Raw genomic sequence first — 72,089 nt, forward strand, 5'->3', positions numbered from 1 at the left:
AGCAGGAGGTTGCTGGCTGGCGCGGGCTCACCGGAGCATCCGGTGCTCGCGGTGGCAAGGCGAAGCAGGGCTGAGTAGCTCAGGCGTGGAGGCAGGGTTCGCGGGAGGTTGGTGGTTGCGGCAGAGCTCCTGCACAGCGCGGCGGAGGGAACGACCATGGAGGATGCTGGTCGTCGGCAGGGGCTACAGCGGCTGCAGGAAGCGGGCGGCGCAACACGGCGTTGGCGCTCCTGCGGGCGTCCATGGCGACGGCGGCCTCCGGCTGGTCTGGTGGCTGGACTCCGGCGACGAGGAGTGGCAAAGGGGAACGAGACGAAGCAGCTCTCTCTCTCCCTGCAAGTGGCGGCGCTAGGAGGAGAACGAAGGGAGGCGGCACGCGGTGGATCGGGGAAAGGGAGCGAGGGGTGAGGGAGTGATGGGATCGGGAGGTTGCTGTGCGAGGGAGATGGATCTCGGCTCCTGGCGGCGCTGGTGGGAGCGAGAGGGAGAGGTCAAAAGAGAGGGTCGGGGCCTAGGTTAGGATTAGGTGGGTGGGCCGGGGGAGTGGGCCTTGGAGCTGGCCTAGTGGGAAGGGCGCCAGCTGGGCCTTGGCCAACTGGTGCGGTTGCTGGGCTCCCTCTCCTTTCCAAATTCTTTCCTTTCTTAATTTATTGTTTATATAAATAAACAACCAACAAAGGGGAAAATCCAGGGGATTTTTGGTTAGGAATATGAGATATATAAATATACATCTGGAACCCTGTATTTATGTAGGGTTTGAATAAATTACTCTGGCATTTTTAGAAGGTAGAAAAATAATTAGAGTTTAAATTATTCTCAAATTTCAATCATTTTTGAACCTGACCTAAACAACTTCAAATGGGATGAAATCTGACAGAGAGGGTGTAGGAAAAAGGCAAGATTTATAGGGAAAAGATGAACATTAATGGAGGAGGAATAAGGTCGCTTGCAAAGACATGAAAGAAGAAGGAAGTTAGAGGTGATGATGCGTGGGTATGGCTTGAGAGAGAGATGACAAGGAAAATATATGAAGTTAAGTCGTATACAAGAAGAGTTGAAGAGTAATGCAATTGTGTGATGGGTGATTCCAAGTTAATGGAATATTTACAATAGCTCCCTAATAATAGTTGGAGACTTTTATATGTTATAAAGAGAATTTCACCATGTGAACTCCCTCGATTTAAATGGATCAAAGATCCATGCCACTTATTTAGTTGAGTTTTAGAACGGGTTGCATGATGACATGATGCAATGCACATGATGCAAAGATGGATGCAAAGAACCAAACAAATCACACGACGAAACCCGGAAACCCTGGAAGGCATCTGAAGCTCCGGTCTTGGGGCGTCACAACACTCCACCACTACGAGAGGGTCTCGTCCCGAGATCTAGGATGGCACCGGAGGGAAAACGGAAGAGGAAGAGAAGAGGTAGAACTAAGTTGCTTCTTTGACAAATGAGTGAAACCACGAACCTTGAGAGGTTGAACAAATTGAACGAAAGAATACAACGAATATGCACAAAGTTGAAAACACTCAGTTAGAAAAGAGGAACAAGGAACATTACTAGAACCTTGTAGGTTGAAAGACATAAGAAAAAGGGTTGCAACGGACAAAAGTACATACAAGCACTCCGGTTGAAACAAGATGTACAAGGAACGATAAAGAACAATTACGGCAACACTCCGGTTGAAAACAATATAGAGAAGGAATAAGAATGATATAATTTGGACAGCACTCCGACTGTAAATGGAAGGAATTGAACATGATCTTGAAAAGATGAGAGGATACTTGAAAAGGGGACACGACACTCCGGTTAAAAGGATAAGCACGAAAAGAACATGGTCCTCACAATCCGAGATGATGAGTGAAGAGAGCAACACCTCAATGCCTCTGGAAGAGATAAAAGAATGGAATCAAAAGAACTGAGGAGAAAACAACATTTTCTACCTGAAATGAGCTTGAAAAAACATATTTAGGAGAAGGGTCGAACGGAGTTGTTGGAAAACTAACAACGAAAATAACAAGCTTGTAGTGGGCTTATGGAGAACATCTCAAAACTATGAGGTGAAATTCTGCCACTAACGGAAAACAATAGATTGGATTGATATCAACAAGGAGACGAGAGGCTTATTTCACCGGGTGGATAAATGAAGAACTTGGATCAATCATGAGCACCATAATTAGCAACAATCCTTAGGGAAAGCTTTAGGTGGAAAAATAACCCAAGATAACTCCAATGAAGAGATTGGTGGATTTAAAATATCTCATTTTTGACAACTTTTGAATCATGAAACATGAAGGGAAATTGTCAAGAAAGACATAACACCATCTCAAAGATAAGTTAGAAAGAATTGCACTTCGGAATGCAAGATGAAGAATACTTGAGATCCCTTAGCCATCAGGTCAGATTTGGAAGTTTGAACTACACGGCCGACATCCGCGGAGACTTGATCTTCGACGGATTCGAGCCACAGCCGGGCACGCCGCACTGTCACGATGGGTATGACCTAGCTCTGCCGCCGAACAGTACCCCAGAGGCCGCGCCCGCATCAGCTCCGACCCTTAGCTCGGAGACAACTGCGCCAATCGAGGACGGGTGGTTAGACACCGCCTCAGGGGCTGCAGTCTCAACGGCGATCGAGCCGAACACCAGCCTAACCCTCTGTGCATCCCGTGACTCCAAGGTGCCGGACTCTTTTCCGGACTCCGAACCATCCGTGCCCCTGCCAATCGAATCCGATTGGGCGCTGATCATGAAATTCACTGCCGCGGATATCTTTCAGCACTCGCCCTTCGACGACATTCTGAATTCACTAAGGCCTCTCTCTTTGTCAGGAGAGCCCTGGCCGGATTATGGCCAACAGGATTGGGATGCGGACGATGAAGAAATTCGACGCCCACCCACCACCCACTTCGTAGGCACTGTCGATGATTTAACCGACATGCTCGACTTCAACTCCGAAGACATCGACGGTATGGACGACGATGTAGGAGACGAACATGAACCAGCGCCTATAGGGCACTGGAAAGCCATCTCGTCATATGACATATACATGGTGGATACACCCAAAGAAGGCAATGGCGACGAGATAGCGGAGGATGACCCCTCCAAGAAACAACCCAAGCGCCGACGTCAGCGGCGCCGCTCTAAGTCCCGCCAAAGCAAAAGTGGTGATACCGGCACAGGAGATAATAACACTCCGGATAGTGCCGAAGACAACAACAATCCCCTCCAGCATGATTTAGAGCAGGAGGATGGAGGAGCCAGCTCTCCTGAGAGAGCGGCAGACAGAGAGGAGGAGGATGACAATTACATGCCCCCTCCGAAGACGAGGCAAGCCTCGGCGACGATGAATTCGCCGTACCAGAGGATCCCGTCGAACAAGAGCGCTTCAAGCGCCGGCTTATGGCCACGGCAAATAGCCTGAAGAAAAAGCAGCAGCTTCAAGCTGATCAAGATCTGCTAGCTGACAGATGGACTGAAGTCCTCGCGGCCGAGGAATATAAACTCGAGCGCCCCTCCAAGAATTACCCAAAGTGCAGGTTACTACCCCGACTGGAGGAAGAAGCGTATGATATGGCTGATCGGCCACCTTGTGGCCGCGATAGAGCCATTCCAGCCAAAAGCTCAGCCTCCACCCCTACGCCATTCAAATAAAAAAACATGGGGAGATACGCCAGACCTGCGAGACATATTGGAGGACAAAGAAAAGCATGCAAGATCGATCTACGGATCACGAGGGCGCACCACTCTGCGAGACGGTAAACGTCACGCCGGATACAGTAAAAGCAAATCCGGCCGGGCCGAACACAGCGGGCGAGACCCATTCGAGCTGCGTCGCGATATAGCCCAATACAGAGGCGCCGCACACCCCTTATGCTTCACAGACGAAGTAATGGAACATCAATTCCCAGAAGGTTTCAAACCTGTAAATATTGAATCATACGACGGCACAACAAATCCCGCAGTATGGATCAAGGATTTCCTCCTCCACATCCACATGGCCCGCGGTGATGACTTACACGCCATCAAATACCTCCCAATAAAGCTCAAAGGACCAGCGCGGCATTGGCTTAACAGCTTGCCAGTGGACCCCATTAGCTGTTGGAAGATCTGGAAGCCGCATTCCTTGACAACTTTCAGGGCACTTATGTGCGACCACCAGACGCCGATGACTTGAGCCACATAATTCAGCAGCAAGAAGAGTCGGCCAGGCAATTCTGGACTTGGTTCCTTACAAAGAAAAATTAGATCGTCGACTGTCCGGATGCAGAGGCCTTAGCGGCTTTCAAACACAACATCCGAGACGAGTGGCTAGCCCGGCACCTTGGTCAGGAAAAGCCAAAATCTATGGCAGCTCTCACGACGCTCATGACCCGCTTTTGCACGGGAGAAGACAGCTGGCTGGCTCGCAGTAATAACATATCAAAGAACCATGGTACCCCGGATACCAAGGACGGCAATAGCAGGTCACGTCGCAACAAACATAAGTGCCGTATTAACAGCGAAAACACCGAGGATACGACAGTCAATGCCGGATTCAAAGGCTCTAAACCCGGTCAGCGGAAAAAGCCATTCAAACAAAGTACGCCGGGTCCGTCCAGCTTGGACCGTATACACGATCGCTCGTGTCAAATACACGGAACCCCAGACAAGCTAGCCAATCACACCAACAGGGATTGTTGGGTGTTTAAGCAGGCCAGCAAGTTAATTGCCGAAAACAAGGACAAGGGGCCGCATAGCGATGACGAGGAGGAGCCCCGGTAGCCGCACACCGGAGGGCAGAAGAGGTTTCCCCCGCAAGTGCGGACGGTGAACATGATATACGCGACCCACATCCCGAAGAGGGAGCGGAAGCGTGCGCTCAGGGACGTATATGCGTTGGAGCCAGTCGCCCCAAAGTTCAACCCTTGCTCCTCTTGTCCGATCACCTTCGATCGCAGGGACCACCTCACTAGTATCCGTCATGGCGGATTTGCCGCACTGGTCCTAGACCCAATCACTGACGGATTCCACCTCACTCGAGTCATTATGGATGGCGGCAGCAGCCTAAACCTGCTTTATCAGGACACAGTGTGCAAAATGGGTATAGACCCCTCAAAGATCAAACCCACAAAAACGACCTTTAAAGGCGTCATTCTAGGTGTGGAGGCCCATTGCACAGGCTCAATGACACTGGAAGTGGTCTTCGGATCCCCGGATAACTTCCGAAGCGAAGAGTTAATCTTCGATATAGTCCCGTTCCGAAGTGGTTATCACGCGCTGCTCGGGCGAACCGCATTTGCTAGATTCAATGCAGTACCGCATTATGCATACCTCAAGCTCAAGATGCCAGGACCTCGCGGAGTTATTACAGTAAATGGAAACACAGAGCGCTCCCTCCGAACGGAGAAGCATACCGCCCCCCTCGTAGCAGAAGCGCAAAGCAGCCTCTCAAGGCAATCAACCAGTGCGGCGCTTCAAAGCCCGTACACCTTCAAGCGCGCTCGGAGCAATCGGCAAATAGACCACCTGGCGCGATCTGAGCTCGCGTAGCAATACGGCGGCCACCCCATTCCCAGCCCAACGGCGAAACTCGTGCCGCGCGTACATAATTACGCATTAAAAATACCATGGGCACAGATGGGGAGGGGGGCACAACTACGGCACGCCCCAGGACGCGACTTAAACCGCACTAGGGGCTTCCCGTTTGGTTATTTTCCTTTTTTTCAGGACCTTAATCTTTGGAAACACTATCCGGTAGCACTATTGCCAAACACATGATGCAGCAACCAAGGAGGCAGACAGCTACGTCATACCATGGAATTCCCAGGTGGATTACAGTAACGAGCGAAATATTTGATTTAATATCATTCCTCAGCTTGCCCTTGGAAGGTACATAGTCCTACTCTTTTCTTATCGCAGTATCTGTATCACTCTGCTTTAACGCAATTTTTTCAAATAAACAATGCATGACATTACGACTATTATTGCATTCTTGTTATATATATATCTATGTGTTCATTAACGACGCCTTGCAACCGTACACTTTGGTACGACCAATACACCAGGGCCTTACGTACCCCACAATGCGGTGTGAAAAGTCCGAACACTTTCACAAGTGCGGCACCCTGAACTTATAGCATTATATGCATCAGCTCCGAATCATGTCTTGGGTCAAATGTTGGGTTTGCCCGGCTCCTATGTTTTGGTACCTTACGTTCCGCTCTATCGTCTAAGGTAGCGCTAGGAGAACTACTGTGATTGTGCCCCGGTTCTGCTGGGTTTAGCACCTCAGTAGAGAAAGCTAAAACTGACTGTCATGATAAGGCGAGAGACTGGTCGCTGTTCGGCGAGGTTTTCAAGTCCCTAAAGACTTATGCCGCTTAGAGCGAGGGGCCGGCCCTGTCCGGCTTAAAGGCGTGTATCGCGCCCCGAATTCGGCCTTCCGAATACCAGGGGCTCGCCGAAATTTAAAATTATAGAATTCTATGGCTAAGTGAGAGTGATAAAGCATTATTAGTCCGGTTGCCTTGTTCACTGTGCTGAGCACCTCCCTTGAAGGACCCAAACATGTGAACAAGAGTGCTCAGGTTTATCCCGAACACCCCAGCACTCGGGGCATGGGGGCAGAAGCCGAGGACTAGCCATCTCTCAGATTGGATAAACAGCCAAACAGAAGGTAATATTTTAAATTCAAACACGGGTTGCATAGCGCATATGAAACAAGTTTTCATAAATACAGGATAAAACGAGCAAGTCTCATTCAAATATTACATCTTTTGAACACTCGTCCGCGATGAGACGGGCACCCGGCAGAACACCCTCGTAGTACATCTCGGGGTGGCGGTGCTCCTTGCCCTTTGGTGGCCCCTCCTTGATCAGCTTCACGGCGTCTAGCTTGACCCACTGCAATTTCACACGAGCGAAAGCCCGGCGTGCACCTTCAATGCAGACAGATCGCTTGACGACCTCCAGCCACGGGCAGGCATCCACAAGCCGCCTCACCAGGCCGAAGAAGCTGTTCGGAAGGGCGTCGCTAGGCCACAGCCGGACTATAAAGCTCTTCATGGCCCGATCGGACGCCTTATGTAGCTCGACCATCTGCTTCAGCTGGTCGCTCATTGGCATCGGGTGTTCGGCCTCAGCATACTGAGACCAGAACAGCTTCTCCCTTGAGCTTCCATCCTCGGCCTGGTAAAATTGTGTGGCATCGGACACGCTGCGGGGAAAATCTGCGAATGCTCCTGGAGAGCTCCGGATTCGGGTAAGTAATCAGCAATTTACTTTTACATGCTTGCTTTGCATATAGAAAGCCTTACCCGCCGCTATCTTCTTCATCGCGTCGATCTCTTGGAGAGCATTTTGGGCTTCGGCCTTGGCATTTTTTGCGCTCTCGAGGGCCGCGGCAAGCTCAGACTCCCACGTCTTTGAGTCAAGCTCCAATGCCTCGTGCTTCGCCACGAGAGCCTGGAGCTCTTGCTGCACCTCGCCCACCCGAGCCTCGTGCTTCTCTCGCTAGGCGCGCTCCTTGGCCGCTTTATCTTCGGCCTTGGTTAGCGCTTGCTTCAGGGTCACCACCTCGGTCGTGGCCCCTGGAAAATATACGATGATCCTATCATTTTGCAATCGCATCTTATTTTATATATACATATCTATAGACAGGGTTTTACTTACCCTTGTTCTCCTCGAGCTGCCTCTTGGCAAGGCCGAGCTCTTTCCTGGACCCCTCGTGGTCCTACTTTAGTACGGCGACCTCCGCAGTCAATGCGGCGGACGCCAGCAGTGAAGCCTGCATATGCATATTGACACACTTATATTAGACTCCTGCGATATTATTTGATCCTCTGTTCGGCCTTTCTTTGTGAACACCGAACAAAGCATCAGGGGCTACTGTCTATGCGGTAATATTTCTACTACATTTTAAAACACTTACCTCAAAGCCTGTTAGAATGCTGGCACATGCTTCAGTCAACCCGCTCTTGGCGGACTGAACCTTCTGGACCACCGCACTCATAACAGTACGATGCTCCTCGTCGATGGAAGCGCTGCGAAGCGCTTCCAGCAGATTGTCCGGTGCCTCTGGATGGACAGAGGTCACCGGCACAGGCGTCTTGCCCCTCTTAGAAGGAGACCGCCTGCCCGAGCCTGGAACCGCTGGAGGTTCCGGCGCGGTGTTCGGCTGAGGGCCAAACTCGGAGCTCTTAGGGGCCACGTCCCCTCGGCTCCTGGAGTCCGGAAGGTCGCCTTGAGGCGCCTCCAGGATTGTCTCCCCTTGACCCGGTGCCTCTTGAGACAGCACCCCGGCGTCGTCAGCAGGATGAGGGGAGGTGGCAGTCGGGACTGGATCGCTATCCATGTCCAACGAGCCCAGGGAGCCGTCCGATGAAACATCGATACTGGCTCGTGGCGGCCTGCATAATTATATTCAGCGTTAGGGAAGACAGTGCGACAAAGGAATTCTATAAGTCACTCTGGTATCCGAATACTTACGATCTCCCCGGGGGCTTGGCCCTGGGCAACCACTCGTCTTTGCCTTCGTCGATGGCGGTGGAACTGTCCGGAAGGAGAGTCCTTCCCTTCTTGGACCCGTCGGCCTCCCCAGTTGGGGCGGCCTTCCTCTCATATCTCCCCCAGCCAGTGGGGGACCGTCTTCTTCTTCTTCCTCGTCTTCAGGGAAGAGTGCGCCACAGAGTCATCGGACGGTGAGTCCGACGACGCCTGGTGTCGGGAACTCTTTCGGGTTCCCTTGGCCTTCTTGGTCTTCTCCGGCACCGTATAAGGGGCCGGAATCAACATCTTCGCCAGAAGAGCGTCTGCGGGGCCTTCTGGCAAAGGAGCCGGACAGTCGATCTGTCCGGCCGTCTTCTGCCAGTCCTGTCAAAGGTACGGGAGTTTAGATCCCGCATGGAGTCAATCTATAAAAAATAAGTATCCCGTGAAAGGTAAAGCGGCTTACCGCACTCGCTTGGCGCTTCGCGCTGAATCCACGATCCTCAGTAATGGGAGGGGGGACCTCGGCGCTTTTGAACAGCACCCTCCAGGCATCTTCGTGAGTTGTGTCAAAAAGCCTGTTCAGAGTTCGGTGCCGCATCAAGTCGAACTCCCGTTGTTGGCACGGGAGAATCCGGCGGTGGAGCATGACCTGGACCACGTTGACAAGTTTGAGCTTCTTGTTCACCATGTTTTGAATACATGTTTGGAGTCCGGTCAGCTCTTCCGAACTACCCCAGGACAGGCCCATCTCTTTCCAAGAGGTGAGCTGCGTGGGGATGCCAGATCGGAACTCGGGGGCCGCTGCCCATACAGGGTCGCGCGGCTCGGTGATGTAGAACCACCCCGATTGCCAGCCCTTTATGGTTTCCACAAAGGAGCCCTCGAGCCATGTTACGTTGGGCATCTTGCCCACCATGGCGCCTCCACACTCCGCCTGGCAGCCGCCCACCACCTTCGGCTTGACATTGAAGGTCTTCAACAATAAGCCGAAGTGGGGCTTGATGTGGAGGAAGGCCTCGCACACGACGATAAAAGACGAGGTGTTGAGGATGAAGTTCGGGGCCAGATCGTGGAAATCCAGGCCGTAATAGAACATGAGCCCCCGGACGAATGGATGGAGAGGGAATCCCAGTCTGCGGAGGAAATGGGTGAGGAATACTACCCTCTCATGGGGCCTGGGGGTGGGGATGAGCTGCCCCTCATCTGGGAGCCGGTGCGCGAAGTCGTCGGGCAGGTATCCGGCTCTCCTCAGTTTCTTGATGTGTCCCTCCGTGACGGAGGAGACCATCCACCTGCCTCCCGCTCTAGACATGGTTGGAGAAGGTTGAGGTGGGAAGTGTGGACTTGGGCGCTAGAGCTCGAGTGTGCGAAAACGGATGAGAAAAGGAGGAAGAAGGCATGGATAGGAAGGTGAATCCTTATCCCTTTATATGGGCGGATGAAACTAAGCGATCCCACTTGCCTGGTAAAACTCGCTTATCCACCAAGCGCCGTAATTGATGGCGCGGTTGGTTACCCATGCCCATATTGATGAGAATCCCGTAATAAGGGGACACGATCTCTGCTTTGACAAGACGTGTCGAAAAACTGCCTCGCGTTATGCACAGAGCTGGTTAAAGGGAACGGTTCGAACAATCACCGGGCCATGACATAACGTCATGCTGCCAAAACAAGCCAGCAAATTAGATCTGCGAAAATATTATTCTCTTTATGGTGGAATGTGGAACTTATTTTGTAGGGTCGGACAATATCCTCGTATTCAAATTCTTCTGTGATGTATTCGGAGAAGGAACCCGCCTTGCAATGCCAAAGACAATACTACACGCCGGACTCATCGTCATTGAAGCCTGGTTCAGGGGCTACTAAGGGAGTCGTGGATTAGGGGGTCTCCGGACAGCCGGACTATATCCTTTGGCCGGACTGTTGGACTATGAAGATACAAGATTGAAGACTTCGTCTCATGTCCGGATGGGACTCTACTTGGCGTGGAAGGCAAGCTAGGCAATACAGATATGGATATCTCCTCCTTTGTAATCGACCTTGTGTAACCCTAACCCTCTCTAGTGTCTATATAAACCGAAGGGTTTTAGTCCGTAGGACAACAACCACAACATACAATCATACCATAGGCTAGCTTCTAGGGTTTAGCCTCTCTGATCTCGTGGTAGATCTACTCTTGTACTACCCATATCATCAATATCAATCAAGCAGGACGTAGGGTTTTACCTCCATCAAGAGGGCCCGAACCTGGGTAAAACATTGTGTCCCCTGCCTCCTGTTACCATCCGGCCTAGACACACAGTTCGGGACCCCCTACCCGAGATCCGCCGTTTTTGACACCGACAGCGACGATAACGGAAACGGTGCCACGACAACATTCCGTTTCCAGAAACACGATTGAGATGCCGGTGGAAAGGAACAAGTGTGAGGGGAGCGTGTCATGCGATGAACGGTGGGGTGATCTCGGATAACGAGTTCCCACGGGTCGACGACGGTGCCAAGCGAGGGAAACATCTAACGATCACGGGAGGATACAACATCCAAACATGCACCTCAAACAACACATGCATTCGTTCACGGGCCATCATCTCGGGGTTATACCTTCGAAGCGTGCAATCAGGACGGTTCTCGTTCGGTGCAAAGTAGAGGAAGTAGACGTTCTCGGGACGTTCGTAGTGGAAGTAGGGGTACATGACGACGGTAGAGGTACTCATGATCTTGGCGGCGGTAGTTGTTCACGTTCTTAGTTGCACAATTTTCCGTAGATGTTCGGGATCACGATGAGGGACTTGACGTCCACGGAGGCTTTGAGGGTCGACGGTAGTTGTTCTCGTATCATCGTGGTAGTAGTCGTACTCGGCGATAGTGGTACTTGGCATTTCGTTCGGTACTCGTTCGAGCATCCAAGGTCTTCGGCGCTACGGTAGTCGAACTTTACGTTTCCAAGGGGCTCCGGATGTCGTGGTACTTGGCGAATCTGCATGGTCTCTGAGAAACTTGAAGTACAGGTTGCTCCGAGTCCTCGGTCCTCATGCTGCTTGCCGAAATCCAAGAACAAGAAGGCCTTGGAGAGATCCAGAACAACACAAAAAGGCCTCGGTTGATAGCGTTCAAAAGGACACGATGAACTGGTCGCCTCCGACGGCTGTAGGTTTCGTAGATGGGGTGCTCACAGGAGTGGTGAAAGCATCGGGCAAGGGCAGCAGGAGGTTGCTGGTTGGCGCGGGCTCACCGGAGCATCCGGTGCTCGCGGTGGCAAGGCGAAGCAGGGCTGAGCAGCCCAGCGCGGAGGCAGGGTTCACGGGAGGTTGGCGGTTGCGGCAGAGCTCCTGCATAGCGCGGCAGAGGGAACGGCCACGGCGGGCGCTGGTCGTCGGCAGGGGCTGCAGCGGCTGCAGGAAGTGGGCGGCGCAACACGGCGTTGGCGCTCCTGCGGGCGTCCATGGCGATGGCGGCCTCCGGCTGGTCTGGTGGCTGGACTGCGGTGACGAGGAGTGGCAAAGGGGAACGAGACGAAGCAGCTCTCTCTCTCCCTGCAAGTGGCGGCGCTAGGAGGAGAACGAAGGGAGGTGGCGCGCAATGGATCGAGGAAAGGGAGCGAGGGGTGAGGGAGCGATGGGATCGGAAGGTTGCTGCGTGAGGGAGATGGATCTCGGCTCCTGGCGGCGCTGGTGGGAGCGAGAGGGAGAGGTTAAAAGAGAGGGTCGGGGCCTAGGTTAGGATTAGGTGGGTGGGTCAGGGGAGTGGGCCTTGGAGCCGGCTCAGTGGGAAGGGCACCAGCTGGGCCTTGGCCAACTGGTGCGGCTGCTGGGCTCCCTCTCCTTTCCAAATTCTTTCTTTTCTTAACTTGTTGTTTATATAAATAAACAACCAACAAAGGGGAAAATCCAGGGTTTTTTTGTTTAGGAATATGAGATAGATAAATATATATCTGGAACCCTGGATTTATGTAGGGTTTGAATAAATTGCTCTCGCATTTTTAGAAGGTAGAAAAATAATTAGAGTTTGAATTATTCTCAAACTTCAATCATTTTTGAACCTGACCAAAACAACTTCGAATGTGATGAAATCTGACAGAGAGGGTGTAGGAAAAAGGCAAGATTTATAGGGAAAAGATGAACATTAATGGAGGAGGAATAAGGCCGCTTGCAAAGAAATGAAAGAAGAAGGAAGTGAGAGGTGATGATGCATGGGTATGGCTTGAGAAAGAGATGACAAGGAAAATATATGAAGTTAAGTCAGATAAAAGAAGAGTTGAAGAGTAATGCAATTGTGTGATGGGTGATTCCAAGTTAATGGAATATTTACAATAGCTCCCTAATAATAGTTGGAGACTTTTATATGTTATAAAGATAATTTCACCATGCAAACTCCCTCAATTTAAATGGATCAAAGATCCATGCCACTTATTTAGTTGAGTTTTAGAACGGGTTGCATGATGACATGATGCAATGCACATGATGCAAAGATGGATGCAAAGAACCAAACAAATCACACGATGAAACCCGGAAACCCTGGAAGGCATCTGAAGCTCTGGTCTTGGGCCGTCACAGTGACAGAAGCTTAAACCCTAGTTTATGCGTTGCTTCGTAAGAGGCTGATTTGGATCCATATGTTTCATGCTATGGTTAGGTTTACCTTAATACTTCTGTTGTAGTTGCGGATGCTTGCAATAGGGGTTAATCATAAGTGGGATGCTTGTCCAAGTAAGGACAGCACCCAAGCACCGGTCCACCCACATATCAAATTATCAAAGTACCGAACGCGAATCATATGATCATGATGAAAACTAGCTTGACGATAATTCCCATGTGTCCTCGGGAGCTCTTTTATTCATAGAAGAGTTTGTCCAAGCTTGTCCTTTGCTACAAAAAGGATTGGGCCATCTTGCTGCACCTTATTTACTTTTATTACTTGCTACTCGTTACCAATTACCTTATCACAAAACTATCTTTTACCGATAATTTCAGTACTTGTAGAGAATACCTTGCTGAAAACTGCTTATCATTTCCTTCTGCTCCTCGTTGGGTTCGACACTCTTATCGAAAGGACTACGATAGATCCACTACACTTGTGGGTCATCAGTTACTACTCTGAGCAACTGAACTAGTATCAAATACTGAGGGGTTTGCTATAAACACTAGTAAAGTACACATCAATAACATGTATATCAAATATACCTTTGTTCACTTTGCCATCCTTCTTATCCGCCAACTATATAGGGCAGTTCCACTTCCAGTGACCATTTCCTTTGCAGTAGAAGCACTCAGTTTCAGGCTTGGGTCTAGCTTTGGACTTCTTCATGGGAGTGGCAACTTGCTTGCCATTCTTCTTGAACTTCTAGCTTTGGACTTCTTCATGGGAGTGGCAACTTGCTTGCCATTCTTCTTGAACTTCCCTTTCTTTCCCTTGCCCTTTTACTTGAAACTAGTGGTCTTGTCAACCATCAACACTTGATTCTTTTTCTTGATTTCTACCTTCGCCGATTTCAGCATCGCGAAGAGCTTTGGGAATCGTTTCCGTTATCCCTTGAATATTATAGTTCATCACGAAGTTCTAGTAACTTGGTGATAGTGACTAGATAACTCTGTCAATCACTATCTTATCGGGAAGATTAACTCCCACTTGATTCGGGTGATTGTAGTACTCAGACATTCTGAGCACATGCTCACTCGTTGAGCTATTCTCCTCCATCTTGTAGGCAAAGTACTGTCAGAGGTCTCATACCTATTGACACGGGCATGAGTATGAGATACCAATTTCAACTCTTGGAACATCTTATATGCTCCGTGGCGTTCAAAACATTTTTGAAGTCCCGGTTCTAAGCCGTAAAGCATGGTGCACTAAACTATCATGTAGTCATCATACCGAGCTTGTAAAATGTTCATAACGTCTGCATCTCCTCCTGCGATAGGTTTGTCACCTAGCAGTGCATCAAGGGCATAATTCTTCTATGTAGCAATGAGGATAATCCTCAGATCACGGACCTAGTCCGCATCATTGCTACTACCATCTTTTAACATAGTTTTTCTCTAGGAACATATCAAAAATAAACGGGGAGCTACATCGCGAGCTATTGATCTACAACATAGTTATGCAAATACTATCAGGACTAAGTTCATGATAAATTAAATTTCAATTAATCATATTACTTAGGAACTCCCACTTAGATAGAGATCCCTCTAGTCATCTAAATGATCACATGATCCAAATCAACTAAACCATGTCCGATTATCAGGTGAGATGGAGTAGTTTTCAATGGTGAACATCACTATGTTGATCATATCTACTATATGATTCATTCTCGACCTTTCGGTCTCCAGTGTTTCGAGGCCATATCTGCATATGCTTGGCTCATCAAGTTTAAGCCAAGTATTCCGCGTGTGCAAAACTGGTTTGCACCCATTGTATGTGAACGTAGCGCTTATCAGACCCGATCATCACATGGTGTCTCGGCATGACGAACTGTCGCAATGGTGCATACTCAGGGAGAACACTTATACCTTGAAATTTAGTGAGAGATCATCTTATAATGCTACCGCCGAACTAAGCAAAATAAGATGCATAAAGGATAAACATCACATGCAATCAAAATATGTGACATGATATGGCCATGATCATCTTGCGCCTTTGATCTCCATCTCCAAAGTACCGTCATGATCTCTATCGTCACCGGTAGGACACCATGATCTCCATCATCTTGATCTCTATCAACGTGTCATCACATGGTCGTCTCGCCAACTATTGCTCTTGCAACTATTGCTATCGCATAGCGATAAAGTAAAGCAATTATTTAGCGCTTGCATCTTATGCAATAAAGAGACAACCATAAGGCTTCTGCCAGTTGCCGATAACTTCAACAAAACATGATCATCTCATACAACAACTTATATCTCATCACGTCTTGACCATATCATATCACAACAAGCCCTGCAAAAACAAGTTAGACGTCCTTTACTTTGTTGTTGCAAGTTTTACATGGCTGCTACGGGCCGAGCAAGAACCGTTCTTACCTACACATCAAAAACACAACGCAGTACAATGATTGCTTTTTGATCTTCAGAAAGAACCCTATTCATTGAAGCCGATTCAACTAAAGTTGGAGAAACAGACACCCACTAGCCACCTGTGTGTGAAGCACGTTGATAGAACCAGTCTCGCGTAAGCGTACGCGTAATGTCGTTATGAGCCGCTTCATCCAACAATACCGATGAATCAAGAATCAACTAGTGACGACAAGCAATATGTATATACCCACGCCCACAACTCCTTTGTTTTCTACTCGTGCATATAACATCTACGCATAGAATTGGCTCGGATGCCACTGTTGAGGAACGTAGTAATTTCAAAAATTTCCTATGCACACGCAAGATCATGGTGATGCATAGCAACGAGAGAGGAAGAGTGTTCTCCATGTACCCTTGTAGACCGTAAGCGGAAGCGTTATGACAACGCGTTTGATGTAGTTGTACGTCTTCACGATCGACCGATCCTAGTACCGAAAGTATGACACCTCCACGATCTGCACACGTTCAACTCGGTGATGTCCCACGAACTCACGATCCAGCAAAGTGTCGAGGGAGAGCTTCGTTAGCACGATGGTGTGATGACGGTGCTGATGATGCTACCAGAATAGGGCTTCGCCTAATCAGTGCTACGATATGACCGAGGTGAATTATGGTGGAGGGGGGCACCGCACACGGCTTGAAAAAATCAACTTGTGTGTTCTAGGGTGCCCCCTGTCAGTGTCAAAACCGGCGGATCTCGGGTAGGGGGTCCCGAACTGTGCGTCTGAGGTTAATGGTAACAGGAGACAGGGAACACAATGTTTAACCAGGTTCGGGCCCTCTCGATGGAGGTAAATCCCTACGTCATGCTAGATTAATATTAATGAGTATGGGGGTTACATGATTTGATCTACCACGAGATCGTAATGACTAAAACCCTAGAATTCTAGCCTATCTGATTATGATTGTCTCCGTCTCTATGGACCAAACCCTCCGGTTTATATAGACACCGGAGGGGACCAGGATTGTTCAAAGTCGGTTACAGAGAAAGGAATCTTCATATTTGGGATGCCAAGCTTGCCTTCCACGCCAAGGAGAGTCCCATCCGAACATGGGTGGGAGTCTTCGGTCTTGCATCTTCACATTCCATCAGTCCGGCCCACGTACCATAGTCCGGACGCCCGAGGACCCCCTAATCCAGGACTCCCTCAGTAGCCCCTGAACCAGGCTTCAATGACGAGGTGTCCGGCGCGTAAATTTTCTTCGGCATTGCAAGGCGGGTTCTTTCTCCAAACACTTCAAAACAGTCCTCGGACGCAACGAGCGTATCCGGCTCTACAAAACAAATACCACACACCACCACAGAGGAAACAATATTTTATGAGTCTGATCTGCTGACAATTTTTCTGTGACGTGATATCACGTCACCACCTGGTTATTATATCGAACCATGTTTTTTTCTCTTCCCTCGCTGTTCCATGTTCCAAGACGCGGTTTCATTGGCACGTCTTGTCGAAGCAGAGATCGTGTCCCCTTATTGCGGGATCCTCATCAACGCGGGCATGGGGATTCCAACCGTCCGGTTGGCATGATTCCTTAAGAATAGGCAGGTTTCAAGGTCGAGGGGGAGGTGTTTGATATTTATTGCCTTTATAAAGGGACTAGGGCCCGTCTGGCTTCTTTATGCCAACCCTTTCCTCATCCTCTCCAACCTTGAGCTCCAGCACCCAAGGTTTCGATTGTTTCAAGCTTCCCAGTCATGGCCGGCCCCAATCCTCAAGGTCGGTTGGTGCCTTCCTCCGTCACACAGGAGGACACCGCGAAGCTCCGGGCAGCCAGATACCTGACCGCGGAAATCCCCCACAGGCTTCCTTCCCAAGAGCAGGTTATTCCTACTCCCCGATCCAGCGAGAGGGTCGTATTCATCTCCCACTTCCTCCGAGGGCTAGGGTTCGCCCTCCACCCCTTTGTTCGAGGGATTATGATCTATTACGGGCTAGATTTTCATGATCTTACTCCGGATTCCTTCCTTCACATCTCGATGTTCATTATCTTGTGCAGAGCTTTCCTCCGTATCCCCCACACTTCGGCTTATGGCTTAAGACCTTTAATGTGAAGCCGAAGGTAGCCGACGGGGGACGAGCAGAGTGCGGTGGTGCTACAGTAGGCAAACTTATCAACGCTCCCTGGCTGAAAGGATCCTTCACAGAATCTTTCGACTTATGGCAACGAGAATTGTTTTACATTACTGAACCCCATGGCACCAAGTGGGCGGCTATACCTGCATTCCGATCTGGCTCTCCAATTCAACTCGCATCGTGGGTTAATAAGGGGTTGGACTGGGGATCAACCGATGAAGTGCAGACTCTACAGAGCTGCATCCGGAGTCTCCTTGAGAAGAACACCGAACTCATCGATGTGATTTAAGTAATGCTAGTCCGTCGGGTCCTCCCGTGCCAAACACGGCCCCTTCGTATGTGGGAATTTAATCCAGAAGGACCATGAACCCTTCAGCACTTCTTTGGTGCGACGCATGGAGGACTGTGGAGGTTATTTTTCGGGAAACGAAAACAGTGGCTGGATACTACAGAGGCATCGACCTCGACTGCAACCATCCAAATACCTCGGTAAGCACTCAATTCTTGAACACAGCTTTGACACGCATCTTTTAATAAGATGATGACAAAACCATCTTCTTCCAGGGCTGGATAAAGAAGGTGGAGCGAATCAGGTGTTCGGCTCTGCTTCCCGAAGACTTAGCTAGTCCCATATTAGCGAGGATGCTGGTCCCAACGCCATGCCAGTTGCCGGTGGAAGAGGAGAATGAGAAGAGCGGGGGAGCCAAAGGCGGCTTCCGTCCTGGAGGCAAACCACACACTGTGTCCGGGGAGACTAGGGCTCCCTCTTCCGAAGACAAAAGGGAAGGAGAAGCTGACATCCCTTCTTCCTATGGTAAGGAAAGAGCCACCTCCGAGAGTTGGGAAGTAAGGTCTCCTAAGCGGGGCAAAACGCCCCTGTCGGGCGGTTCCGGCTTGGAAGGTGTTGTTGTCACACAATCCCTTCGTAAGGACAAGCCTCCAGCCGAATTGTAAGTGAACAAATATATTTAAACATACCCCATTCCTTTTCTCTTTCCAAAGGTAACATCTAGAATATGTGTTTTGTAGTCCGGCACACTGTCTTCCTCAACAATCCTCCTCCTTGGGGATCTTTTACCCAAGATGATGGAAAGCGAAATGCCTCCACAAGCTTCCTCGCCCAACAAGGCGGACGACATTGAGGTGTCATCCCAGAGGGTCTCTCCCAATCGGGGGATAATAGAGCTAGCGCCCCAAGGTGAAACTTCGGTCTCCCATAGTCCGAAGTGTGTTGTCCCTACAAGGGTTAACAATAAAGGCTCTGGACTATCCGTTTTATAGCCGGAGACGACTCTAGGGTTGAGTAAACATACCCTGTCGAAGGGAGTCCATACTCCCACAGCTGCTCCCAGGAATCCGGATGCGCCGGATACACTGACGGACATGTTACGGTGTTCGTCAATCTCAGATGATCATAGTACCTTGATGGGTATGGTGGTTGAGAGGATTATGTCCGCGAAAAGCGGGTTTAATGAAGCCTTCATGAGCCTGCTAAGAGGCTTTGAGGTATGTAATGTTACATTTTTGATTGTGCTTTATACGCAAAAATGCACCCATGTATAGATAGTAGCCCCTGAGACTCTGGTTGGCGCCCAAAGGTTGACAATCATAGGATCGCAAAACATGTCCTCAGGTAATAATCTAATGACTGGAAACACAGGCTATTACCTCCATGATGACTGCCCATGCTACGAAGGTTGCAGGTCTGGAGCATAAGCTTGCTATGGCAGATAACGACCTCATGCTTATTAATAGGCGACTCAACAAGGCGCAAAGTATGTGTTAGAATATGTATAGTAACACAGGCACGAAGCTAGAATTATGTTCTGAGACATGCATATCTACAGATGGTGCTACCATGGCTGAGACCCTTCGGGCTGAACTTGCCCGAGCCAAGGAGAAAGCCCGGATGAGTAATATGGTTGCCAATAAGGCAGCTGATAAGTTAGAAGCCGGACAAGCCGCGCAGCACCAGTGTGAGGAGAGAATGGCCACTATGGCGCGCGAGCTGAAGGAAGCCACTGTCCGGTGCGAATTCCTCGAGAAGGATAACAAAGCCAAAGAAGCCGATGTTGGCAAGGCATTACAAGAGGCAAGAGAAGCACGATCTGAGTCTACAGCGGCTCGGGAAGAGATGTGGCAAGCTCGGGAGATAGCGGCCGGTAAGCCTTCCTTATTATAGACTAAGTTTGGTGATCCGAAGTATGCCCCTCTTAATCAAATGTGGAGCTTCCCAGGTGCCTTTTTGGACTTGCCGAAGAGTGCCTCCGATGGGGCGCAGTTTTACGAAGCGCAAGAAGGGCATGCAATGGAGAAGCTTTTATGGTCACAATTCGGCACGCCAAAGCGCCCACTGTTACTGAACGAGCAGATGGCCCAGTGGGCCGAGCTCCACAAGATATCCAGCTTGCCATGAAGGACATCGTAGTCCGGCTGTGGCCAACTGAGCCAATTCCGAAGAGTTATTTTGGTTTGGTATGGCAACTAAGTGATGCGGTGCCGCGTATCAACGCTGTTAAGCAGTCCACGTGCATTGAAGGTGCATGGATGGCCTTTGCCCCGTGTGAAGACGTATTGGCGAAGCTGAAGGCCACCGATGTTGCAGCGAAAAGTCCACCCAAGGGCAAGGAGCATCAGACGCCGGAGTATTATTTTGAGGATGTCTTAGAGGGTGCTCGCTTGATAGAGGGTCAGTGCTCGAAGGAGATGATATTCGAGTGAAATGTATAGAGATTGTAAAAACAATATTATTATATTTTAAGATTATGCCTAGAAGTTGTGGCTCCTCCTGTGCGGCCGTTTTTGTATAATCTGAAAGTTTTCCAGTCGTCGGCTTCAGCCCCTCGCATAAAATACGAGGGTGTTCGGAAAAGCACTTGATCACTCTTGATCCAACGTCTTGGTCTATGAAGGAGGTGTCAATGAGGCGAATGAGGCAATCGGACTATAGGGATTTAGCACTTTCACTTAGGCATAGGAGTGTGACGGTGGGTCTATGATATAGCCCCTGGTATGTACGTAGTCATCCGGATACGGCGCGTTACATGAGTGACCAGAAGAACGGTCCTTCGTGCAATACGGGAGGAATCACGAAAGATTCTAATAAGTCATCGTGTGGTTGACCAGCTCTCGCCGCATCATGACAGTCAGTTTTCGGCTTTCTCTACTGAGGTGCTCATCCGTATAAACCGGGACACAATCGCAGTACTTCTCCCTTTACTATCCAAGCCGATATAGCAGAACGTAAGGTAGTAAGCACAGGAGCCGGGCAACCCAACTATTGACCAAAGACATGATTCGGAGCTGATGCATATAAGGCCAAACTCGCAACGCCGAAGTGTGCTAGAAATTTATTCGGACTTGTCGGCAATTCATTTGTTCCCATATCGAGCCCCTGGCAACCCGTGCCGAGGTGCGAGTGTGAAACGACCGGATAAATTCAGCTTTTTTAGGAAAAAGCGAATACTGGGTATGGATTATGTTCACTGGGATGTGATTGATATGTCAATTGCCATTTTACAAATAATAATGCCATGACCCAGACTATTTGACATGCCAGTGGTCGAAGGCTGAGGGAGAAGGCATTTTTACAGGCTCAAAAATAGAGAGTGCGGTCTACAAAATTATTTGGACATCCTGTCGCACATCTACGCCGCCTTGCCTCGGTTAAATGATTCCTTTAACAGGAATAACCTTGGGGTAAGTATATGAAGCCAAACTCCGAAAGAGTCTGTGAGATGACCAATATTTTGCATCACCTGTGATAAGATAAAAAGGAATAGTTAGAAATGAAACGGAGGAAATGGGAGTGCTTGTAGGCTTTCCCGTATTGTGCCTCCGCCGATGGCCAGGGTATCTTAAGTGCATAGTTATGCATGCACGGTATAAACTTTGCGTGATTGTGAGGCGAACGACAGAGGCTGGACTGCTAATCCTGCTCCGACACAGATTGGTTCCATTTAATGGGAACTGGCGACTTAATGGCCGATGAATTGTGCGGCTTGACGAGGCAACTTTGTGCTTCGATTGTAATGGCCGTAGTGCAATCCCCTGTACGGCAGGAGTGTCCCGTGTTTCCATTTATTGTTATGACGCCGCACGGACCGGGCATTTTAAGTTTTGCAAGGGCGTAGAGTACGACCACAATGAATTGAGAAAAAAGCGGTATGCCCCATTACCGCGTGGTAGTCACTGTGGAATGGGGCAATATCAAAGGTCAAGCCCTCGCTTCAGAAGTTGTTTGGCGAACGGAAAACGACTTCCAGTGTGACAGAGCCCGTGCAGTGAGCTTCTACACCAGGTACTGCTCCCTTAAGGATTGTTGTGGTGGGTTTGATTCTAGAAGGATCAATGCCCATTTTATGGACATTGTCTTTGTATAGTAGATTAAGGCTACTGCCACCGTCCATAAGGACTTTCGTGAGATGGAACCCATCAAAAACTGGATCAATGATCACAGCCGCCGATCCTTCGGGACAGGCATGTCTAAGTTTTGGGGGAACCCACTCTACGGTGTATGTGTCCCGTGGAGCGTGCGTGTGCTCCCCTGTAGGGGTGTGCGTCGCATATATCATATTTACCGTTTTCACTTTGGGGGGGGGGTTGCTTTTGAACCCCGGTATTCGGCTGGCGAGTCTCTTCGTCTTCGCTGTCATTGGGCGGCCTCTTCCCCTTGTGTTCGGCGTTTAGCTTTCCGGCTTGTTTGAAGACCCAGCATCTTCTGTTAGTATGCGTAGCTGGTTTATCGGGGGTGCCATGAATCTGGCAGGGCTGATCCAATATCTTATCGAGGTTGGATGGTCCGTCTCTATTTGCCTTGGATGGCTTTGTCTGTTGACCGGGCTTGGAGCCGCTGAATCCAGCGTTAACTTCTGTATCTTGCGTTATTTCGTCATTATTATGACGCTTGTGTCTACTGCGTCGTGGCTTTCCGTTGCCGCCTCGGACTTCGGAAGTGCCTGGGTCACTGGCGCCGTTGCTCCTACGAGCAAGCCAGCTGTCTTCTCATGCGCAAAAGCGGGCCAGTAGAGCGGTTAGGGATGTCATGGATTTTGGTTTTTCTTGACCGAGGTGGCGAGCGAGCCATTCATCCCGAATGCTGTGTTTGAAGGCATCGAGGCTTCGGCGTCCGGATAATCGGCAAGTTGGTTCTTTTTAATTAAAAACCTAGTCCAGAGCTTTCTGACTAACTCTCCAGCATGCTGTGTTTGAAGGCATCGAGGCTTCGGCGTCCGGATAATCGGCAAGTTGGTTCTTTTTAATTAAGAACCTAGTCCAGAGCTTTCTGACTGACTCTCCAGGATGCTGGATGATGTGACTTAAGTCATCGGCATCTGGTGCCCGGAAATATGTACTGTGACGCCCCCGATTTGACCGTACACTAGTCATACACGCAAATGTGTACGATCAAGATCAAGGACTCACGGGAAGATATCACAACACAACTCTAGACACAAGTTAAAATAATACAAGCTTTATATTACAAGCCAGGGGCCTCGAGGGCTCGAATACATAAGCTCGAAAAACACAAGAGTCAGCGTAAGCAACAATATCTGAGTACAGACATGAGTTAGACAAGTTTGCCTTAAGAAGGCTAGCACAAAAGCAACAAGGATAAAAAAGGCAAGGCCTCCTGCCTGGGAGCCTCCTAACTACTCCTAGTTGTCTGTGGTCTTCACGTAGTAGTAGGCATCTTCCGGGTAGTAGTAGTCATTGGTGGTGTTGTCTGGCTCCTGTGATCCGTCATTTGGTCGCAACAAACGGGTATGGGGAAAAAAGAAGTGCAAAGCAACCGTGAGTACTCATACAAAGTACTCGCAAGACTTACATCAGATCTAAACTAAGTATGCATTTGTATCAAAGGAATTGGTTGTATCTGAGGACCAAACTGCAGAATGCCAGAAGGGAAGGGGAAAACCTAGCCTATCGAAGACTAGCATCTTCAAGCATCTAGAAGAGTACAGATCAACATAATGTAAAGTAGTAGTGTTATCAACCTCGGCCAGAGATCCTTTTCTCGGCTCCCAGGGAGAAAGCAATCCCAGAGCCATACTAACCAGTTATCATCACAATCCAATTCTCATCACCATGTATCATCTCAACTATCCAGTTCTAGTTGTATCGATCAGGATATAACTCCAAGTGTCCGTTATCGTAGGACAGGCTATCGACAAATGTTTTCTTCCCTGCAGGGGTGCACCAACTTACCCACCACGCTCAATTAACTCGGGCCGGACACACTTTCCTGGGTCATGCCTGGCCTCGGCCAAACAATACGCTGCAACCCGACCTAGGCTTAATAGAGAGGCCAGCACACCGGACTAAACCTATGCCCCCAGGGGTCATGGGCCATCACCCCGGGAACTCCTGCACGTTGCGTGGGCGGCCGGTGAGCAGACCTAGCTACCTCCTTCAACAAGTTAGGTGCTTACCACTCCAACCGGGTGCGCGCCGCTCAGTCGCTGACGTCTATTAAGCTTCGGCTGATGTATACGATGCAGAACTCCCATACTATGCCCACGTGATGGTTAGTGCTATCAGGCCAGAGGCCCCTCGGATCAAATATCCAAATCGTAGTGGATTAGGAACACGCGGTAACGAGCAGACTCACGATCGATGTGACCCCGTTGCCCCGTCTCGAGTACCTGCGGCAAGGCCTAAGAATGCCCGGCCATGCCTCGTAAGTATCTCGCGGGCACCTTCCAGGTCAGCCCGACTCTACATCACTCGCTATTAAGCTTGCGCGGGTACCCCTCAGGGTCGACCCGTCTTTAGTAACATGGCTTAGTGTAAACTCATAGTAACCATAGTAACTGTGTGTCTAACACCAAGGGGAAAACCTGAGGAATCACTCCCGGTGAATCCCACTCGATGTTATCATCAAGGTGAACGTAAGAGGATCCACCCTCGAGGTTCACACTTGAGGATAAGCAGGTAAGGTATGAAAGCAGGTAGCAAAAACAGGCTATGCATCAGAGTAGGATCATACAGAAAGCAGTAGCAGTTCTAATGCAAGCATGAGAGGGAAAGAAATGGGCGATATAGGAATGCTCAAGGGGGGTTTGCTTGCCTGGTAGCTTTGGCAAGGAGGAGTCGTCGGTGACGTAGTCGATCACAGCGGCATCATCGGTCTCGGGGTCTACCGGAGAGAAGAGGGGGAAGAAACAGTAAATACAGAGCAAACAATGCATCACAAGGCATATCATGACGACGGGCAGAGCTAGGGTTGCCCTAACGTAGTACCACACGTTGCAGACGGACGGGATAAACATCCAAGGATGAATTCCCGGCGTTAGGCGGATTCCGGACAGATGAAAGAGAGGGGACAGTTCCTTGTTCAACATGCTAGGGGCATGTGATAGGTGAAAGGACTGCGCATTTGGATTCGTTGGATTTTTCTGAGCAACTTTCATATAGAAAACATTTTCATCGAGGTTACGGTTTATTTTCTATGAATTTTCAGAGATTTAAACAATATTCTGGAATTAACAGATTCAAGTTAAATGGAAAACAGCATTATGACATCAGCCTGATGTCATCATGACGTCAGCAGTCAACAGATCAGCTGACTTGGTCAAACTGTTAATAGGGGCCCACTATCATTGACCTAATTAATTAAGCAGGTTTAAATTAATTAAACTAGTTCTTTAGGGTAACTAAGCAAGGTTAATTAAGTTAGTTAATTAACTATTTGATTAATTAACTAATTAATTATTTTATATTTAGCTTTTTTTAAAAAATATTATTATTATTTTTACCCTTTTTTTTACACAGGGGCGTGGGGGCCCTTGGCCAGTGGCCCAGACCTTAGTGGGGCGGTCATGGCCACGCAGTTGCCGGGCACGGGAGCCGCCCGTTAGGGCGCCCGCCCAGGCCAACAGGGGAGAGGGCGCGCGGGCGTCGGGGCGCCGGCGGCCAGCGGGGAGTGGGCCGGTGCGAGACGAGCGGCGCGGGGTAGCTAGAGGCGGCACGGCGCTCGGCAGCGGGCGGCGCGGCAGGCCGGACGACGAGCGGTAGGGAGTGGCGGCGAGGCGGCGCTGGAGAGAGCCCGCGCGGACGGGGGTCGGGGTAGGGCTGCACGAGACGGCAGTGGAGCAGCAGCAGCGTCGCCAGCGAGCAGGGGAAGAGGCCGCGCGTGCGGGCCGGTCGCCGACGGGCGTTGTCAAACGGGGTAGGGGTGCGGCCAGGGATGCATAGCGCGCGCGGGCACGCCGGCGGCAACGACGAGCAGGGCGACAGACGCCGCACAGGCTCGGTCGGGTGCGAGGTTGCAGCTCACAACCAAGCAAACCAAGGCGCTAGGAGGCACCTATGGGGCTCTAGGAGCACGTGCACATCAGCGGAGCACGATGGGGAACACGGCAGCAAGGTATTCCCCGTCCATGGCGGACAGCGGGGCTCGGTGGTGCGCGGCGTCGGCCCTAGCTAGCTACGGTAGGAGAGCGGGGCAGAGGAAGGAAGGAGGTGGGGCAGGGCTCACAGCGGTCCGGCAGGGCAGTGCAGTGGGCTCGGAGAGGCACCGGAGGCAACGGATCGAAGCGGCGGACGTCGGCGAACGGAGAGGAAGCAGAAGACGTGGCGATGGCGTTGCGGCTCCCCGAGCTCGATGCAGTGGCGTGGATGACGAAGAAGGGTGCGGCGCAGCTGCTAGAGAGCCTCCCGAAGGTAGGGATGCATGGTGGCCGCGGGATCGCCGCTGGAGCGGCGACTGGTGTCGGCCGCACGTGGTGGGGAAGGAGGCGGCGCGGAGAGGGGAAATGGATGGGGCATCTAGTGTTTGTTCCAAGGCGAGGAGGGGTCTCTTATCCTCTCGGGGAACCGGCGGATGGCTGCCCCGTGGCCATCGGCACCATGGACATGCGCCCGACGTCCACGGGGTCTTCTATGAACAGAGGAAGACGGAGATGGGAGGTGGGCTGGGCCGGCACACTGTGCACTCATGCCCCATCTGCGCAGTGGGCTGCCTTGTTTTCTCTTTATTGTATAACAGAGAGAGGAAATGAATTATTTGGGCATTTTATTGACTCAGGAAAAACTTGGTAAGGGTGCCATTAAATCCCTGGTGATTTTAGACACTTCCACAAAAAGTTTAGGCAAGTTTGGAATTCATTTGAATTTTTAGAAAAAAGAATAGGGCATTTAAAGTGTCGTTTTGGCACTGTTTTAATGCTTAGGCCCATATGAGTTTAAGATGATGTTTTTTTCCTTAACAACATTTGTTTTGGAATATTTGCTAGAAGGTGAACATTTTTCCAACAAGTTTTGATCAACTTCATTTTACAATTTTTTTTATTTGAATGGAATTCAGAGAAGGAATTAGAAATGAGATATTATCCCAACATGGTTAAGCTTCATAAGTCAAGATGACTTGGTACTGATCATAAGGGATTACAGTAGTGTGATGCTGGGGATGTTACAAATCTCCTCCACTACAAGAAATCTCGTGCCGAGATTTAAGTGGGGAAGTAAAGAGTAACTTCAGGTGAACTGACCCTTATAGGGTTAATTGTCTAGTGAACAATGCAGGGAATGAGGCAGAAGTATCTCTCGAGTTGAAACTTAATAAAACATTGAGAGCAAAGTATGAAGGTACAATAGGAAGTTTCAAGCGGATGAACAAACGATTGATACCTGAACCGAGTGTATGAAAGGAGTTCAGAGCATTAGGAATAGATCATCTCTCGGAAGGTGTCTCGTGACATGATACGAAGCCAAGCGCGAGGAATAACCTTAGAAACAGGGGGTACAGGAGAGTCAGGTTTTGATCCTGTGGAACTGTGGGTTACGGGCCCACCATGTGGTTTAAAAGTAGGAAGGGTGCTGGCATCTTGCACGGCTATGATAGCAAGGCATGTTAGAGGGTAGCCTGTCAGTTATGTCGGCAACAACGTTGGTACCAAGGGCAAGGGACGAAGAGAACCATTATCCTGCTCATTGAACGAGGCGGGCCATTTGGCAAAGTTCTCGTCCATCGGTGGCTACCGGAATGTCATCAACAATAGTAACAGGGGCTTACTGACAGAGTTAGCACACCGAGGTGTTTACATAAGCAGGAAAATTATCTCTACTGAGATAAGTTAGTTTACTGGAAAGGTTAAACAAAAGAAAGGAAAGGAAAAAATATGATTAGTATATTAATCAGAACAATGGAAAGGAAAATGTGTTTAAAAACAATTATCAGGAGTATATCCTTCCCAAGGACAAGCAGAGGATGATATCCATGACATGATAGTAAGTAGATAACCAATTAGGTAAACGGAAAGAATTTCATGACATTACCCATACACCGGTGTTTGGATAATTGATAAAGAAAATTTAGTATCATGCTTCAAATGTTCTTATTGGAGATCAAATTACCACAGACATGCTTCGAGGTAGCATTGTCAAGGTTTCAAGCAAAGGTCAGACTTTGGATACACCAATGGCCGACGGGCTCAGTAGCAATCCATCGACATGTCAACAAGGATGTATTCCCAAAATCAATATGATCAAGTTTGTGTTGGGGGGGGGGGAAGACAAGAATGTTGTTGATGCTGACACAAATCATCGAGAGGCAAGGATGGTATTTCTAGCCATGAATTCATTTGACATCTCTGAAGAGGCCAAAGTGTGACGGTGATCAAGACAAAGTTTGTCGAGAGACTCTATGAAGATGCCCTTGAGCAGAAAAGGGAGGATGAAGTGAAAGGCTATGAGAACCATGGATTCGACACAAGCTCAAAGTCAAGCTTGTTGTTCGAGGTGAAATGATAGGATGAGGAAGATCCACGTAAGCTTAGCTCATCGTCGGAAGTTGCTCCGGGCATAAGGACTAGGTAGCACAGATAAAAAGTTGACATGATAAAATATAGCCGACCAGGCTAGGAATGATGTGATGGGGTATAAAGCTTCCCAGTATCAAGTACTAGGTGTAATGCCAGAAGGTAAATCGGAGTAGAGGTTGGACGGGGAATGATTTGCAGAGGATAGGTAATTTTAACTTACCCAGTGAAAGAGATCAAGGAGGAAATATGGTCGAGACCATAACTGCAAGGGATCCAATTTATGATACCGGAAGAATATTCGAATGATTAAATCTCCTTGCAAGAAGCTTTCATGATAAGTCCCACACCGTGTCCGTGGGCATGAACACAAGGTTCAGGGTGGACTCCCACTTCCACAATGCATAACCTTTCATTTTACTTCTCGCTCTTGATGAAGCTGTAGTATTGAAATCTTATCTGACAAAAAGCCAGTAGAGTATAACCCGCATAACTTTTGAGTTCACACAGATTAGGGAAGGCATAGTTTCAACCGATCGGGGCATCTTAGGAACATATATCATAAATTTCGAGAATAACTAACACAAGCTTGGTAGTAGAGCATGCTTGAGAAAGCAGAGGATACAATTTACCAAAAGCATTATGTATCCGAGGAAAGGCTCACAAGCTTATTGAATATGAAGGAAGTTGTCGGATAAAATCCGAAAAAGGGGGGTCTGGTGGTCCACAAGGGATCTGATGTGAGCATCAATATCCAATCAGAGGAAGAAAGAATGCAAGGAGATCAGATTATAGAAACAACTGACTAACTCAAAGTTCAATTGCAAAGGAATTATGAATTCCAAGACAAGGGATCAGAAGCAATGCCCTGATTAGGGATGGATAGGTTGAATAGCCTTAGAGGTACAATCGATGGCAATTTAATTGATCGAGATTCAGCACATGTTAAAATGATGCCTGAGCCGGAAGGATGAATTCTAGAATCTGATTGAGGATTGTGAGCATTCGCAACATTTGTATCAACGGAATCAAAATGATAATGACAAAGGCTGACAATAAGATTACTAGACTTATGGTATTAACCATAATGCAAGCAAGCAAGAAATTCAAGAACAATAGGTTGTCGAGGATTTTCACAAGAACGAATGGTATTACGAAGACTTTTGTGAAGTACAAGAATCAACTGAGGATGAGCGGGTACTCGATAGGTGCACAAAGATACCTGTAGGGGTATTCAGACGACAAGGAATTGCAAGGCATTAAGCTCAAAGGATTCTCGGAAAAAGGAGAGCAGTTCAGGGCATCTTGTAATAACAAGATCAATGGGATAGAATGTAAGATTGGTAAGTGTGTGTAGTTATCCATAAGGATATTTCAGTGGTAAGGAATTGCAAAGGCACAGGCACAACGTCTCGAGAGAATATCGTAGAGTATCTTCAGAATCTTCTGATGCAGCAAGCGATCATCTGAAATAAGACGCTCTCCGGGCGGATGTGATCACGAGATCCTAATGTTCGAGTTAGTAAAACCATTTAACCCGAATAGAAGAGATCAGAGTCCCAGAGTATAGACGAGGAATAAAAGATCCTAATACCACCCAAATGGCGACGTGGGCCCGTAAGACACACATCCATGTTCGTAAAAGTTTTTGTAGTGGTAAGACTCAACTTCGGCCAAGGAGTTCAAAAGGGGGCTACCTACAGGCAGTCGGCTCTGATACCAACTTGTGACGCCCCCGATTTGACCGTACACTAATCATACATGCAAATGTGTACGATCAAGATCAAGGACTCACGGGAAGATATCACAACACAACTCTAGACACAAATTAAAATAATACAAGCTTTATATTACAAGCCAAGGGCCTTGAGGGCTCGAATACATAAGCTCGAAAAACACAAGAGTCATCGGAAGCAACAATATCTGAGTACAGACATGAGTTAGACAAGTTTGCCTTAAGAAGGCTAGCACAAAACAAAAACGATCGAAAAGGCAAGGCCTCCTGCCCGGGAGCCTCCTAACTACTCCTAGTCATTTGCGGTCTTCACGTAGTAGTAGTAGGCATCCTCCGGGTAGTAGTAGTCATTGGTGGTGTCGTCTGGCTGCTGTGATCCGTCATCTGGTAGCAACAAATGGGTATGGGGGAAAAAGAAGTAGCAAAGCAACCGTGAGTACTCATCCAAAGTACTCGCAAGACTTACATCAGATCTAAACTAAGTATGCATCTGTATCAAAGGAATGGGTTGTATCTATGGACTAAACTGCAGAATGCCAGAAGGTAAGGGGGAAACCTAGCCTATCAAAGACTAGCATCTTCAAGCATCTAGAAGAGTACAGATCAACATAATGTAAAGTAGCAGTGTTATCAACATTGGCCAGAGATCCTTTCTCGGCTCCCAGCGAGAAAGTAATCCCAGAGCCATACTAACCAGTTATTATCACAATCCAATTCTCATCACCATGTCTCATCTCAAGTATCCAGTTCTAGTTGTATCGATCGGGATACAACTCCAAGTGTCCGTTACCGTAGGACAGGCTATCGATAGATGTTTTCTTCCCTGCAAGGGTGCACCAACTTACCCACCATGCTCGATTAACTCCGGCCGGACACATTTTCCTGGGTCATGCCCGGCCTCGGCCAAACAATACGCCGCAACCCGACCTAGGATTAATAGAGAGGCCAGCACGCCGGACTAAACCTATGCCCCCAGGGGTCATGGGCCATCTCCCCGAGAACTCCTGCACGTTGCGTGGGCGGCCGGTGAGCAGACCTAGCTACCTCCTTCAACAAGGTAGGTGCTTACCAGTCCAACCCGGCGCGCGCCGCTCAGTCGCTGACGTCTATTAATCTTCGGCTGATGTATACGACGCAGAACGACCATACTATGCCCACGTGATGGTTAGTGCTATCAGGCCAGAGGCCCCTCGGATCAAATATCCAAATCGTAGTGGATTAGGAACGCGCGGTAACGAGCAGAGACTCACGATCGACGTGACCCCGTCGCCCCATCTCGAGTACTTGCGGCAAGGGCTAAGAATGCCCGGCCACGCCTCGTAAGTATCTCGCGGGCACCTTCCAGGTCAACCCGACTACACATCACTTGCTATTAAGCTCGCGTGGGTACCCCTCAGGGTCGACCCGTCTTTAGTAACATGGCTCAGTGTAAAGTCATAGTAACCATAGTAACTGTGTATCTAACACCAAGGGGAAAACCCGAGGAATCACCCCCGGTGAATCCCACTCGATGTTATCATCAAGGTGAACATAAGAGGATCCACCCTCGAGGTTCACACTTGAGGGGTTGTACGACAGAGTGGTAACGGAAGTGGTTAAGGAGGAAATCACCCTTGATGACCTCGACCGTATAGCTACACTTCAGAGATCTCATCCGGAGTGATGTAAGAGGTTCCACCCTCGGCACTCGATGGCAACTCTGCAGAGTTGTACAACTAGGGGGGTGATGTGTGGTGTCGGGGCCTGGACATCGATCACGTTGATCGAGTCATCCAACATAAAGCGAGGCAACTGGGACAAGGTGGGGGTCACTGATGGATCACTAACCAACCTATACTAAGAAGTTTAGGATAAGCAGGTAAGGTATGAAAGCAGGTACCAAAAATAGGCTATGCATCAGAGTAGGATCATACAGAAAGCAGTAGCAGTTCTAATGCAAGCATGAAAGGGAAAGAAATGGGCGATATCAGAATGCTCAAGGGGGGTTTGCTTGCCTGGTTGCTCTGGCAAGGACGGGTCATCGGTGATATAGTCGATCACAGTGGCATCATCGGTCTCGGGGTCTACCGGAGAGAAGAGGGGGAAGAAACAGTAAATACAGAGAAAACAATGCATCACAAGGCATATCATGACGACGGGCAGAGCTAGGGTTGCCCTAACGTAGTACCACACATTGCAGACGGACGGGATAAACATCCGAGGATGAATTCCCGACGTTAGGCGGATTCCGGATAGATGAAAGAGAGGGGACGGTTCCTTGGTCATCATGCTAGGGGCATGTGACCGGTGAAAGGACCGCGCATTTGGATTCGTTGGATTTTTCTGAGCACCTTTCATATAGAAAACATTTTCATCGGGGTTACGGTTTATTTTCTATGATTTTCCAAAGATTTAAACATTATTCTGGAATTAACAGATTTAACTTAAATGGAAAACAGGGTTATGACATCATCCTGACGTCATCATGACATCTGCAGTCAACAGATCAGTTGACTTGGTCAAACTGTCAACAGGGGCCCACTGTCATTGACCTAATTAATTAAGCAGGTTTAAATTAATTAAACTAGTTCTTTAGGCTAACTAAGCCAGGTTAATTAAGTTAGTTAATTAAATATTTGATTAATTAACTAATTAACTATTTTATATTTATTTTTTTTAAAAGAATATTGTTATTATTTTTTACCTTTTTTTTACACAGAGGCGTGGGGGCCCTTGGCCAGTGGCCCAGACCTTAGCGGGGCGGGCGTGGCCACGCTGTTGCCGGGCATGGGAGCCGCCTGTTCGGGCACCCGCCCAGGCCAACTAGGGAGAGGGCGCATGGGCATCGGGGCGCCGGTAGCCAGCGGGGCGTGGGCCGGTGTGAGACTAGAGGCGCGGGGTAGCTAGAGGCGGCGCGGCGCTCGGCAGCGGGTGGCGAGGCAGGCCGGACGACTAGCGGTAGGGAGTGGCAGCGAGGCGGCGCTGGAGAGAGGCCGCGTGGACGGGGGTTGGGGCAGGGCTGCATGAGACGGCAGTGGAGCAGCAGCAGCATCGCCGGCGAGCAGGGGGGCGAGGCCGCGCGCGCGGGCCGGTCGCCGACGGGCGCTGTCAAACGGGGTAGGGGCGCGGCCAGGGATGCATAGCGTGCGCGGGCACGCCGGCGGCAACGACGAGCAGGGCGACGGACGGCGCACGGGCTCGGTCGGGTGCGAGGTTGCAGCTCGCAACTGAGCAAACCAAGGCGCTAGGAGCCACCTACGAGGCTCCAGGAGCACGTGCACATCAGCGGAGCGCGATGGGGAACACGGCAGCGAGGTATTCCCCGTCCATGGTGGACGGCGGGGCTCGGTGGTGCGCAGGCTCGGCCCTAGCTAGCTACGGTAGGAGAGCGGGAAAGAGGAAGGAAGGAGGTGGGGTGGGGCTCACAGCGGTCTGGCAGGGCAGGGCAGTGGGCTCGGAGAGGCACCGCAGGCGACGGATCGAAGCGGCGGACGTCGGCGGTCGGAGAGGAAGCAAAAGACGTGGCGATGGCGTTGCGGATCCCTGAGCTCGATGCAGTGTCGTGGATGACGAAGAAGGGCGCGGCGCAGCTGCTAGAGAGCCTCCCGAATGTAGGGAAGCACGGTGGCCGCGGGATCGCCGCAGGCGCGGTGACAATGGTGTCGGCTGCACGTGGTGGGGAAGGAGGCGGCGCGAAGAGGGGAAATGGAGGGGGCGTCTAGGGTTTGTTCCAGGGCGAGGAGGGGTCTCTTATCCTCTCGGGGCACCGGCGGATGGCTGCCCCGTGGCCATCGGTGCCATGGACGTGCGCCCGGCGTCCACGGGGGCTTCTGTGAACAGAGGTAGACGGAGATGGGAGGTGGGCTGGGCCGGCACACTGTGCACTCATGGCCCATGTGCGCAGTGGGCTGCCTTGTTTTCTCTTTATTTTATAACAGAGAGAGGTAATGAATTATTTGGTCAGTCTATTGACTCGGGAAAAACTTGGGAAGGGTGCCATTAAATCCCTGGTGATTTTAGACACTTCCACAAAAAGTTTAGGCAAGTTTGGAATTCATTTGAATTTTTAGAAAAAAGAATAGGGCATTTAAAGTGTCGTTTTGGCACTGTTTTTAATGCCTAGGCCCATATGAGTTGAAGATGATGTTGTCTTCCTTAACAACATTTGTTTTGGAATATTTGCTAGAAGGTGAACATTTTTCCAACAAGTTTTGATCAACTTCATTTTGCAATTTTTTTATTTGAATGGAATTCAGAGAAGGAATTAGAAATGAGATATTATCCCAACATGGTTAAGCTTCATAAGTCAAGATGACTTGGCACTGATCATAAGGGATGTTACATGTACCTTGGAAGTTATCGTGAAAGGCGTCTTCCAGGTCTTCCCAGCTGCCAACGGAGTTCTTCGGAAGGCTGTTTAGCCAATGCTGAGCTGGTCCCTTTAGTTTTAGTGGTAGATACTTAATGGAGTGGAGATCACCACCGCGGGCCATGTGGATATGGAGAAGAAAGTCCTCAATCCATACCGCGAGATCTGTTGTTCCATCATATGATTCGATGTTTACGGGTTTAAACACTTATGGGAATTCATGGTCCATTACTTCGTTAGTGAAGCAAAGTGGGTGAGCGGCGCCTCTATATCAGGCCATGTCGCGACGTAGCTCGGATAGTGCCCGTCTGCGGTTCTCGGCCCGGGAGTGAGTATAGATATTGAGTTCGGCTAGATAGCCGTTATCGCGTGTCGGGGCACGTCCCCGTGATCCATAGATTGATCTGTTCTGACCTGCTATACCGTCCAAGTCCTGCCGTAGATCATGTGTGTGTCCCCGAGCTGTTTTATGTTCGGCTTGGGTTTCCGCTGTATCCTGACCGCGTGCTGGTCAGTCAGCCGCATCGCGCAATGACGGTGCGGGCTCTAGCGCCTCGTCATCGACCTGAGGGAGCAGTTTGCGCTTCGGGTTATTTTTGGCTGGGCGCTTGAGGCCATATTCTTCAGCTGCGAGGACATCATTCCATCTATCATTGAGCAGATCTTGATCAGCTTGCAGCTGCTGCTGTTTCTTTTTTAGGCTCCTTGTAGTGGCTATTAGCTGGCGCTTGAAGCGCTCCTGTTCGAAAGGTTCCTCAGGCACGATAAAATCCTCGGTGCCGAGGCTCGCCTCATCCTCGGAGAGCGGAAGATACTTACTATCCTCCGAGTCTTCGTGCGTGGCCTGTTCACCAGGGCTAACTTGCCCGTCTTTCCGTTCATCTTGGTCGGCAGTTTCCTCAACGGGGTCTTCATTGTCTTCGGCACCGTCTGGAGTGTTATCTTCTCCTGTGCCGGTGTTGCTGTCTTTGTTGCGGCGTGACTTAGAGCTGCGCCGCTGACGCCGGCGCTTCGGCTGTATCCCAGGAGGTTTATCCTCAACTGGATCTTCCTTGTCATCGTCACTATTCTCTTTTGGTGCATCCACCATGTACACGTCATACGAGGAAGTGGCCATCCAACGTCTGGTAAACAGCGGGTTTTGGGCCTCTTCTTCTCCGGCATCGCCGTCCATACCGTCGATGTCGTCGGAGCCGTAATCGAGCATGTCAGTTAAGTCTTCGATAGTGGCTATTAAGTGGGCGGGGGGTGGAGAGCGAAATTCGTCATCTGCCTCTAGTTCGAACCAGATATAATTCTGTCGTGAGTCCCCTGCCAAGGAGAGGGGTTTTAATGAGTTTAACACATCGCCTAAAGGCGAGTGCTGGAAGATGTCCGCGGAGCTAAATTCGACGATCGACGACCGATCAAGCTCGTCGTGCGCGGATGCACATGCTTTGGAACCTGCAGACGGAAACGTGTCTGAGGTTCTGGCAACACAGATCTCACCTGAGGTTGGGTCTGTGTGCGGCTCCAAAGCAGCTGAGTCTGCGGCCTCCATGGCAAGGTTGAGCCCCCCGTCCTCAGATGGCGTGACCTGCTCTAGATCTAAAGCTGGATCAGTTGCAGGTTCTATCTCCTGGGTGTAGTTCGATGACAGATTTAAGCCAGTTTCATCATGGTAACAGGGAGCGGCTACTGCCGCGGTCTCGAATCCGTCGAAGATCAAGTCTCCGCAGATGTCCGCGACGTAGTTCAAGCTTCCAAATCTGACATGATGGCCAGGGGCGTAGCTATCGATCTGCTCTAGATGGCCAAGCGAGTTGTCCCGCAGTGCGAAGCCGCCGAACACGAAGATTTTCCCGGGGAGGAAGGTTTCTCCCTGGACAATGTTGTTGTGGATGATTGACGGGGCCATCTAACCTCTTGGCGATGACACATCGGAACTCTCAATGAAAGCACCAATGTCGGTGTCAAAACCGGCGGATCTCGGGTAGGGGGTCCCGAACTGTGCGTCTGAGGTTGATGGTAACAGGAGACAGGGAACACAACATTTACCCAGGTTCGGGCCCTCTTGATGGAGGTAAAACCCTACGTCCTGCTAGATTAATATTGATGAGTATGGGGGTTACAAGAGTTGATCTACCATGAGATTGTAATGGCTAAAACCCTAGAAGTCTAGCCTATCTGATTCTGATTGTCTCCGTCTCTACTGACCAAACCCTCTGGTTTATATAGACACCAGAGGGACTAGGATTGTACAAAGTCAGTTACAGAGAAGGAATCTTCATATTGGGACGCCAAGCTTGCCTTCCATGCCAAGGAGAGTCCCATCCGGACACGGGTGGGTGTCTTCGGTCTTGCATCTTCACAGTCCATCAGTCCGGCCCATGTACCATAGTCCGGACGCCCGAGGACCCCCTAATCCAGGACTCCCTCACCCCTACCCCCGTATATAAAGGATCAAGGGGGAGGACAGCCGGCCTTGGGGCGCGCCAAGGAGAGGGAGGAGTCCTCCTCCTAGTAGGAGTAGGACTCCCCCTTTCCTAGTCCAACTAGGAAGAAGGAGGGGGAAGGAAAGAGAGGGAGAGAGGGAGGGAAAGAGGGGGCGCCGCCCCCCTCCTTGTCCAATTCGAACTCCCAAGGGGGCAGCCCTATGGCCCCTCCTCTCTCTCTCACAAGGCCCATGTTGGCCCATTAGTTCCCTCGGGGGGTTCCGGTAACCCCCCAGCACTCCATAACTATCTGGTGACCCCCAGAACTCATCCGGTGTCCGAATATAGTCATCCAATATATCAATCTTTATGTCTCGACCATTTTGAGACACCTAGTCATGTCCGCGATCACATCCGGGACTACAAACTACCTTCGGTACATCAAAACACATAAACTCGTAATACCGATCATCACCGAACGTTAAGCGAGCGGACCCTACGGGTTCGAGAACTATGTAGACATGACCGAGGCATGTCTCTGGCCAATAACCAATTGCGGAACCTGGATTTTCATATTGGCTCACACATATTCTACGAAGATCTTTATCGGTCAAACTCAAACCGCATAACGATATACGTTGTTCCCTTTGTCATCGGTATGTTACTTGCCCGAGATTCGATCGTTGGTATCTCAATTCCTAGTTCAATCTTGTTACCTACAAGTCTCTTTACTCGTTCCGTAATGCATCATCCCGCAACTAACCCATTATTCACATTGCTTGCAAGGCTTATATTGATGTGCATTACCGAGAGGGCCCAGAGGTACCTCTCCGACAATCGGAGTGACAAATCCTAATCTCGATCTATGCCAACTCAACAAACACCATAGGAGACACCTGTAGAGCACCTTTAGAATCACCCATTTATGTTGTGACATTTGGTAGCACAAAAAGTGTTCCTCCGGTATTCGGGAGTTGCATGATCTCATAGTCATAGGAACATGTATAAGTTATGGAGAAAGCAATAGCAACAAACTAAACGATCATTGTGCTTAGCTAACGGATGGGTCAAGTCAATCAAATCATTCTCTAATGATGTGATCCCGTTAATTAAATGACAACTCATGTCTATGGTTAGGAAACACAGCCATCATTGATTCAACGAGTTAGTCAAGTAGAGGCATACTAGTGACATTTTGTTTGTCTATGTATTCGCACATGTACTAAGTTTCCGGTTAATACACCTCTAGCATGAATAATAAACATTTATCATGAGATAAGGAAATAAATAATAAATTTATTATTGCCACTAGGGCATATTTCCTTCAGGTTCAGCACAATTAACTGTTTGCGATGAGTAGGAACAAAAGAAATGGGCAGCGAAATGAAGGTGTGTGCGATATATAGCATACGGTTCACTCGGATGAATTGTTTGTGATTAGGCAACACAAAAGAAATGGGTAGCCAGATGAAGGTGTGTGCGATATACGCCATGCGATTCACTCGAGTGAACTGTTTGCGTTTAGACAACAGAACAAAAATGGGTCAATATAAAAAGATGTGCGTGATGCGCGGCAAACAGGTGTGTAATCAGAAATGTGTGCGAATACTGGTAATAACAGAAATGTTCCCTAGTGTGGTCTGTGTTCATCTAATCATCATCTCCTTCTTCTGCTAGCTCGATGTTCCTTCTATGCCAAGTTTCCATTAATTGATGGAGTTTTATGAACACGCCACCGTTTCCCGCTATTTCCTCACCTGTTTCCCGCCACCCAGCGATACTGCGCATAGGCGGCGCGCGATGCACGGAGGCGACAAGTGCAGCCTATAGCACATCCACCATTTCCAAGCATGCCAACCCACCAAAGCGCCGCCTCTGCCATCAACCTCGTAGAAGAGGAAAACGAGCAGGCGCCACAGCCCGTCGAGGCCGAGGCGCTCGCCAGCAATGCGATGGACGACGCCGTGATGCGCGTCATCGCCAGGGTTGAGCAGACCTTTGGCGCATGGCGCTTGAGAGCCACGGATCAAGATGGGCATGTCAGCGTCGACAGGTTGTAGCTCGCCGCACAACATGATCGATGGCGTGCCGTAGAGCAAGCTAGGCGCGTCCGCGTCAATAGGATGTGGCTCGCCGCACGACGAGACCGTTGGAGTGCCGTAGAGCGAGAGGCACGGCGCGCCGCACAGAAAGAGCGGATCCATCGACGCTTGCTTGCTGTCGACACGGTGTCATAGCTGGGTACATGTCCGGTCAGTACCCCCATTTCTCGCCAGGAGTAGACAGAGGCCCTTAGCGACGTACTTGCAACAGAGGCTGGCCGCGCCGTACTTGCACCGGACGCCCGTCGCGCCGTTCGCATGGGTGCCGCCGTTCGCCTTGTCCGCGGCCCGCTGGATGCCAACGCGCTAGTCTGTAGGCTCGACCGCCTCCTTGGCCCAGGTGTCCACATGGGCGTAGTAGAGGAACATGGTCGTCGCATCCTCGAGCTGGTGATCTCCGATGAAATAGCCAACTTGGAGCTCGATATCGCGCTCTAGATGTACCGCGAGTGTGTCGACCGCTTGGACGAACGCCTGCACAAGTTTAGGCAGAGCCAAGAGCTACCGTAGGCAAGGGCTGCTGGTCCTAGTCTCATGGACGCGTTTTATTTTCAAAAGTCGTTTCGACGTGGATAGCTATGTATTCACATCAATCATAGTATTGCTCTATTTCAATGGGTGTACTCTGTTTTCCATTCTTATATGTTCTGCTTCAATGTGTGTGTATACACTTTCCATTCTGTATATGTGGATGATAACAACTAGATTCAAATTAGTATACAAAAACAGCTAGAAAATGAAATTCATTATATATATATACATACATAAACACTATTCTAATCACGGGATCAGAATAATATTATGATCACAACATAAACTTCCCGAATAACGCGCCTGACCTTCCCCGAGTACTAGGTTGAACTTCAGCTAAAAGGTGTCCAAACGGTACTTGCGACATACCGTTGGAAAGCTATGGACATCAGCATCATGACCCAAGTTAAATTTTTGGCAAAATGTAAGCGGTTTATGAGCAGTTTTGAAAACCGTTTTTTCTTCTTACAAAAAACGTGAATCTTATTTTTGATCGAATTTTTAAATTGTTTATCGGAATGAGGCAAATAATATGGCGTTGGAAAGCAGCTAAAAAACCGCTCCTTCCACATGTCGAAAGTTTTCTCTAATTCCCTACGGTTAAAGAGTAATTTGGAAAATCGTGGAATTTCGCAAATGCAACACCCGAGTTTGTATTTTCGATGCCATTTCTAAATGGCTAATCCAATTGAGGCCAATAATATGGCGTCGAAAAGCTTATGAAAATGCGCTGCTTTTTCATGTTAATTTTTTTCTAATTTTGAACGGTTTAAAAGTAATTTAGAAAACGGTACAAGTTCCACCGAGTTCGTATTTTCGAGCTAATTTTTTAACTGTACATCCAAATGCAGCAAATGATATGGCGTTGGAAAGCTCGAACAAATGCGAAACTTTTTTGTATATATTGTTTCTCGTAATTCATTACGGTTTTATGTCAGTTTTGAAAATGGTTAAAAACGTATTTTTGCCGTAATTTCTACAAACTTTATCGAAATGGGGCAAATAATATACCGCTGAAAAGCTACGAAAAATGCGAATTTTTTTCATGTTGATGGTTTTCTCTGAATCCTGGCCATTTTCATGTAATTTCTAAAATGGTGAGATCATTTGTTCTGCCTTTATCGCGAAACAGATTTTTCAAAAATGTACCGCGTGAAGAACCTGAACTTCTCGGCATGTCTACTTGAACTTCACTCTGTTTTTCACGTGTTTTTTTGCTCGTAGCTCTCCATCCACTGCTCGTAGCTCTCCATCCACTCACCGGAATTGAACAAGTGATATACCAGTGGAAAGCTGCTATAAACACGCAACTTTCCCGTGTTGATCATTTTTTCATACTCGCGACGATTTTAAAAGTTTTTCATCTGATATTCATTCAGTGTACTAGGTGAACTTCCTGTTGTTTTTACGTTGAACTTCTGTGACGTATTTTTCATTTGTAATTTTCTCATCCATTCGTCAAGTGTTACACAAATGGTATTTCTTTTGTATAAACCTCTCTCACAATATTTTTTAAAATTTCTCCGACGGAGGACTTGAACTTATATCAACAAACTTTTAGTCTTTTCTTTCTTTTATTCCTTTTAATACAAAATGCACACCGTGTAGTACGTGAACTTCTGGCAGTTATCAATCTGAACTTCTCTCGGTTACATGAAAATATATGAGTTTTTTTTATGAATTTTTAATCTGATTTTCTTAATCCTTCTTACGAAATTTTGAAGCGCTCTATTTTCAAAAGTTGAACTTCTTGTTTTTTATTTTTGAACTTCTTGTTTCCATTCTTTAATAACGAGGAAAACCTGAGTTTTATATAATTATCGAATTTTCCATCTTTTTAATATGGACTTCCTGGTTTTTTCCTAATCTTTTTTATGAAATTTTGAAGCGCTCTATTTATTTTAAGTTGAACTTCTTGTTATTTAATTTTTGAACTTCTTGTTTTCCATTCTTTAATAACAAGGGAAATCCGAGTTTTCTATAATCATCGAACTTCTCCATCTTTCTAATTTGGACTTCCTGGTTTTATTTCTTTTAGTAACGGAAAAAATCCTACTTTTTGATAGACATCGAGCCCCTTCGTTAAATTTGAACTTCTAGGTTTATTTTAATAGAACTTCTTCAATATTTCGAGTAGAACTTATTGGTCTTATTCTTTAGTAACTGGAAAAAATTGAGTATTCAAATAAATGTCAAACTGCTCTGCTTTTAAAAAGTGAACTTCTTGGTTTTATAATTTAGTAACAAGAAAAAAACTGATTTCTTAATATACATTGAACTACTCCATTTTTTAAAATTGAACGTCTTGGTATTAATCTTTAGTATTGGGGAAAATCTGAGTTTTTATAAACATCAAGCAACTTCAGTTTTTAATTAGGACTTCTTGGTGTTACTCATTTAGTAATGAGAAAAGTCCTAGTTTTGTAATAAATAATAACTTTATTATTGCCTCTAGGGCATATTTCCTTCAGGTTCAGCACAATTAACTGTTTGCGATGAGTAGGATCAAAAGAAATGGGCAGCGAAATGAAGGTGTGTGCGATATATAGCATACGATTCACTCGGATGAATTGTTTGTGATTAGGCAACACAAAAGAAACGGCTAGCCAGAAGAAGGTGTGTGCGATATACGGCATGCGATTCACTCGAGTGAACTGTTTGCGTAGACAACAGAACAAAAATGGGTCAATATAAAAAGATGTGCGTGATACGCGGCAAACAGGTGTGTAATCAGAAATGTGTGCGAATACTGGTAATAACAGAAATGTTTCCCTAGTGTGGTCCGTGTTCATCTAATCATCATCTCCTTCTTGTGCAAGCTCGATGTTCCTTCTATGCCAAGTTTCCATTAATTGATGGAGTTTTATGACCACGCCACCAATTCCCGCTATTTCCTCACCTGTTTCCCGCCACCCAGCGATACTGCGCATAGGCGGCGCGCGACGCACGGAGGCGACAAGCGTAGCCTATAGCACATCCACCATTTCCAAGCATGCCAACCCACCAAAGTGCCGCCTCCGCCATCAACCTCATAGAAGAGGAAAACGAGCAGGCGCCACAGCCCTTTGAGGTCGAGGCGCTCCCCAGCAATGCGATGGACGACGCCATGATGCGCGTCATCGCCAGGGTTGAGCAGACCTTTGGCGCATGGCGCTTGAGAGCCGCGGATCAAGATAGGCATGTCAGCGTCGACAGGTTGTAGCTCGCCACACAACATGATCGATGGCGTGCCGCAGAGCAAGCTAGGCGTGTCCGCGCCGATAGGATGTGGCTCGCCGCACGGCGAGACCGTTGGAGCGCCGTAGAGCGAGAGGCGCGGCGCGCCGCACAGAAAGAGCGGATCCATCAACGCTTGCCTGCTGTCGACACGGTGTCACAGCTGGGTACACATCTGGTCAGTACCCCCATTTTTCGCCAGGAGTAGACAAAGGCCCTCAGTGACGTACTTGCACCAGAGGCCGGCCGCGCCATACTTGCACCGGACGCCCGCCCCGCCGTTCGCATGGGTGCCGCTGTTCGCCTTGTCCGCGGCCCGCTGGATGCCAACGCGCTAGTCTGTAGGCTCGACCGCCTCCTTGGCCCAGGTGTCCACATGGGCGTAGTAGAGGAACATGGTTGTCGCATCCTCGAGCTGGTGATCTCCGATGAAATAGCCAACTTGGAGCTCGATATCACGCTCCAGATGTACCACGAGTGTGTCGACCGCTTGGACGAACGCCTGCACAAGTTTAGGCAGAGCCAAGAGCTACCGTAGGCAAGGGCTGCTGGTCCTAGTCTCATGGACGCGTTTTATTTTGAAAAGTCGTTTCAACGTGGATAGCTATGTATTCACATCAATCATAGTATTGCTCTATTTCAATGTGTGTACTCTGTTTGGCGTGGATAGCTATATATATCCCTAATAATAAAGCACGGATTGACTCCGTGGGTTCACCATCACAATACGCTTTCTTCTCATGTCATAATACGCTTTTACGATTTGTATAGACAAAATCATAATATAAACGAGGTGGTACTAATTTAAGTGGACAACAGAGAAAAAGGTTTCGTTCTTGGGCTCAGCCTGGCGTTTTCATAAGCAGCCCAGGCTCAGCCGTTGTTGGAATTGCTGCCCCGCAATAGAACGCGAGGGTTTCCTCCACCGCCGCGAATCCGCGATCCCTCGGTTTCCTCCGCCACCGCGACCCCATCCCTCCGCTCCACGGTGCCCGTCCTCACTCCACGGTCGCTGAATACGGATGAGATCGGTAGCTTCCGCCACATCTTGCGGGATGCCCAACCCTTGTGCTCCACCTGGCGCTGGCGTTCTTCCGGTTCCGTTTGTTCCCGACGGTGAGCACACACCAAATTTCCATGCCCACTGAACGCGTGGTGGGGTTAGCATGGACGGCATGCTCACCGGCCATGCGGGGAGCACATACGAGCTGCTCATCGGCGTCCATCCCGTGCAAGCAGCCCCCACCGATGATGACCGCCCAGCGTCCTTGACGGCACGTGCCTCCTGCTCTCGGAGCCCAGTCCCGACCGTGGCCTAGGTCCTACCCGGTCCTACCTCCCTGTGAGAGCTCCTCCTACCTCCGTGGAAGGCGCATGAGCCGAGCCCAGTCGGCCATCACGCGCCCGTGGAAAACGGCAACCTTCAGGTCACGTGACAGTTCAGTGGCATGAGCATGCTTTCCCTGATTGATTTTGTATGGTAGATTTTGTTGTGGCGTGGGGGCAGCACCCATGAGTGTTGTGTGCATGTTCAATATGCATAACAGCTTGTCTGGTGACTTCCTCACCTAATGGTCAGATACAATTTTAGCGACAGTAAATAAACGCATAATAGGTTTGTTCTGCTTTTGAATGTTCATAATGTGTAAAATGATTCAATTTTACTATGATTTTGCTTGAGAAGTTGAATCTGCAAAGTCTTGAGAACATTTACTATATACTCCAACACCGCAGGCCAAGTCTTGATGGATTTCCAATGTGCTTCTGGCCTCCCAATTTTTTTCGTCATGCAGCCGCTCCCCATCTCCCTGCGTGGTCCCGTGATGGTTCGACTAGGCGCTGCCTTGACGGCTGAGCGTGTGTTGTCCATGTTAGCCGGCTCCTCCACCCAGGCGCCGGTAAGGACACTGCTTTGTCCGAGCCGATTGTCACGACCATGCGCAGGTACACACACATGTGCTCCCCTACCACCACTGCACTGATTTAAGGCAAAATCCAATTGGGAGGTATTGATAGGCACTAATGAGTTCTTGGTTGAGTTCCCATGTCTTGCATTACGTTGATCCTTTTGGTAAGATCAAACTGAACAAGGTGAACATCACTTTCCCAAAAAAGCTGAATGTCATGCTACATTATTCCCAATTTTGTAAAATTGATCATAATACTCCTGCTATCATGTCATGTTTGCTAATACTTATTGAGTTGTAAAACAATGTTTTCAGATTATAAGCTAGCCCTTCTTATTATGTTTCAGAAGATCGATAATACCCATTACATTACTACAATGGTGTAATATGTCTTGATATGCCTTTTTGTTTTTGGTTATTTTTTAGAACTTTTAGTACATGTCTTTATCAAGGCTAGAACTTCTGACAACTTTGAAGCAAGAAAGTTCAGAGAAATTGTTCCATGGAATAGCTAAATGATAATACTACTATTGATTTATGATTGATTGCAACATACAGAGATAGAAAGTTCAGAGAAATTGTTCCCAAGCTTGTAATGGCTAACAGCCAAAATTATGAATCTGTTCTTGATACTCCTTTTCTCTTTTCTTAATATCATCATATACAAATTAGAAGGTTTCTAACATCTGTATATTTCAGGTTTCAGAGAATGTAGAGAAAGTGATGTTCAGACATTTCAGTGCAGCAACAGCAACACCTCCAAGTTGAGAAATATGCTCCTCTTTATCCTTCTTTGCTAGCTGTGTTCCTCTACTGGGACCATTGCTGTGCTCCGAACTTCAGAGTTTTCATACACTCAATGCTGATTCAGTCAAAGATCTCTGGGAAGAAAATTATTTTGACAAGATTCACTCTACTGTGCCTATCACGGTCCTTTGGATTATATCGAAGCAGATGAACTCCAAGCTCTTCTGCGATATTTTTGAGGAATTGCACATTACTGCTAGCAAGATTGCTGATGATCTTATGTCGTGGTCCAACAGGTATTCAAATGAAATTTAGAAATGGCTCCTTAGAAATTGGAGCACTATGCTGTATCACCTATCTGTGAGATTGTAATTTTGTCCCTCCTTCTCTTCTCTGAAGTCTGGACTGAAAGTTATGTGGTTCTCTACTACTCGAAGAAAGCTAAATAGTCTTTTATGTGATTTAGTTTTCCATTTGAATAAACACTGTGTCAATTATACATGATGTCCATGCATGTCTTGTCTTCAGGTAATGGAAAGAACAATATGACAAGGCCACACTTCTTCATCTACGGTGACATTCTTGTGACCATATTGTGAGTTAAGTATAATAATTTTTGTTCTCTATTGAATTTCCTATGGAGCAGAGAAAGTTATCTAAAAGAGGGAGGGATTATAGAGATTTCATTCATGCCATAGTTAAAAATAGAGATAGAAATAGAACGATGGGTGTAGATGAAAAAGAGCCGGTCTATTCTGATAATATTATCAGAATAATTATTCTGATAACACTTCCGCACTGCACGTTCAATGCAAGTGCACGTCATTGTTTGAACCAAGTGTGTTGCAGTACTGAGGCGAGTGAACTTCCCGTGGCAAAAAACTGCATGCAGTGTTTTTTCTGGTACTGTTTTCGCTCTAGTTTTTTAACCGTTTGTCGGAACGAGGCGTGTAATATATCGTTGAAAAGCTATGGCGTGTAATATATCGTTGAAAAGCTATGGATTAGGCGCAACTTCGCCATGTTGAACACTTTTCAAGATTCCTCACGGTTTAAGAGCAGTTTTTAAAAAGGTGCGGCCCACAATGAGTGGCAGCTAGCGTATTTTCGTGATTGTTTCTAAACCGCTAATCGGAATAAAGCAAATGATACGCCGTTGGAAAGATATCGTCGAGGCGCATCTTTTTCATATCTATTTATTTCTCTAATTCGTTACGGTTTAAGAGCAGTTTCAAATTTACTAAATCGTGGAATTCTGTTTTTTAATTTTTTTTTTCAAATTTTCGGTACTGTTTTCGCTCTAGTTTCTTAACCGTTTGTCAAAACGAGGCATGTAATATGTCGTTGGAAAGCTATCGACAAGGCGCAACTTTCATGTTTAGAAATGGTTTTGAGATTCCTTATGGTTTAAAGTTAATTTTGAAAATCGTGTGGCAGGAGACAAGTGGCAGCGGCCGTTTTTCGTGAAATTTTTACAAACCGGCCGTCAAAATGATTCAAATTATACGCTGTTGGAAAGATATCGACTGAGGCGCAACTTTTTCATGTAGAACACTCTCTCTAATTCCTTACGGTTTAAGAGCAGTTTCAATTTTACCAAAATGTGAAAACTCTGTTTTTCCTGACACCCAAATCGACTTGTGTACTGCATCAGACAAAAGAATGCCCCGCTTCAGACAGGAAGCCGCACCCCATCAGATGGGCAAGCGAACTGCTTGATTTATTTTTATTTACACATAAATTTTCTCATGCGAGGAAGTGGACGGGACTTCATATCGGGCGTAAGTGAACCCCAAATGCATGGAGAAGTAAACCGCATTACTTTATTTGTCATTTCAGTAACATTTTTTTCTTTTTGCATTTACAAGATGAACAACATCAGACATCCGGCCGCACTGCTTCGGTTAGAAAACCGTACTGCATCAAATGGTCACTTACAAGATGAACAACATCAGACACCCGACCACACTACTTCAGTTTAGAAAACCACACTGCTTTAATTAGAAAACCGCACTGCATCGAATGGTCAAGGGAACGACATTACTTTTTTTGTCGTTTCTCTACCATTTTTCATTTAACACATCTTTGCACTGCATCAAATGGTCAAGTGAACGGCATTACTTCTTTTTGTCGTTTATCTACCATTTTCATTTAACACATCTTTGCACTTCATTTCCTTCTTTCTTTTTTCTGTTTGGAGTTTTGGGTTTCCACATTGGTGAGCTATACACGTGCGAAGAAGCGAACCACATGGTCGAGGGAAATGAGCCGCAACAGAATTCAAAATGAACTTCTTTGGTAAACAATTTTCAAACGAGTCCAGATAACTTTTTTACATAAAATCATCAAACACGGAAAACACCATTTTTGCACTGCATGTCCACATGGTCGAAATTGCATGCTCATGTTTGAACATCGCCATGTTTCGCTACAATGAAACGATTCCCTGTAATCTTTATACAAAAAAATACAAAACACAAAAAGCAGCGTTTGCATTGCATGTGCAGTCCAAACTGCATTCTGAAGACATGTCTCCCCACAAACTTAATTTAGACTAGCCCCTACAATTTTTATACATAAACTCCTCAAACACAAAATTCACCATTTTGCACTGCATGCTAACATGCTCCAAACCGCACTATAATTCACATGAAAAGCAACAAAGAAAGTCGTGCAGCAGCGACCACCCGGGAGGGTTGAGGACTGCATCAAGAGTCGCCGTGGTCCTCCTAGCGGAAACAGGTGAACTGCAAGCCTGGAAAAAAAATCAAACACCACACATTAGATTAGCGAACTTCAAGATGTCAGCAGTGAGGGAAGAGATGGATGATCTTGGATTGGGCGTGTTTCTAGTGGATCCACGCAAGAGAAGAGGAGGAAGCTGTGTCGGGACAAGGGAGCAGCACCGGATCGGGAGGTGGTGGAGGAACGGGGAGGCAAGAGTCACCGGTAACCTCCCCTAGCTCGTCGGATTCGGTGGATGGTGGTCGGTGGAGGGCAGCGAGGTGGATCCGGCGGCTAGCTGACGCAGGGCCCGACATAGACGACGACGCGGATCCGGCGGCTAGAGGATGAAGGGGAGGAGGGAGAAGTGGCTGCTGTCCAGGACGGCATCGGAATCCGGCGATGCAGCGGTAGTCAGGTGTAACGCCCCGAGACCGCTGCGCCAGGTGTCTTCCAGTTATTCGTTGTTGTTGCCTTGTAATTTGTTTGTGTGTGATGTATTTCATATCATGTCATCATGTGCATCGCATTTGCATATGTGTTCGTCTCATGCATCAGAGCTTTTTCCCCGTTGTCCGTTTCTCAATCCGGCACTCCTATGTCCTCCGGCGCCCTCTTTTGCCTCTTTTCATGTGCGTGTGTTAAACGTTCTTGGATTGGACCGAGATTTTCCAGGCGGCCTTGGTACACCACCGGTAGACCGCCTAGTTCATGCCATTTGGAGTTCGTTTGATACTCCAACGGTTAACCGGGGAACCGTAAAGGCCTCGTGTGTGTTGCAGCCCAACACCCCTCCAAAGTGGCCAAAACCCATCCAAACCCCCTCCATCCTCTCGGTCGTTCGATCATGATCGCGTGGCCGAAAACCGCACCTCATTTGGACTCTCCTAGCTCCCTCTACCTATAAATATGTGTGGCTCCCCGAAAATCCGCGCAGATGAAACCCTAGCCCCGCTCCTCCGGGCGCCGGACACGTCCGCTCCGGCCGGACGCGTCCACCGGCCACCTCACCCCAGCCAGTCGTGAGGTGACACGTCATCGTCGCCGCCGCTCCAGGCCAATCACCGCGTGCCACCTCATCCCGCACCCGCCTCCTCTCTCTCCTCCCCGCCACCAGGCCCACCGCGGCCTGGGTCGGGCCCTCCCGGCCCGCTCGCCCGAGCCGGCCGCCCAACACCGCTCGCGCGCCGCCCGACGCCCTTTGCCTGCTCGCCGCCCGCCGCCTGCGCTGCTCCGCCGCCGCACGCCTGCTCCGTTTCGGCCGCCGCCTAGAGCCGCCGACCACGCCGCTCGGCCTCCCCACGCCGCCCCGGCGAGACCCGGCCCGGATCCGCCTACTCCGGCTGCCCCGATCCTCTCCGGTGAGCTCCCCATCTCCGGCTTCCTCCGGCGACGTCTCCGTCATCTCCCCGTCAACTCCGGCAAAGATTCCGGCGAACCTCGTAATCCGTGCGAAACCCTAGATCTGCTTCGGAGGGGTATATTTTCCACTAAGTCCCTTTTCCCTGTAACATTTTATGCCTCTGTTCACCGCATCATAACATTGTGCTTGCTGCTCCATTTTGTGCATATGAGAGAGCAAAATGTTCATCATGATGTCCTCTTCATTTTGTTCCATTGCACCATGCTTGTTTGAGTCCATCTTGATGCCCTAATGACTGTTGCAAGAGTGCTATAAAATGCTAGGTGCTGATTCTTATCAGTTTATGAGCATTTGTCATTTTTGCCATGATTATTGTGTGCCGCATATGAACTTGAGCCCTACATGTGTTTTGGGCTATGCCATGCCATCTTTACAGGGGTGTATGCCATGTACTTTTGTGATCAATGTGGTGACTAGCACAAGCATGCAAAGTAGCTCTCGTGATGTTGCTGATTTCAAAGACTTAGAATTTCACTAAGTCATTTCCCTGATGTTACTTTTATGCCATGCATTCATGTTTCTATAGAGTGATCCATGCCTCTTTTGAGTATGTTCAGTAAGGATGATTTTGAGATATTGTTATGCTCTATCCAACCATGCCCTTGTTTGCATCTATGGAGTGCCCTAGCATGACTCAATCTTGCTCTACTTTTGCTATAAAATGTTTGTGGCAGATTGTTTACATGTTAATCAATTTTGCCAAGGTTGTTATAGTTGATCCATGCATGCTATAAGATTGTTCTTGCCATGTTTAGCTTCTTTATCATGTCCTCTTGCTGGTAGTATGCTTAGTTTGGCATGCAATGCCTTGTGTTGAGTGCATCGAGCTCGCAAACATGCCTTCATTGTTCTGTTTATGCCATGTCTAGTTTTCTGCTAAGTCTGAATCTGTTAACGAAACTTGCTATGTTTACATGGGTGCCATCATATTTTCTGATCCTTTTTGGCTTATGGTCAGTAAGGGACTTCTGTTATGTGCTTTGATTAGTTTCATGCCATGGCTTGTGTTGTTATGATCTGATCATGTAGCATGTTGATATCTTGCTCTAAACATTGCTTCCTGATGTTAATTCCTGGCATGTAGTCTGTGATTGTCGGAGTAATGGGCCACAGGTAGGCCAACCCGAGTCCCATGACCTTTCAAGACATCGGGGCAGGTTGTGTCCCTCAAGACCCCAGGACAAAGAGCCGCCTCCTGAGGAGTCGACGGCAAGGCGGCCGACTGCCCGCTCACGGCCGAGTCCCAGGGACGACTTCCAGAGAAGCCGGCTTTGGGGAGTCGGCCTGCGACTCCAACAAACCCCATGACCTCATCAAAGGGGACGAGGCAGGGGCGTGGCTACAGCAAAACCCACCCCCACCCCTCACCAAGGGCAGGCATGGCCACAGCACACCGTACCCCGGAAGGTCTCCGTGCGGCATGGAACTGTTGCCATGCCGGCCCTGACATCAGCACCGTAGGGCCGAATCTTGCACCCATGACGGCTTGTCTGTACGGCCTGGAGGTAGCAGGGCCCGCCAGTCAGTGAGACCTCGGGAGACGGCGGGAGAACCACCAGTCGGACCCGTCGGGAGTCGGCCTGGGGGAGTCGGCCGAGCCCTCCCCCGGGGCACGTGCCATTAATCAAGATGAGATGGGGAGTGGCAACAGTGATCGCCCGCCAGACGGCGGGGCTGTTGCCACGACCTCATGATCAAGCCCACGTCATCAGAAGCACGGCTACAGTAAGCAGTAGCCGGCAAGACCCGCCAGCGGCAGACGCGGGCTGTCGGCTCCGTACCCGGCTAGTCGGCGGGGCTCGCCAGTCGGCAGGCCCCAACGGTCGGCAGAGAAGATGGAGGCCAGAGACACTGACGGCTGGGCCTGTGCCAACCGGGTTACCATTGTACCCCTGGGGGGTAGGCCTATATAAACCCCCAGGGCACCCAGGCAAAGGGTTGGAATCCATTAGCTCTAGACCAGATCATATAGAAGGGAGAGAGCTAGCCTTGCCCTCTCCTACCACCAGAAAATAGCTCAAGGAGCAACCGTGTAAACACTTTGGCCATAGTGATCATGCGGATACCCCGCAGAGCAGCAGTAGGGGTATTATCTCCCCGGAGAGCCCCGAAGCTGGGTAAGATTCACCGGCGTGCATGTCTTCGCCTCATCCCGTTTCCAGGCACCAGCGACGTTCTACTCGCCCCCACCATGATAAGCCATCCATTGGCATATGTCGCACCAAACCCCCAACATTTGGCGCCTACCGTGCAGCGTGGTGCACCGCCGTCCAGAGATCTGTTCTGGACGGGAACCCTTTTCCTCTCTGGCGAGCGCAGCCAGCCTGGCACGCCAGATGGAGTTTGCGCCGACGCGCTAAGCGGCGTTGAGATCACATGCGCGGTCAGCTCCTTGGCCGAACTCATCGGCGAGGTCCGCCTCTCCGACGAACCTGCATCCAACGCAGGCACGGACGGCCCCGAGAACCTCCTCGCGGGCCTCCTCGATCAACTCCACGTTTCCGGCGAGCCTGCCGTAGACTTGGAGTCCGTAGGCTCCACCGACCCGATGCTGGTCGACTCCGACACCGCATCGCTCGACGCGTTCCCCACCTACGTGGTGGTCTACGACGAACCTCTCCCCCATGCAGAGAGCGACGGAAGCACCGTCACCGAGGTGCTAGTCATTAGTCATGACGAGCTCCCCGACGGAGGAGCGCACGACTCGCTCGGCGCGGCGCTGCAAGACGTAACTGCACCCATTCCAGAAGACGCTGACGCTGAGACGTTGGAGGCGCGCCGCCTTCAGCTCGTTGAAGGCGCGAAGAAGCTGGCCAGCATGAGGCGCTTGTCAGAATCCTATCAGCGGGAGATGGATCGCGCCGTCGGTGGCTCGCCGGCCCCGGCGGGGCCCAGCCGCCTTGGCGTAGTCCGGCAGCGCGGCGTAGCCATTGCCAACCTGTTTGGGGCAAGCCACCCTATGTACGCTACACCAGCGGAGAACATCCGAGCTGCCCAGGAAGCGGCGGACGAGCTGGACACTTTCGAGGGCGAAGAACGCCGCCTCATGATGGAGCGAGTCCAACGGCTTCTTGACGTGGCCGCCGCGCAGAACGAGGCCGGCTGCCGCGCGGAGGCGCCTCAACGGCCCAACGACGACCTTCACCGAGACCAAGGCGCGACCTCTCGAACGCCGACTGGCGGCGGCCAAGGAAGAAGAGACAAGGAGCTGACTGTCAGCCACAGTCGGACTCGCATTACCATAGAGCGCGACCGAGACGGCCGCCCAAGGGGAGTGGAACAACGGGACGACTGTCCGCCTCCCCCTCCCCGCAAGGAGAGGCGAGTCTCCCTGCCGCCTGTTGACCATCCGACTCTCGGTGACCGCCTTGGCCGCCGAGAGGGAGTTGGAGAGAACGACGCCCGCCATCGGATCGACCGACTCCACCGATCCTTAGCACTGGAAGAAGAAGACGAGCTGGGTCCGCCTTGTTTCGGGCCCTGCATTCGGGACGAGCCCTTTCCCAGAGGGTTCACGCTCCCAAGAGAAACGCCCAAGTATACCGGCTCCGTGAAGCCGGGAGACTGGCTAGTCGACTACTCTACGGCTGTCAGCATAGGAAATGGCAACAAGCGTGTCGCCGTAAAGTACGTTCCGCTCATGCTCCAGGGCATGGCCTGGACATGGCTGAACAGCCTAAAGCCTGCAGCATCAACAGCTGGGTCGACTGCATCGAAGCGTTCGTCCGCAACTTCACCATCACGTACAAGCGTCCTCCCAAGCCTCGTCAGCTCTCCTTGTGCGTGCAAGGCCCCGACGAGTCGACTCGCAATTGCCTCACGCATTGGGCCGAGCTCCGAAACTCCTGCGAGGGCATGCATGAGGTGCAGGCCATCGAGTACTTCATGGCCGGGTGCAGAGAAGGCACCCTCCTCAAGCACAAGCTCCTTTGCGACGAGCCAGAAACCCTCGACGAGCTGCTGATCATAGCGGACAAGTATGCCACGGCTGACTCCTCCATGAAGGCGGAAATTCAAATCAGCACAACTAGCAAAGTGGCTCCTCAAGCTCCAAGAACTCCAGCGGCAGACGCCGGCCGGTGACAACAGCAGGGCGACAACAAGCGCAAGGCCCCGCAGCCGGCTTCCAGCAGCCGGCAGGTCACAACCGTTGAAGCCCAGCGGCCAGAAGAGCAGCCCCCGCCCAAGCGACAGAAAGCCGGCAAGCCAAACTGGTTGCCGGCCTTCTCCTATGAGCAGACCTTGGATGGACCTTGCAAGTTCCATAGCGGCGCAGAGCCGTTGAATCACACTACCCGGAAGTGCCACTGGCTCACCAGGATCGCCAAGGGAGACGGCCTCCTACCTCCCCCGCCTGCTGGGCAGCCGCCTCCGCCTCCGCCCCAGCAGCCGGCTGTCAGGCCAGTCGGCGTAATACAAGACGAATACCCTGAACAGCATGGAGCCTATGTGGTGTTCACCAGTGTGGCTGATGATTGATGCAGCATGTGTCTACAGTGACAAGAGGTGAACGCGGTAGCGTCAGAGACGCCAGAGTTCATGCACTAGTCTAAGAAGCCCATCAGCTGGAGCAGGGCTGACCACCCAGAGGTTATGCCGAGTCTGGGCTCCTACGCCTTGGTCCTAGATGCCACCTTTGCTACGGACAGACGAGCGACGCGTTTCTCGCGAGTTTTGATAGATGGGGGCAGCAGCATCAATATCCTGTACAAGGACACCATGGAGAAGTTGGAATCAAGCAAAGACAGCTTCAGAACAGCCGAACTGTGTTCCACGGCATTGTTCCTGGGCTTTCCTGCTCGCCAATCGGCAAGATCCTGATGGACATCCTCTTTGGGGACAAAGATCACTTCCGTAGAGAGCCCGTTTGGTTTGAGGTGGTGGATCTTGAGAGCCCATACCATGCGCTGCTTGGCCGACCTGCCTTGGCCAAGTTCATGGCGATCCCCCACTACGCCTACCTCAAGATGAAGATGGCCAGTTCCAAGGGAATTCTGACTGTGGCTAGCGACTACCGAAAGTCGTTCGCTTGCGCAGCAGAGAGCAGTCGGCTGGCCGAATCCTTGGTAATCGCGGCTGAGAAGCGGCTCCTTGAGCGAGTTGTGGCGATGGCCGGCAAGCAGCCTGAGGTGTCGCCCAACCCAAAAGAGTCGGAGACTGAGGGTTCGTTCAAGCTAGCGAAAGAGACAAAGAAGATACCATTGGACCCGGAGCACCCAGAGAGGTACGCCGTCGTAGGTGCAAACCTCGACAGCAAATAGGAAGGCGAGCTCGTCGATTTCCCCCATGAGAATTGAGACATCTTTGCATGGTCCCCCAAAGACATGCCAGGTGTACCGACGGAATTCGCCAAGCACAAGTTACATGTCCGATCTGATGCAAAGCCGGTCAGACAGCCCCTGCGCCGCTTATCAGAAGAGAAGAGAAGAGTTGTCGGAGAAGAGATAGCCCGACTCCTAGCAGCCGGCTTCATTATGGAAGTATTCTTTCCAGAATGGCTAGCAAATCCGGTCCTGGTACTAAAGAAGAACAAGCAGTGGCGAATGTGTATTGACTACACGAGCCTCAACAAGGCCTGCCCCAAGGACCCATTTGCTTTACCAAGAATCGATCAGGTGATAGACTCCACAGCCGGATGCGAGCTGTTGAGTTTTTTGGATGCATATTCAGGATATCACCAGATCAAGCTAAATCCGGCTGACAGACTGAAAACCGCCTTCATCACACCGTTTGGAGCCTTCTGCTACCTCACCATGACGTTCGGCTTAAGGAACGCCAGCGCCACCTTTCAGCGTTGCATGCAGAAGTGCCTCCTCAAGCAGCTCGGCAGGAATGCCCACGTTTACGTGGACGACGTGGTGGTGAAGACGGAAAAGCGTGGGACACTACTGGAAGACCTCAAGGAGACCTTTGAGAACCTGCACCGGTTCCAGATCAAGCTCAACCCCGAGAAGTGTGTCTTCGGAGTACCAGCCGGCCAGCTCCTTGGCTTCCTGGTCTCTGAACGCGGCGTAGAATGCAACCCAGTAAAGATCAAGGCCATTGAGAGAATGGAGGTACCCAGCCGACTGCTGGACGTGCAGAAGTTCACCGGCTACTTGGCGTCCATCAGCCGATTCATCAGTCGGCTGGGCGAGAAAGCTATTCCCTTGTACCAACTCATGAAGAAGACCACTTTTTTCGAGTGGAACCATAAGGCGGACGAAGCTTTTCACCAGTTGAAGAAGATGTTGACTACTCCACCTGTCCTGGCGGCTCCGACTCCCAAGGAACCTATGCTCCTGTACATCGTCGCCACCAGCCAAGTAGTCAGCACGGTCATTGTAGTGGAGCGCAAGGAGGAAGGTAAAGCGCTGCTTGTCCAGAGACCGGTATATTACCTGAGCGAGGTACTATCAACCTCCAAGAAGAACAACCCCCACTACCAGAAGATGTGCTATGGCGTACAATTTGCTGCCAGGAAATTGAAGCCATACTTTCAAGAGCATCCAATCACGGTGGTCTGCACGGCCCCGCTTGCCGAGATCATTGGTAGCTGAGATGCTTCTGGCTGAGTGCCCAAGTGGGCCATAGAGCTGGCTCCTTACACCATCCACTACCAGCCCCGCACTACCATCAAGTCACAAGCACTGGCCGACTTCCTCGTCGACTGGGCCGAGACCCAATACCTACCTCCAGCACCTGATTCCATCCATTGGCGGATGCATTTTGATGGCTCCAAGATGCGCACTGGCTTGGGAGCTGGCGTCGTCCTCACCTCTCCCAAAGGCGACAAGCTCAAGTATGCGCTGCAAATCCACTTTGCCGCCTCCAATAACGTCGCCGAGTACGAGGCGCTCATTCACGGGCTCCGGCTTGCCAAAGAGCTTGGCATCCGCCGGATCTTGTGTTATGGGGACTCGGACTTAGTGGTCCAGCAATCATCTGGCAAATGGGACGCGAAAGATGCAAACATGGCGAGCTACCGTTTCCTTATGCAGCAACTCAGCGGGTATTTCGAAGGGTGTGAGTTCCTCCATGTGCCAAGGAATGACAACGACCAAGCAGATGCATTAGCACGAATTAGCTCTACCCGCCAAGCAATACCATCTAGGGTCGCCCTTCAATGCCTCCTCAAGCCGTCTGTCAAGCCTTCACCAGAATCAGACTCCATTTTGTGCCAGCTCCTCCCGAAGACGTCGGATCCGACTCCAGAGCTCCGGTAGCCAGAACGAGGATTTTGGTGGAAGACCCCAAAGCTGCCATAGCCAAATCCGGCCCGGGGACTGCGGTGGTGGACTCGAAGACTCCAGAACTCGGCCCAAGGACCACGCCAGTCGGCCTGGGGACTTCAACAACCCAGCAAGCGGCTGTTGACTCCACCCTGCCGCCTCCCAGCCCAACCGCCCTCGTCCAAGTCGCAGTTCTGGCAGTCAAAGAAATAGCAGCACACTCATGGGCCCAGCCCATCCTCAAATTCCTGGTGAACAAAGAGCTGCTGACCGATGAAACTTCAGCTCGGAAAATACAACGCCGGGCGGCAGCCTACACCATAGTCAACAGAGAGCTAGTCAGGCGCAGCGTCACTGGTGTCTACCAGCGCTGCGTAGAGCCAGAGCAAGGCCAAGTGATTCTCAAAGACATCCATCAAGGCGAGTGCGGCCACCATGCGGCTTCAAGAGCACTCGTCGCCGAAGCCTTTCGGCACGGTTTCTTCTGGCCAACTTCCTTGGAAGAGGCCATGGAGCTGGTCCAAAGATGCAAAGGGTGTCAGAAGTTCAGCTCCAAGCCGCACCAGCGAGCTTCTGCACTCAAGACCATCCCCATTGCCTGGCCTTTCGCAGTTTGGGGTCTAGACATGGTGGGACCATTCAAAACAGCACGAGGTGGTTTAACTCACTTACTTGTCGTAGTGGACAAGTTCACCAAGTGGATAGAAGCAAAGCCAATCAAGAAGCTGAACGGTCCGACTGCCGTAACTTTCATCTCTGATGTCACAATTCGGTATGGCATACCACACAGCATCATCACCGACAACGGCACAAATTTCGCCAAAGGCGCCTTGGCCTGTTTCTGCGCAACACAGGGCATCCCACTGGACCTAGCGTCCGTCGCCCACCCGCAGTCAAACGGCCAAGTGGAGCGAGCAAACGGCCTCATCCTGTCCGGCCTCAAGCCTCGGTTGATCGAGCCTCTGGAGCGCTCGGCTGGCTGTTGGCTCGACGAGCTACCAGCCGTCCTCTGGAGTCTGTGCACGACTCCAAACAAGTCAACCGGCTTCATGCCCTTCTTCCTCGTCTATGGTGCCGAAGCCGTCATCCCAATGGACATAGAGTTCGACTCCCCACGAGTCACCATGTACACCGAGGAGGAAGCAAAAGAAGCACGACAAGACGGTGTCGATCTGCTGGAAGAGGGCCGGCTGTTGGCACTCAGCCGGTCCAACATCTACCAGCAGAGCATGCGCCAATACCACAACAGGAAGGTCAGGCCAAGATCTTTCCAAGAAGGCAACCTTGTGCTCCGGCTGATCCAGCGAACAGCCGGCAGCACAAGCTGTCGGCGCCTTGGGAAGGCCCTTTCATCATCAGCAAAGTACTGGGCAACGATCCCTACTACCTGATCGATGCTCAGAAGCCCCGAGAACGCAAGAGGGACGACTTCGGCAAGGAGACAGAGCGGCCATGGAATGCAAATCTCCTCCGAAGATTTTACAGTTGATGCAGTATGTACCACGCTACCTTTTGTATGAAAGTACCAAGACTCCGGGCCCCCCGAGGCGAGCTCGGGGACTGCCCTCTTTTGTCTGTATGATAAAAATTATGACTGCGAGTATGTTACTCCTTTTTATGCCGTTTGGCACTGGGCTCGACAAGTCGGCCCGGGGACTTGCCGCCTTGCACTATTAAAAGCTTCCTGCAGTCGGACAAGTAGTGTGTAAACGCCTAAACTGTCTCCTGTCAGAAGCCGCAGCTCGCAGAGCGACTGTACGGTGGGCAGCAGTAAGGTAGAATGGGCATTCACATCAAAAATGGCTAAGGACTCAAAGCATAAAACATAGCTCAAGACAACTTCCAGCCTTTCTCGCAAACCGACTCTCGGATAGTCGGATTGCCGTCTTCTATCTAACTTGCTCAAAAAATCTTGAAAACGGCTAAGTACTTGCACTTGATCCAGCAACAGTCCGCAGAGCGGCTGTCCGATCGGCAAGGCAGGCAACTAAGAGAAAGCGGCAAAGGAAAAAAGCCAAAAGAGCAATGAGCAAGAAAAGATAGGCCCTTGGCTGAATTGTCGAGTAGAGGTTCAAAATACACCCCGCGGGTGGAATTGTGCGAATTAACAAAGTTCTTCAAAGACTACTGAAGCAGACAAAACAAAGATACAGCGACAGCTTAGGAAGCAGCAGACGGACTCGGAGGGTCGGAGGAGGCGCCAGCGCCAGGCGTCGGGCCGGCCGGCTGGCTAGTCTCGGCTTGATCGCCTCCGGCAGCAGTCGGGTCGGTTGCACGCGGCTTGTTGCTGGAGGCACGGTCGAGCTGAGGCTGGCCGTCTGCTCCATCTTCTGGTGCCTCCGCCTCGCCTCCGTCCTCCACCTCGCCCTCTTCCTCGACGCTGGAGCCAATCACCTCCGCCGAGTCCTCGCCGTAGTCTGGGTTCATCCCAAACCACTCCGGCGGTACCTCCTCGCCATCTTCAGACCGCTCGGTGACGAAGATGGTGGTGACGGTGTACTCAGCGATCGCCACAGCACACTTGACGAGGGCATCTTCCGCGGCCGCCAGCTCCGGCTGGGCCTCCAACCAAAGCGTGGCCAGCCAGTCTAGGTCCAGCCTCGGATACCATGCCTTGACGAACTCCAAGGCCCGGTGCGCTCCAGCTCGGGCCGAAGAGCCCTTCCAGGCCTCAAGACGACCAGCCGCGACCTCCAGCCAGTCGGCCGTCAGGCTGGGGGTGCGCGGAGCCTGCATATCCAGCCACAGGGCGACAATCGCCTGGGCACCGACACGCTGAAGCCGGCGCAGCATCCGGTGAGCCGGCCGGAGGTGAGCCTCGATGCTCAGGATGTGCTCGTCAAGAGTTCGGGGGGCATCGGCGGCAATCTCTGCGCCCTCCGCCCTCCGACCTTCACGGTCAGCCTCGATGGCTTGGATGGCGGCCTGCGACTGCCCAGGGAAGAAGTCTGCAAAGACGCGAAGAAACGAAGAAGCTAGTCAAAAACCAGGAGTCGGCACGACTTAAATCGGAAACTCGAAGAAAGAAAATAAAGAGACTAACCATCAACGATGTCTTCAATCTCGTGGAAGCCAGAGGACAGCAGCGCCTCCTTGTCCGACCAGGAGGAGCGCTCGCTCGCGAACTCGGCCAGAGGGCGGTTTCCGTCTCCTCCGCCTCCCTCTGTGACTTCACAAGCAGCTCCTTCTGCTCTGCCAATTGAGTGGCCAGCAGATCACGCTCCGTGGCGAGCTTGCTGCACTCCTCCTCTTTGGCGCGCAAAGCGGAGTTGGCGTCGCTTAGCTGCTGTTGAAGAGCAGCGTTGGCCCCTGAGAAGAAGAGAGAAATAAGGCGTCAAGCCACCAGTAAAGAAGGTCGCCGGGGAGATCCGGCCCGACTGCTCAGCAGTCGGCCTGAATCTCGGGGACTACAGCCCGCGGGTGCGCCAGCGCGCCCCCGCGAAGAAGGAAAAGGACTTACTCTGGCTCTCGGACAGATCGGCGGTCCGCTTGCCCAGCTCTTCAACGTTACGGTTGAAGGCAGTGACGCGGAGGTTGTGGTAATCCTGCGTTGAACGTTTCAGACAAAAAGTTAATACCCAAAGTTCATCAATTGATGTTCCGGGCTACCTTCTCAGCAGCCAGCCCAAAACTCGGGGACTACACCCAGTGGGTGCGCTAGCGCGCCCCCACAGAGAGGAACAAGAAAAACAAAGGCCAAAAGGAAAAACATACCCGGACGGCTGCCCGCGACGCCAGGTACGCCTTGGTGCAATTCTGGAGAGCGTCGCCCTTGGCACGAAGCTTCACCTGGACGTCCAGAAGCGCCTGGTTCAGCGGCCCTGTGCCGCCTCCTTGCACCCACCCAATGGGCGCGGCGCTCGTCGCCTCGGCGTCTAGGATCACTGAGCTGGCAGCGCCGGTTTCCAGGGGACGGGGCGCCGAGGTCGCCTTCTCCAAATGGCGGCGTGTTGGCGAGCCGACTTGGAGGAGTAGCCTCACCACGGCCTCGTCTTCGGTCGGCGGCACCAGAGGGCCCGTCGGCTGCTCGCCCTGCGCACCTTCAGACGGCGGCGGAGGCGGCGGCGGAACGTTCGCATCCGGCGTACAGGGGTCGCCGCCCTCCCCCTCCACGACGGGGTTCTCCCCGCCGGCTTCCCCAGTCTGCCCCATGAACTCTGGAGGCGGCGGCGCAGAGTTCAATGGGGTGACGAGCACTGCCGACTGGCGACGTGCGGCTTCCTCAGCCTTCTGCTTCGCCGCGGCGGCGGCTTCGGCCTCCGCTAGTTTTTTCTTAGCGGAGGCCTCCACCCTGTCGGCTCCACCTTCTCCAGGCGGAGGGCCTCTTCTTCATTGCACTTCTCCTGCGCATTCCGCTCCGTCGCCTCCCGGAGGTCAGCAGCGGGGTCAATCCGCCGAGTGGTGGCGGACGTCTCCGCTGACCCCATGACGGAGGCGGCGGTGACCCTCTCAAGAGAGAGGGGAGCCCTGAAGCAAGAGGGGCAAGCAGAGACTTAGAAGTATCACGAAGAAAGAATAAAACTTTGAAGACAGAGTACTTACGCGGAGACCAACGGTGGCTTCTTCACTTCCTTACGGAAGCGGATTGCCTTCGCGGCCGCCTCGTCCCGCCGGGTCGCCGCAGCCGAACCCTTGGGCTTCTTCGGCCGACTGCCGAACAAGGTCGGCACGGCCCTGTGCTTCTTCCCGCCGCCTGGAGCGCCAGGCGCGGCAGAAGAGCCCGCGCCAGGCTGGCTGGCTCCTGGCCGATGGCGAGGGGCGACTTCTCCCTCGGCATCGTCGTCAGGCCAGTCGGCGAAAGTGGCCGAAGGTCTGAAGTCGCCCACTGTTCCTCCTCCTCCCTCGGCGTCATCTTCCAGAGCCGCCACCCCCAGATCGGGGTCGTCGACGTCGCTCTCCGCCCGGTCGGCCCCGAGGTGCCGGCTGGTGGGTGAAGGAGGGGATTCTAACCAAAGCCGACTGGTCAAAACAAAACTCGGCAAGAAGAAGACAATCCAAAGAAAGAAAAGAAAGGCGACTCACCGTGGGCGGGGGGTTGGCGCGGGAGTACAGCTCCTTGCCGAATCGCCAGTCCTCCAGGAGCCTGCTGTCCAAGAGATAGTTCACCATGAAGGCCACCTCTTCGTGAGGCATGTCCTTGGTGCACATCCGACTCAGGTTGCGGTGCCCGCTCATCTGGCATATCATATGAGGGCGGCCTTGGAGTGGGAGAACTCGGCGCGAGACGAAGGCGGCCAACAGGTCCGGACCAGTCAGACCCTCCGACTGCGTCAGACTCGGAGTCGCGTGATGGCGCCGGCTCCCACAGGCGTCAGTGACTTGGCCTAGTACGACCAGTTGGGCAGTCGCCCAGCCGGCGGGCTGGCTTCGAAAGCCGGCAAGTTGACCCAGTCTCCCCTCGCGGAGGCGTTCTTGACGTAGAAGTAGGATCTCTGCCACATCTTCACCAACTTGATCAGCAAGATGGAGGGGAAGGGATTGTCGGCCCCCGACCTTCGCACGACGATGAAAGCGCCGCACTGAGCCGGCATGCCCGCAGCCTGGGTGCTGAGCTTGGAGAAGAAGAACTCCCCCCAGAGCTCGAGGGTGGGGAGGACTCCGAGGAAGCCTTCGCACATGGCCACAAAGGCGGACAGCAGCACCACTGCGTTGGGGGTGAGGTGGTGCGGCTGGAGGCCGTGGAACTCCAGGAAGGACCGGAAGAAACTGCTCGCCGGCAGCCCCAGCCCGCGCAGGCAGTGCGAGCGGAAGGTGACCCGCTCGCCCTCCTGCGGTGCGGGGGAAATCTCCCCTTTCGGCGCAAGACGCACCTGCACGCGATCCTCGCCGGGAAGCCGACGGGTCCGGCGGAGGAACTCAATGTGGTCTTCATGAACTTTGGAGCCGTCCCAGGTGCCGGAGTGCACTGGGGGAGGCGCGGCGGCGGAGGAAGAACTCATCGCGAGCTATCGCCGCAGCGTTCGCCGGAGCTTGGGCGTGCAGCGGAGCGAAGAAGAGAAGAGGAAGGAGGAGAGCGAGGATCAACAAGGAGGAAGAGAATGAGGAGTAGTGGGAAGGAGGGGCGCGCGTGCCCCCCTCTTCCCCCTACTTATAGCCTCGTGGGCTGCGAAGCCGAGTGGGCGGATGTGGGGATTTACTGCGCCCACAACCCCACGACCCCCACGATCCACGATAAAGTTACTGCGCGCAATAACTCCGCAGGAATCCCAACCATCCACCCGGGCCGCAGCGGATCCGCTCAGGCGCAAAGGCGCGGTAGTGGCGGGCCCCGCCTATGGGCATGTCCCGTCGTGCGCGTAGGCTGGCAGGACGGCCTAGCCATGTGCCCTCGCGTGACAGGCCAAGAACGGGAGGCGGCCTGGAGGCTTAGCTACCACGCCACTTAAATCCCGCCGCGACGTTCGAAATACTGAGCGAATCGGAATTGAGTGTGTCCGAGTTGAGCAAGTCCGACTCCTTCTAGTCGGCCCGGTAGAAGTCAATCAAAGACCATGTGTTGAGCACCCGGAAAGAGAAACTGCTGAGGCTTCTCGGCCGATCGTCCGCGGTGCCTCACCAGCTTCGGGGACTACTGTCGGAGTAATGGGCCACGGGTAGGCCAACCCGAGTCCCATGACCTTTCAAGACATCAGGGCAGGCTGCACCCCTCAAGACCCCAGGACAATGAGCCACCTCCTGAGGAGTCGACGGCAAGGCGGCCGACTGCCAGCTCACGGCCGAGTCCCACGGACGACTTCCAGAGAAATCGGATTTGGGGAGTCGGCCTGCGACTCCAACAAACCCCATGACCTCATCAAAGGGGACGAGGCAGGGGCGTGGCTACAGCAAAACCCACCCCCGCCCCTCACCAAGGGCAGGCATGGCCACAGCACGCCGTACCCCAGAAGATCTCCGTGCGGCGTGGCACTGTTGCCATGCCGGCCCTGACATCAGCACCGCAGGGCCGAATCCTGCACCCACGACGGCTTGTCTGTATGGCCTGGAGGCAGCAGGGCCCGCCAGTCAGTTAGACCTCGGGAGACGGCGGGAGAACCACCAGTTGGACCCGTCGGGAGTCGGCCCGGGGGAGTCGGCCGAGCCCTCCCCCGGGGCCCACGCGCCATTAATCAAGATGAGATGGGGAGTGGCAACAGTGATCGCCCGCCAGACGGCGGGGCTGTTGCCACGACCTCATGATCAAGCCCGCGTCATCAGAAGCACGGCTACAGTAAGCAGCAGCCGGCAAGACCCGCCAGTCGGTGGGCCCTAGCAGTCGGCAGAGAAGACGGAGGCCAGAGACACTGACGGCTGGGCCCACGCCCAGCCGGATTACCATTGTACCCCTGGGGGGTAGGCCTATATAAACCCCCCAGGGCACCCATGCAAAGGGATGGAATCCATTAGCTCTAGACCAGATCATATAGAAGGGAGAGAGCTAGCCTTGCCCTCTCCTACCACCAGAAAACAGCTCAAGGAGCAACCGTGTAAACACTTTGGCCATAGTGATCATGCGGAGACCCCGCAGAGCAGCAGTAGGGGTATTATCTCCCCGGAGAGCCCCGAAGCTGGGTAAGATTCGCCGGCGTGCATGTCTTCGCCTCATCCCGTTTACAGGCACCGGCGACGTTCTACTCGCCCCCACCATGAGAAGCCATCCGTTGGCATATGTCTCACCAAACCCCCGACAGTGATGCTGATATCTTTTGCCCTTTTGCCATGCTTGTTTGGACCTGCTCTTGTGTGATTTAGTCGTAGCTCAGTCTTCATCTTTTGTCAAGCATCTTGAGTAAATCACTTCCATGTGCTTTGTTGCTATGTTGGAGTGCAGTAGCTTAGTTTCTTGTTGCATTCTCGATGTCATCGTGTTGTTAATCGCAGAGTCGTGCCATTTTTCTTTTGCTTGCCATTTGCAATCTGTGCATCAGATTTCGGTGATCTTTATATCGATTTTGACCGAAATCAACTCATCTTTCCAGCGGCACTCTTGTTTTGCCAAGTTGAGGCCTAATTCAATCTTTTCCTTCCGGAACTTGCATATGCATTGCATATCACATCCCGCATATCATCCATGTTTTGCATCATGTTGCTTGCGCATTACACCGTGGTTGATTGTTGTTTCCTTTGCTTGTGTTCTTGCCTTGGGTAGAGCCGGGAGAGAAGTTCATGATCGAGGTACCCATTGAGTACGCTTACGATGATGAAGCTTTCGCCTTCTCGGAGAACTTTGCAGGCAAGATGACCATACCCTCGAAATCACTTCTATCTTTGCTTGCTAGTTGCTCGCTCTATTGCTATGATGCGATACCTACCACTTGCTATATCATGCCTCCCATTGCTAAGTCAAGCCTCTAACCTACCTTCCCTAGCAAAACGTTGTTTGGCTATGTTACCGCTTTGCTCAGCCCCTCTTATAGCGTTGCTAGTTGCAGGTGAAGATTGGAGTTTGTTCCATGTTGGAACATGATTATTGTTGGGATATCACAATATCTCTTATTTAATTAATGCATCTATATACTTGGTGAAGGGTGGAAGGCTCGGCCTTATGCCTGGTGTTTTGTTCCACTCTTGCCGCCCTAGTTTCCGTCATACCGGTGTTATGTTCCTTGATTTTACGTTCCTTACGCGGTCGGGTTATAATGGGAACTCCATGACAGTTCGCCTTGAATAAAACTCCTCCAGCAAGGACCAACGTTGGTTTTACATTTGCCTAACAACCTATTACCCTTCCCTTGGGTCGGCCAACCCAAGGGTCATTTTATTTTAAACCCCCCCGGCCAGTGCTTGTCTAAGTGTTGGTCCGAACTAGAGCCCCTTGCAGCGCCACTTCGGGGATACTTGAGGGCTGGTTTTAGTTGTACGGATTGCTTATCCGGTGGTGTCCTGAAAACGAGATATGTGCAGCTCTTATCAGGATGTCGGCGCATCGGGCAGCTTTGCTGGTCTTGTTTTACCATGGTCGAAATGTCTTGTAACCGGGATTCCGAGTCTGATCAGGTCTTCCTGGGAGAAGGAATATCCTTCGTTGACCGTGAGAGCTTGTGATGGGCTAAGTTGGGACACCCCTGCAGGGTTTTGAACTTTCGAAAGCCGTGCCCGCGGTTATGGACAGATGGGAATTTGTTAATATCTGGTTGTAGAAAACCTGACACTTAACTTGATTAAAATGCATCAACCGCGTGTGTAGCCGTGATGGTCTCTTCCTGGCGGAGTCCGGGAAGTGAACACAGTTGAGGGAGTCCTGGATTAGGGGGTGTCCGGATAGCCGAACTATACCTTCGGCCGGACTCCTGGACTATGAAGATATAAGATTGAAGACTTCGTCCCGTGTTCGGAAGGGACTTTCCTTGGCGATACAGATATGTAGATCTCCTACCATTGTAACCGACTCTGTGTAACCCTAGCCCTCTTCGGTGTCTATATAAACCGGAGGGTTTTAGTCCGTAGGACGAACTACAATCATACCATAGGCTAGCTTCTATGGTTTAGCCTCTCTGATCTCATGGTAGATCTACTCTTGTACCACCCATATCATCAATATTAATCAAGCAGGACGTAGGGTTTTACCTCCATTGAGAGGGCCCGAACCTGGGTAAAAACATCGTGTCCCTCGTCTCCTGTTACCATCCGCCTAGAAGCACAATTGGGACCCCCTACCCGAGATCTGCTGGTTTTGACACCGACATTGGTGCTTTCATTGAGAGTTCCTCTGTGTCGTCACTTTTAGGCCCGATGGCTCCTCCGATCATCAACGACGATGCGATCCAGGGTGAGACTTTTCTCCCCGGACAGATCTTCGTATTTGGCGGCTTTGCACTGCGGGCCAATTTGCTTGGCCATCTGGAGCAGATCAAAGGCTACGCCCCTGGCCGTCAGGTCAGATTTGGAAGTTTAAACTACACGGCAGACCTCCGCGGAGACTTGATCTTCGACGGATTCGAGCCGCAACCAAGCGTGCCGCACTGTCACGATGGGCATGATCTAGCTCTGCCGCCAAATAGTGCCCTGGAGGCCGCACCCGCATCAGCTCCGACCCTTAATTCGGAGCCAACTGTGCCAATCGAGGATGGGTGGTTGGACACCGCCTCGGGGCTGCAATCTCTACGGCGATCGAGCCGATCACCAGCCCTATTCTCTGCGAAGCCCGTGACTCCAAGGAGCCGGACTCCTATCCAGACTCTGAGCCCTCCGCGCCCCTACCGATCGAACCCGATTGGGCACCGTCATGGAGTTCACCGCCGCGGACATCTTTCAGCACTCGCCCTTCGGCGATGTTCTGAATTCACTAAAGTCTCTCTCTTTATCAGGAGAGCCCTGGCCGGACTATGGTCAGCGAGGTTGGGATGCGGATGATGAAGAAATTCAAAGCCCACCCACCACCCACTTCGTAGCCACTGTCGATGATTTAATAGACATGCTCGACTTCGACTCTGAAGACATCGACGGTATGGACGCCGATGCAGGAGACGATCAAGAACCAGCGCCTATAGGGCATTGGAAAGCCACCTCGTCGTATGATATATACATGGTGGACACCCCAAAAGAAGGCAATGGCGATAGAACAGCGGAGGATGACCCCTCCAAGAAGCAGCCTAAGCGCCGGCATCAGCGACGCCGCTCTAAATCCCGCCAAGAAAAAACGGTGATTTCAGCACGGGAGATAATAACACCCGGACAGTGCCGAAGACAACCACCTCCAGTAAGATTCAGCACAGGAGGATGGAGAAGCCAGCCCTCATGAGAGAGCGGCAGACAAAGAGGTCGAGGGCGAAAATTATATGCCTCCCTCCGAAGACGAGGCAAGCCTCGACGACGACGAATTTGTCGTGCCGGAGGATCCCGTCGAACAAGAGCATTTCAAATGCAGGCTTATGGCCACGGCGAGCAGCCTCAAGAAAAAACAACAACAGCTTAGAGCTGATCAAGCTTTGCTAGCCGACAGATGGACTGAAGTCCTTGCGGACTAAGAGTATGAACTCGAACGCCCCTCCAAGAGCTACCCAAAGCGCAGGTTGCTACCCCGACTAGAGGAGGAAGCACCTAAACCTACATCACCATCGCATGATGCGGCCGATCGGCCACCCCGTGGCCGCGATAGAGAAGCCTCTCGGCAAGATCGATCTACGGATCGCGTGGGCGCCCCACGGCACGAGACGGTAATCGTCACTCTGGATACAGTCAATCCGGCCGGGACGAACACAGTAGACAAAGCTCGTTTGAGCTGCGTCGTGATATAGCCCTATACAGAGGCGCCGCACACCCACTATGCTTCACAGATGAAGTAATGGCTCATCAAATCCCTGAGGGTTTCAAACCCGTGAACATCGAATCATATGATGGCACAACAGATCCTGCGGTATGGATCGAGGACTATCTCCTTCATATCCACATGTCCCGCGGTGATGACCTACATGCCATCAAATACCTCCCACTCAAGCTTAAAGGACCAGCTCGGCATTGGCTTAACAGCGTGTCAGCAGAATCAATTGGTTGTTGGGAGGACCTGGAAGCCGCATTCCTCAACAATTTCCAGGGCACTTATGTGCGACCACCAGACGCCGATGACCTTAGCCACATAATTCAGCAGCCAGAGGAATCGGCCAGACAATTCTGGACACGGTTCCTAACCAAGAAAAATCAAATCGTCGACTGTCCGGACGCAGAGGCCCTAGCAGCCTTCAAGCATAACATCCGCGACGAGTGGCTTGCACGGCACCTAGGACAGGAAAAGCCGAAATCTATGGCATCCCTCACGACACCTATGACCCGCTTTTGCGCGGGAGAAGACAGCTGACTAGCTCGCAGCACTAACATGACCAAGATCCCTGGTAATTCGGATACCAAGGACATCAGTGGCAGGTCGCGTCGCAACAAGCAAAAGCGCCGCATTAATGGCGACAATGCTGAGGATACGGCAGTTAATGCCGGATTCAGAGGCTCTAAACCCGGTCAGCGGAAAAAGCCATTCAAAAGAAATACTCCGGGCCCGTCCAGTTTGGACCGAATACTCGACCGCTCATGCCAGATACATGGCACCCCCGAAAAACCAGCCAATCAAACCAACAGGGATTGTTGGGTGTTCAAGCAGGCAGGCAAGTTAAATGCCGAAAACAGAGACAAGGGGCTACATAGCGATGACGAGGAGGAGCCCCGGCCGCCGAACAACAGTGGACAGAAAGGTTTCCCCCCACAAGTGCGGACGATGAACATGATATACGCAACCCACGTCCCCAAGAGGGAGCGGAAGCGTGCGCTAAGGGACGTATACGCGATGTAGCCAGTCGCCCCAAAGTTCAACCCATGGTCTTCCTGCCCGATCACTTTTGATCAAAGGGACCACCCCACTAGCATCCGTCATGGCGGATTCGCCGCATTGGTTCTAGACCCAATTATTGATGGATTTCACCTCACTAGAGTCCTTATGGACGGCGGCAGCAGCCTAAACCTGCTTTACCAGGATACAGTGCGGAAAATGGGCATCGATCCCTCGAGGATTAAACCCACTAAAACGACCTTTAAAGGCGTCATACCAGGTGTAGAGGGCAACCGTACAGGCTCATTTACACTTGAAGTGGTCTTCGGATCTCCGGATAATTTCCGAAGCGAGGAGTTAATCTTCGACATAGTCCCGTTCCGCAGTGGCTATCACACACTGCTCGGGCGAACCGCATTTGCCTAGTTCAATGCGGTCCCGCACTACGCATACCTCAAGCTCAAGATGCCAGGCCCTCGAGGCGTCATCACGGTCAATGGAAACACCGAATGCTCTCTCCGAACGGAGGAGCATACGGCGGCTATCGCAGCGGAAGTACAAAGTAGCCTCTCAAGGCAATTCTCTAGTCCGGCCATCAAACGTCTGGACACCGTCAAGCGCGCCTGGAGTAACCTACAACAAGACCGCCTGGCATGTTCCGAGCAAGCGTAGCAATGCGGCCCCAACCCCAGCCCTCGCGAACTCGCAAAACCAGTGTTGCGCGTACATAACTACACTCTGGAAATACCATGGGCACAGGGGTAGGGGCACCATCACGGCACGCCCGAAACGCGGCTTAAACCGCACTAGGGGCTACCGATTTCTTAATTTTCTCTTATTTTCAGGACTCCATTCTTCGGAAGGCTTGTCCGGCAGTACAATTGCCGCACAAACGATACAACCAGGGAAGCAGAAAGCTACGCCGCACTAGGGAACTCTAAGGTGGTCTCTATAATGAGCAGTATACCTGTTTCACATAACATTCCGCAGCTTGCCCCTGGAAAGGACATGTTAAATAGTCCCATCTTTTGCTTATTGCAGTATTTGTATCATTCTGCTTTGATCGCAGCTTTTTTAAATAAACAATGCATAGCTTGCGTCTATTATTGCATTACTCTTTTTTACGAATATATGTTCATTAATGACATGTTGCACCCGTACACTTTGGTACGGCCAATACGCCAGGGGCTTAAGTACCCCACAATACGGTGTGAGAAGTCCGAACACTTTCACAAGTGCGGCACCCCGAACTTATAGCATTATATGCATCGGCTCCGAATCATGTCTTGGGTCAATAGTTGGGTTTGCCCGGCTCCTATGTTTTGGTACCTTCCGTTCCGTTATATCAGCTAAGGTAGCACTAGGAGAAATACTGCGATTGTGCCCCAGTTGAGCTGGGCTAAGCACCTCAGTAGAGAAAGCTAAAACTGACCGTCATGATGAGGCGAGAGCTGGTCGCTGTTCGAGAGGTTTTAGAGTCCCTAAAGACTTATGCCGCTTAGAGCGAGGAGTTGGCTTTGTCCGGCCTAGGCGTGGATAGCGCCCCGAACTCGGTCTTCCGAACACTAGGGGCTTCGCCGAAATTTAAAATTATAGAATTCTATGGCTAAGTGAGAGTGTTCAAGCATTATAGTCCGATTGCCTTGTTCGTTGTGTTGAGCGCCTCCCTCGAAGGACCCAAGAATGGGAAAAAGAGCGCTCATCTCCCGAACACCCCAGCACTCGTGGCATGGGGGCAGAAGCCGACGACTCGCCATCTCTCGAATTTGATAAACGGCCGCACAGAAGGTTATATTTTAAATTTAAAAGCGTTGCTTAGCGCATATGAACAAGTTTTCAGCGTACAGGATCACAAATGCGAGTTTACTCAAATATTACATCTTTGGAGCATTCATCTGCTATAAGGCGGGCACTCTTCAGGACGCCGTCATAATACGCTTCCGGGACGCGATGCTCCTTGCCCGGCGGTGGCTTGTCCTTCACCAGCTTCTCCGCATCCATCTTGCCCCGGTGCACTTTAGCACGGGCAAGCGCCCTATGGGCACCTTTGATGCAGACGGAGCACTTGATTACTTCAAGCCGTGGATAGGCATTCACCAGCCGCCTCACCAGCCCGAAGTAGCTCCTAGGCAGAGCCTCTCTAGGCCAAAGCCAAACTATGAGGCCCTTTATGGCCTGTTCGGCCACCTTGTGGAGCTCGACCATTTGCTTCAGCTGGTCGCTCAAAGGCACCAGGTGTCCGGCCTCAGCATACTGAGACCAAAACACCTTCTCTGTCGAGCTCCCCTCCTCGGCTCGGTAGTAGGCGGCGGCATCAGACGCACTACGGGGCAAATCTGCGAATGCTCCTGGAGAGCTCCGGACTCGGGTAAGTAACAAGTAAATCACTTTCACGGGCTTGCTTTGCATAATGAATGCCTTACCCGCCGCTATCTTCTTCATATCTCCAATTTCTTGGAGGGCTTTCTGGGCTTCAGCCTTGGCAGACTTCGCGCTTTCGAGGGCTGCCGCAAGCTCGAACGCTTGCGTCTTCGAGTCAAGCTCCAAACTCTCGTGTTTTTTCACGAGAGCCTGGAGCTCTTTCTGCACCTCCTCCACCCGCGCCTCCTACTTCCCTCTCTCTGTGCGCTCCGCGGCCGCTTTGCTTTCGGCCTCGGACAACGCTTTCTTAAGGGTTGCCACCTCGGTCGTGGCCCCTATAATAGCACATTGATCTTGTCATTTTTTGCAACCACATCTTCTCTATATACTTGCGCAATGTATTACTTACCTTCCCTCTCCTCGAGTTGCCTCTTGGCATGGCCGAGCTCGTTCTCGGACCGCGCGAGGTTTTGCTTCAGCGTATCCACCTCCGCAGTCAGTGAGGTGGAGGCCAGCAGTGAAGCCTGCATACGCATATTGACTTGATTATGTTAGACTCCTGCAAATGTTATTAGATCCTCTATTCGGCTTTTCTTTCCAAACGCCGAACAGAGCATCAGGGGCTACTGTCTATGCGGTAATATTTTTACATATTCTTTACTTACCTCAAAGCCTGTTAGAAGGCTGACACAGGCTCCTGTCAGTCCGCTCTTGGCGGACTGAAACTTCTGGATCACCGCACTCATAATAGTGTGGTG

The sequence above is a fragment of the Triticum urartu genome, chromosome 2, assembly GCF_003073215.2.
Source record: "Triticum urartu cultivar G1812 chromosome 2, Tu2.1, whole genome shotgun sequence".
NCBI lineage: Eukaryota > Viridiplantae > Streptophyta > Magnoliopsida > Poales > Poaceae > Triticum > Triticum urartu.